Source organism: Strongylocentrotus purpuratus, unplaced genomic scaffold, assembly GCF_000002235.5.
Source record: "Strongylocentrotus purpuratus isolate Spur 01 unplaced genomic scaffold, Spur_5.0 spur5_scaffold_14, whole genome shotgun sequence".
NCBI classification, from domain to species: Eukaryota; Metazoa; Echinodermata; class Echinoidea; order Camarodonta; family Strongylocentrotidae; genus Strongylocentrotus; species Strongylocentrotus purpuratus.
The window spans coordinates 36,756,958-36,829,046 of NW_022145599.1; the positions used below are offsets into that span (position 1 = coordinate 36,756,958).

A 72,089-nucleotide genomic window follows, 5' to 3' on the forward strand; every position below is an offset into this window, starting at 1 on the left:
GTGGGCAAAAACAATAGAATGTCTGAAAGTGTGACGATATTCTTGTTTGTTTTTGCTATGAGAATTGTAACCTCCCTCTGAATACGTTCGAGGCCAAAGCAAGGAAATTAAGACCAAATACTAGTAATACCCCCCCCCCCCCCCTTCTGTCTTCATTTCCTTTGAGTGTGTTGTTCAAAATATGCGTGTGGGATGGGAGTTGAGGCTCCAGCAGCCCCCCCCCCCCCTTCCACCACCGATAATTTGAAACTGCATGTACCGTACCAACATTCGGGCAAACGTTATACTGTATTTTCGGGCAAAAGAGTGCACGTATATTATGTACTCTATCTCGTAGGCCTATACTTTATTAAATGATGACATTGTGTAAAAAAAGTCATAGAAATCAGTATTACATATACCAGAAATGGATGGCACTTTAATTTGCATGTAGTGTACAAAATGACCACTCTCTTCGTCCCCCACCTCCTCCCACTCCATGGTCGGAGGCAGGCGCGGATCCAGGATTTCTTAGGGGGGGGGGCCCAAATTTGAAATAAATTTGAAATTTAGTGTGCTGAAATTTGAAAATCGTGCGGGTCAATATTTAATATTTCGCTTACAGGGGGGGGGGTAGTGAGCCCTAATTTTTTTGTTTGGCCCTCGAAAATTTGAAAAAAATTAACGTGGTTTTAAACGTTTTTTCGCCGACCCCCCCCCCCCCCCCCCCCCCCAGATCCGCCACTGATGACACCATGACACCTCCATGAATTTGTCGTGGGTGTAAATCTCTGCTGATCAGGACAATGTTTAACAAATAAAATGTCTAAAAAGATAAGTCCGTAAAAAGTAGATAATTTGATATATTAGGCCCTTCACGTGATTTGTATATATACGTCATGTTCAATAAGTATTTTACAATAGCCTAGATACTTTAAAAGAGAAGAGGGCGACCAAAATATATAACGTGTTAGAAAACTTGTATTGACCGGAAATCACTGTGACCTGAAAACAACCTTCAGTCCAGTTCGGCCCTTGTCTAAAGTCCACGATATTTGTTTGCTGTACAAAATAAAACTACAACCAAATTGGATTTTTCGGGTTAGTTTTATAGATCGTTTTCTATGAGTATGATATTGTCAAAGTAGAGTTGTCATCGTATATAAAAGCAATCAAATATTCGTTGAAACAATCTGTTTGAATTATGGAAGAAACAGAAATTGACCAGCGGGCGATTAAAGTTTAATCATTGTTATTACTGGCCAAGAGTTATAAAATGTGCCAACAATAAAAAAAAAAAATTGTGTGGTGTACGTACGTGTTGATTCCAAAATCTGTACTCTTGCAGACAGAACTTGTATTTACGGCGCAATAATATTGCAGATAGTGTTGGCGACATGGAGAACCAACGCGTAACTGTAAAGGAGGTTGATCCCGAGAATGATCACGGAGGTGAAGTAAAGCTTGAGCGCAGGCTTAGTCTCTTGGATGGTATCATGATCAACGTCGGAGTAATGATCGGATCGGGAATCTTCATCTCGCCTAAGGGTGTCTTGGCCAGTGTCGAAAGCGTAGGTGCCACCTTGTGTATATGGGTGGCTGGTGGGATCGTTTCGGTCTTCGGTGCCATGTGCTACGCTGAGTTGGGCACGATGATCCCCGCATCTGGAGGCACTTACACCTATGTCCGCGTGATCTTTGGGGACTTTTGGGGTTTCCTCAACTTCTGGGCTGGTACCGTCATCGCGGGACCCATCGCCAATGCCGTTACTGCATTGATGCTTGCCATGTACTGCCTGGAGCCATTTTACCCCGATCCGGAATGTCCCCCACCAAATGTTGCGATCAAACTCTTCGCCATTGCAGCCGTCATGTTCATCATGTTTGTAAATTGCTGGAGCGTAAAGTTATCTTCTCTTCTACAGAATGCCACATCACTGTCCAAACTTGTCGCTCTCGGCGTCATCATCATCACCGGCATGGTCAAACTCGGGATGGGAAACACTGAAAATTTCCAAGAACCTTTTACATATACTAATATTAAAGGACTGGGGACGGGGTTTTATGCGTGTCTCTTCTCTTACGCTGGCTGGCAAAGCTTGAACACCGTTATTGAAGAATTAAAAAACCCTTCCAGGAATCTTCCAATCGCCGTCATAGCCGCTCCAACATTGGCGACTGTTGTGAATACCCTGACCAATGTGGCGTACTTTACAGTGTTGTCCTCTGCGGAGCTATTAAACTCTGAAGCCGTTGCAGTCAGTTTCGCCGAGCAGGCGTTGGGGAGTTTCTCTGTCATCATCCCTATCTCAGTTGTCTTGTCCTGCATTGGGTCTCTCAACGGGTGCATCCTGGGGGGTTCAAGGCAGTTCTTTGCAGGAGCCAGAGAGGGCCATCTCCCACGATTCCTAGCCATGGTTGGCATACGGCACAAGACACCAATTCCTTGCGTCATCGTTGCGTCGCTCCTTACAGCCGGTCTGTGCTTCGTTGACAGCGTTTTCACCCTGATAAACCTATTCAGCTTCGTCAGCTTCCTCTTTTATGGATTATCAGCGGTTGGTCTCCTGTACTTGCGAATCAAAGAACCCAATCGACCAAGACCTTTTAAAGTCAACTTTATCATTCCTGTCATTTTTGCGCTGGTGTGCACGTTTCTTACAATTTTCGCTTTCTTAGGGGCGCCTGTGGATTCTCTCATTGGCGTAGCCATCCTCTTGAGTGGAGTACCCATTTACTTCATCAGGGCCCGATTCAACACACAAGTAACATGGATGATGAAGCTTTACAGACATTACTTTGTTTTCTTCCAAAAATTAACGTTTGTTACCCCTGAGACTCATCACGATGCGTGATGAATGACCGTTGCGTATGAGCTAGCGTCAGTTCGATTGCGCTATTAGGCCTATACTTTTATAAGGTGCGTCATCCATTGACACACTCCTGCGTCAATAGCGTCTTAATTGCCACAGGTCTAGGGCAGTTTATCAGTTTCTGAAAAAGTGCCCAGAGAATTTTCAATTCTGAATAAAGAATATTAGAGACATTTTGATACAAATCTACAAATTAATATATTAATTATTTTGAGGTTCTTGTTGATTTGAAATGAATTGAAATAAATTACTCTTGCTTATTACAACTTGTCCACTTTTGCATTTTTGATGAAACAGGCTAATTGGCTTGCATGAAGGTTTACCTGTTGTGGATTTTCGTATTTCTCGATTGTTTTAATGTATCGTCATCAAAATCAATACAAAAAATTATTGATTAAATTCTTTTTATCTATCACTGATTCTATTCTTTTGTATCCGGTATCGCCCTTAACGACTAACATTGAATCGGTCACCAGCTAGATCCAGCCTCGGAGGGACCGCATTCGTGTGCCCAAAGTCTCCGGTAAAAGGGTACTTTTCGCGCGACAAAGTCCGACCCGAGATTTGTATTTAAAAAAAAGTGTGTGGGGGGGATTCGACTTTTCACCCGGAGATCTCTTTAAAATGAAGGAGTTTTTTTTTTTTTTTTTTTTTTTTTTTTTTTGCTCTCTCTCTCTCCCTTTGGATTCCTGAGAAATTTAAAAAGGGGGCTATAAAATATTAAAAAGGGTAGTTTTTTCTCTCTCTCCTTCTCTTTAGACTCCTGAGAAGTTTTAAAAGGGGGTTATAAAATATCTTGAATATCATAGATAGGGGGTACATTGAGCAGTGTTCCGGATTTAGGGGGGTCTCCAAGGCAGGAAAAGTCCGCGAAAGGGGGGGGGGGGTAGAAATGCTTGCAGTCCTGAGATATGGGCTCTTCCAAAGGGAGGGAACAAGCATTAACGTACCCTAAGTAATACTGGGTCGGGGCGGGTTTCTTTTATTCGCAGAATTCATAAGAAAAAATGCAAGTTGGTATTCGGGCAGGGAATGTCAGCCTCCTCGCAAAAATGTGCTCGTTTAACGTATAGCTTTTGTGTGGTATATTGCTGTCTGTCACGAAGGTGATCTTTAGTTTTTTATCCAGTCTATGGACTATTAATATGTTTGGCAAGGGGATTATTTATCATCGAAATGAGTGAGGCGCGATAGCTCAGTTGTAGGTCCATGGTAGAGCGGTGGTCTCGTAATCCGGTGACCAAGGTTCGAAACCAATGCGATGCGCTATAGTGCCCTTTGATAAGGCATTAATCCTCATAATTATCAGGTGCCTCAGAGAGGACCTAAAGCCGTCGGTCATCTGGTTGCTTACTAACAAGCATTTATTCTTTCTTAGCAGTCAGTTAAAATAACCATCACTACACGAAAATGAAAGGGTGATCAGAAGGAGCAGCAGATATTACCTCGCCTGATAGAGAAAGGGTGTGCGAAGTTCACCGGCGATTCCCTCCATTTCGCCAACTCTAAATCCTCTATCAAGCCTTTTTACACATGTCGAGCTAGCGAATAATAATTACATGATTAAAAACGCTATACAATCTTTTCAAGTGTACCGTCTGTCCACCTCCAGGGTCAGTGGATAGTGGCCATCTCGACATCAAATCAATTATTGCCAGCATGGACAACTCAAAGAACAGATTGATGAAGTTTTAATCGGTACAACTCGAGAGAGGGAGAGAGAGAGAGAGAGAGAGGGAGAGGGAAACAGAGAGAGGGTGAGAGAGGAAAGAAAGAGAGAGAGGGAGAGAGAGAGAGAGAGAGAGTTAGAGAGAAAGAGAAAAAGAGAGAGAGAGAGAGGGGGGGGGGAGTATGCCATTTTAGCCAAAGGTTAGGGTGGTGGACTACTGCACCATATGGCCTATAATTTAATCAATGGAATGATGAACTTCCCTTTCAACTTTGAACGTGTCGTATACCAGATCAAAAACAGAGATTAGCCCAATGATATAAACATATCTACAAATTAATGCTAATCTCGAAATGAAGACCTTCTCCAGCATAACTAAATGGTTTGGGTATTCTGTTAGCATGGTAAGATTGTACTCGTCTTTCAATCATAATTATTTTCATCATAGAATTCGCTTTATCAAAGTATAAAATTGTATCGGAATAACTACACCATTACTCAAAAGTATACTATTTTACATTCTAAAGTGCAAAATTAAAAATTAATCCATCAATAATAGGGAGCACGGTTGAATAAAAAAAGTGATAACACACTGTTTTTTCAGGAAATTGTTGTGACATTACAATTTATTATCGAAATTTAAAAAGTTGATATCTCAGAACATTCTTGATTAATCTAAAAAGTCAAAGAGATTGATCAATAAAGCTATGAGAAGATATCAACTTTATTTATTAAAAATAAATCATCATTTCATAAAAAGAGGTAAAACAAAAAATTTCTAACTTTATGATATAAAGTTCCTTTGAAATTAAAACAAGTTAAGATAACAATCATTTAGTATCATTAAAGGGTTTTATCTATCGATACACACCATCATATATAGAATCCTTTTTCTTGACACATCCAGAGACAAACGTGCTGATCCAATTTTCACCAACAAAAACATATATGTCTGAACACCTTCATGACCATGTCAGTAGCGTCTAACTTTACAATTTTTGGAGCTCTTTGAACTATCCGCTATCATCATTATCAAAATAATTGTTGCATAATAGTTGGTACCCTTTTGCAATTCCAGTACCCTGAGTAGGCTTACCAGTACCCCCCCCCCCCTCCCCCCACCTTTTTTTTTTTTTTTTAGCATGACCTGCCTCTGGACTGGAGCTAAATTGACTCTGACGTAAATGAAAGAACAAGGCGTAACTATTTGATAAGGACATAATACCTCTAACATTTCGTTTCAATAAAATCAATGGGATGACAATGTCTGATTCAGCTTCTTCGGCTACGGTTCTGCTTGTACATTGTCATAAAGTGAATAGTAACGATGACAGCATGCAACAATAGACTATTGTAATCCAACTAGACAGCGACAGGTGCTAACCGATATCCAAACGCCTTAAACAAAAGGCTATTCGCACCGTACCCAAACCAAAGACTGACATCTCTATTCTCAAATAAAGCTCAAAGTGGAGATGGATTGGTAGATCCGTCAGCGTTTTGAGGAGTTTGGATAATGTTCACGTTGGATTTCCCAGGGAATATACGAAAGAGGCAAGCTGGATTTACTATTAGTTGGATTTCACATGATAAGCGCCAATCAATATGACTTTTGTTGGCTGTAGGGCTAAAGTAGTATGCCTGTGACAGACTTGAGGTGTTTGTTTAGGAAGGCCTTTGTTCTGCCCGGTGGTACGCCGTAAGCGGAGAATCGGCACACGTCAAGCCCGCTTAAGCACGTGTCCCAAACCGCAAACAAGGACAACAGATCAGCGCGCCGAACAGGCGCGTACGCAGGATTTTTTCAAGGGGGGGGTTTTAACATTTATAAATCGGTCCGAAAATTTCGCAACGACTCAGCCAGCCGCTGAATAAGCGGGGGGGGGGGGGGGGGGGGGGGGGGGGGGGGGGGGGGGGGGGGGGGGGGGGGGGGGGGGGGGGGGGGGGGTAAGAGGACACATTTTTTTTTTTTTTTGGTCCCAAAAAAATCGCAACGACTCAGCCGACCGCTGAATAAGCGGGGGGGGGGGGGGGGGGGGGGGGGGGGGGGGGGGGGGGGGGGGGGGGGAGAGGACACTTTTTTTTTTTTTTTGGTCTCGAAATTGGAAAATTGACATTTTGCTCCGTTGGGGGGGGGTAAGGTCGCCTTTTTTAGGTCGCCGGGAATAATTTTTTTTTTTTTTTTTTTTTTTAATAATTTCAAAAAAAAAAAAAAAAAAAAAAAATCCAAAAGGGGGGGGGGGGGGTTTAGGTTTTAGGGGGGTTTACACACAAAAAATTTCCAAGGGGGGGGGGTTTAACGCCGTTCCTGCGGGACGTTCACGGGAACGGGTAAGAACAACCCCCCCCCCCCCCCTTCCGTCCCGCGCCTGCGCCTGGCGCCGAATATATCAAAATCTGGGCCAACATTTTCCCAGCGAGTTATATATTGTTATGTGGTTATGTAGCCCTATGTCTGCATGTGAGGACTTTTCATTCACCAGCATACTCAAAATTATGTTCATTCCGATGTCTATATGAACCAGATAGAGACTCTATTTGGAAGAACAGAGGCGAATAACTGGGGTGGAAGGTAACTCGTGCGCCGCATGATATCTCTTTGCACGTGTGTCATTACACACTCACGGCGTGTGCCTGCCTGGCCGAGAAATGCAAATGAAATGAGGATTACGCGGGAGACAAGAGAGAGAAAAATGTGAGAGGGGAAAAAAGCGACCCATCGAGTTTGTGAGAGAGTCACTGGGGCGTGCCGCGGACCTCCAAATCTGTTCGCTTCGGCTTGGAAAGACCGTGGAAACTTTGTCTTCTCATCTCGTCGCCTGCTCGCTCAATGTGTTTTGCTTGCTTCATTGGTAGCTTCTAAACCCATAAGCTGTCATATTGCCTTCAGGTTCGCACGCTGTTCGTGTGTCTGACCAGTCTAAACTATACAGATGAAGATGACTGTATATATCTTTCGAATTAACTTGAGATAACTGCAATACTCGTGGAAGAATACATGATTTAGTTCGTCGGACGATTCAACATCATTATACATCATGGCATTGGGGTGCGCAGCAGGGTCTCATATATCAAGATCACAACTCATTGTATGTATTATCGGATTTGTGGGATTTACTTTGCTTGCCCTTGGAGCTGTATCGGACTATTGGGTCACTTACGGGATTACTTCTGCCGTGTCTGCGGGGAGCAGCAATGGGTCTTCTCCTCCACCTCAGGCAGCCCTACTTCACCGGGAAGGCCTCTGGAGAAGCTGTCTCCAATACATCGCTAACAATTCAACTTCTGTAACAGGTAGGGGGTCCATCGCTCTGTTTCTTTATAAATGAATACAGTTCATGCATGTCAGTGTTTTGTGTGTGTGATAAGTAGCCCCCACGCAAATGCAAGGTGCTATTTTGAGGTAAAGTTGAATATGAGCGGGACTGATTCATTGTGCTAGTATGTGGGTTCAAAGTCTATCATTTCAAAAGAGAGTCATCGTACTCATAGAACATGTGCTCGCAATATGGAGTATTATATAGTTCATGTTGTATTTAGTGCATATGTAATGTATCAGCAGTGCAGTGGACGTGTGGCGTCTGTCGCATGGTCACACTTGTATCATCAGGATAATGCATGAGTGCCAAAATACTGCCAATTAATTAATTATTATGTTTTAAAACATCCAAATACACGAAGATTTAAATATATTTATGTAATATTTTCATTTGAATACCTTGTTTAGCCATATTATACCTTTACTCAAGATTCCGGAAGAATGCTGTGTTCTCAGCATGCAGTCAGGCTTACAGTGCCCATTCCTGTATTCATCCCCATAGTTAGGTCCTGTTGATTTCTGAATTCAGCCTTTGTAATTACTCTGTACCTGAAATAGCGCTTGTTTGCTCGTGGACCCCTTCCCCTGCTATCCTTGGCTAATCACTTGACAAACAGACTTTGCGATCTCAATAATAATATTGCCAACCTAACAATGCAGTGACAATCATGTCTCCAGGCCCAAACAGAGCTAATTGAATAGATACTAAATAAAAGCACTGTGATGGAAGTGGGAAGGGGATAGATGTTATGAAAGACAGATCAAGATATCTGATATATCATGAAGACGAAGATAACCATGATTATGAAGTGATAGAGAACTATCTCTACGACTTGTTCATGATCGCCCAGCTAGTATATATATGCCATTCAATCAGTCATTTCAATGCGAAACATAAAATTGCAGATTTGCAGACCCTATTAAAGTAGATCTATATTTTCAAACTTCTACGGATATAAAAGGTAGTAACAGTTCAGTCTCCCGTTACCGGCGTTACAGCTGCAGTGGGGAATAAATTTCTGATCAAATTGCAAGAAGAATACACAGTGGAAGTGTTGCATTGTTTGTGGTCTGCAAAGATAATAATAACGACTGTTTTTCACTTGCTTCAGGTGATACAGGTAAGTTCTGTAATTATCTGCTGCGAACGGGTTGAGATTTCATAAAGAATGTGTCACTGTTTTATGATAAATTACACGTATACAGTGCATACAGTCTAAGTCTAAACAGGTCACACCTCCCTGGTCTAAGAGATAATTTGTGTAAAGAATGCATACATTAAAGTGTTGAAATAACAAATATTGGAACAAATTTTCTAGGAACAAACTGCAAAATATGATTTCAAACTGCAAGCTCAGCTAGCTCAGAGCTGTAAAAGGAGGTTGTTTACTTCAGGATGTTGAATTTTATTACCTCCAATGTTAATAACGCGTCGAATAAACAAACTCAGAAATATGATATCGAGCGATTCTCTATTTTTCGGACAATTCTTTTGACGTCTATTGGAGCGTTGATAACACGGGAAATCACCAATTGATGCGGGAAATATTAGGTCTCTCTCTCTCTCTCTCTCTCTCTCTCTCTCTCTCTCTCTCTCTCTCTCTCTCTCTCTCTCTCTCTCTCTCTCTCTCTCCCCGTCATATCATCCTCGTACAGTGTAAGCGATATATGCTTTTTATACAGAAAAAATGTACATACAGCGTTTGTTTGTTTGCAAGATTTGGTAATGGGTCAGTAGGCCATGTACATGTAGATCTACATTGTACAGAAATATACCCGATAATATTTACAAAAGACCTGTTTGAATGCAACTTTAGTGACTTGATTTTGATTGATATTCATTTCCCTCAAAGTTTCTCCCCTTTTTTCGTTACAATATCGCTTTGTTTTGGTGGTAAAATCATAGACGATCATATGTAATTTGGCTGATGGGACGTTTTCTTACACTGACTGTTCATAACCACATTTCAATGTATAATTTCTTGGTAATGTATACGTGTTGCGCAAAGCAGGCAAGACACTGCAAAGTTGTGACACATTTAAAATAGTAACAAATACAATCTGGAATGTGTTTATACAAAGCGTGTATGGTTACTTAAAGGGAGCGGATCGCCAGTTTCCATGTGCAGAAGGCCATAATTCGCTGACACCAGACTTGGTGGAAACACCATTAATGGGGGTACAAATTTGCACACAGCAAACCCATAGTCCAGTCAAGAATTACCCCTATTCTCTCGGAGAGCTCGAGAGTCTTCGGGCAAATCAAAGCATTACATAAGGTCCAATGGTCATAAAACTCAAGGCTAACCCTGGTGATTGACAACACCTGTTATTGGGTAAACACCCGAACGGTGTCGAATTCCCCATGAGAGCCGACTACTCGGATGCTGTTCATGAACGTGTATTACAGAAAAGGGCTTTTAGAAATCGAGATGGTTTAAATGCATCGAACGTTGAATTCATGGATCATTCTGAGAATCAGACAGGAGATAATGTGATGAATCAATGCACGACAATGAACTACTTATATTCAATTTCATTGGTACAGTACATGTATCATCATCGGACGGGCTGATAGAAGGCTGGATGTACCTGACGTCATATTTCGCAGAATTTCTTGATTAAATTTCTCACAGATAATCGAATTCAAGGATAGACTATTAATTTTGTCCCTGCCTGTACTTGATGTACATAATATACATGAGACCTTTTTTTGGAATCCTCCGACGACCACGATTCAGGCGATGCTCAGTCGCTTTATATGATAGCTTCCTTCTCTCCTCTTATTTTTTTAAAATTTTGTTTAGTTTTGTTTGATTGCCAATTCATGATACAAGATTGATTTGACCCCCCCCCCCCTCCCCCTCGGTCATCTGTTCGTGCATATCAAAGTTCCAAACAGTATCAACTTTGAATCTGTTAATTTGAGGTTTGACTTTTTCACAAATTGAAAATTAAAAGAACCGCACATTATTTTCATAATCACTTTCAAATTTTGTAATATTCGGTGATTCCCCGTATAAAAATTATGTAGCATTGTGTGTTAGCTTATTTCTTTTCGTCATCGAAGTCAGAGAAATGGGTTGACACACGGACACGGTACTACATGTACATATAATGGCAATGGATCAGGTTTGCAAATGCAATGATAATCTTTCTCATTATGTAATAATGCGCTCGTACACGTAATGAGAACCCAGCTGTGTTGATTCCACGATAAATGTTTGAGATAACACAACAATAAAGCATGATTATCATGCCTAAACGACCTAGAACTGGATTATAAATGGGAATATACTATGTACATTGTACACTGTAGAATGTGGAAAGAATCAATACCTTCATTTCTTCTCTGACTGAATATCAGCATAACATGTACATGTACATGTATGTCTTAGATATTTGCTTCACCATAGCAACACTAAAACAGAGAGAAAAAAACTGAATACCCTTGTATATTATGTTATTACCCCTCTTACGTGGGAATCCCCGACGAGGAGATGGGTGATGATGGAGCAGGCGGAGAGAAGAAGAGGATGAGAAGGGTAAGGTGAAGGGTAAGGTGGAGGGAAGGAAGAGGAGGCGAGGGACGGGAAAAGGATGGGAATTGGGAATGGGAGAGAAAAAGGGTCCAGGGAAGGAAGAAGAAGAGGATGGAGGAGGAAGCAGGTTGAGGCGGGAGAAGGAAGAGAAGGGACAAGAAGGAGGAGGGAGAAGGGAGAAGGAGGAGGAGGAGGGAATGAGAGACAAGGAGGAGGAGGGAGAAGGAGGAGGGAATGAGAGACAAGGAGGAGGAGGAGGAGAAGAAGAAGTAGGAGGGAGAAGGAGGAGGGAGAAGGAGGAGGGAGAAGGAGGAGGGAGAAGGAGGAGGGAGAAGGAGGAGGAGGGAGAAGAAGTAGGAGGGAGAAGGAGGAGGGAGAAGGAGGAGAGAATGAGAGACAAGGAGGAGGAGAAGGAGGAGGAGAAGGAGGAGGAGGAGGGAGAAGAAGTAGGAGGGAGAAGGAGGAGGGAATGAGAGACAAGGAGGAGGAGAAGGAGGAGGAGGGAGAAGAAGTAGGAGGGAGAAGGAGGAGGGAATGAGAGACAAGGAGGAGGAGAAGGAGGAGGAGAAGGAGGAGGAGGGAGAAGAAGTAGGAGGGAGAAGGAGGAGGGAGAAGGAGGAGAGAATGAGAGATGAGGAGAAGGAGGAGGAGGAGAAGGAGGAGGGACAAGGAAGAGGATTGAGGAAGAGGAGGGTAGAGGCGGGAGAAGGAGGAGGAGGGGGTATAGGATGTACATACATTGTGTAAAATGTACACTATACGAAAGCGAAATACAATGTAGCTCCATGAAACTTTGTGAGCAGTTAGTATTTTAAAGCCACTGTTTCAAGTTTTGGTACTTCTATAATATCATTACATAATAATGGATATTATTATGCACAATGCTTGGTACATTGTCGACGGACATTGTTGTGAGTATTGCTAGAAGTGCAATCTACAAGTACATGTAGATTAATCATTTTTTCTAACATTCTTAATTTTTTAGTAACGAATAAAGTAACTCCCTTTTTAAACGAGACCCCTTGGCAATACACATCAGCGTTATTGATATTAATTGTTCTGTTATAATAACCCTCAGGGTTCAGACCAAGCAGGCATTTTATAATTGATCAAAAACGATTCGGGCAATCGAAGTGTTATAAAAACTCGGGAGCGTCGAATCAAATATGCCTAAGCGATGATGGAAGTAATTGTTATCCTGCACAAAATAATAGTTTTTCTCTTCAGAGTTTATAAGGACAAGGTATAGATTGTTCTTATCGGGTGCTTATCATTGGGGCAAGTGTGGTAATGTGAAGGAAGATGATAATTACAATGTACATGTACATGTATGGTCGGCACTTTACCTACTTCAAATTAAATGAAATTGGAACAATTTACAGTCTTAAAATGTAGTAACATCCCATATTGCTGTCATAACGTACAGTGTGTACGTCATAATCTTCTTCTTCTTCTTCTCCTTCTCCTCCTTCTCCTCCTCCTTCTTCTTCTTCTTCTTCTTCTTCTTCTTCTTCTCCTCCTCCTACTTCTTTTTCTTCTTCTCCTCCTCCTCCTCCTCCTCCTCCTCCTCCTTCTCCTTCTTTTCTTCTTTTTCTTCTTCTTCTTCTTCTTCTTCTTCTTCTTCTTCTTCTTCTTCTTCTTCTTCTTATTATTATTATTATCATTATTATTAGGATGTTTATTATTGTTTTTGTTGTTGTTATTATAATTATTATCATATTTATTATAATTATCATATTTATTATAATTATTATCATTACTATTGTTATGATTGTTGTTATTCCTTTTATCATCGTAATTGTCATTATTATTATTTTCATTATTATGATTCTTATGATTCGCTCCCTCTATCATGAAACATAAAACCATTTAACCATGCACTGTAAAGTGACAATCTAACGTGATTGATGCGATTGAATAGATGAGGGAGGAGAGCATATACTTCTAAAGACAATGAGTGTATTCATGTTGAACATTGAACAGACCATATAATGTTGAAGTCCTTTTTTTATCATTTATCATTGAAACGGCAACATCTGCGCGCCTTTTATGATGAGAGGGCTCTAGGCTTCAAAACGCTTTGTATAAGATGGCTCGCGTTGCGCGCGTCATAAAAAGTGATTGTGATGATGTCAATATCAAATTGCTCGTGTCTCGCTCCCTGGAGCTTAGGGAATGAACGAGGAGGAGAAACAAAGAAACGTCTCACTGAGATCAATTAAGAAGATTAATGAGTGTCACGGCTATACGGTTTTATGTCTGCTAGTCCCGAGTGGCTTCATTTATTGTGCTGTCGCCTGTTGTCGAGTGACAGGCGTGGCAAGAACATTATTTTAAAAGGGAAGGGGGTGGACCAGATGAATAACGGACATGTTTGCCAAGGAAATGAAATAAGTGAAAGATAAAAAGACTGGTTCTTTCAATTTGAAATACAATGTATTTCGAAAATTGTAAGGGTAAAGGGGGGGGGGTGAGGAAGCTCTTAACAAATCTTTGAGGATGCAAATACATGTAGCAATTATAGATGTATTTTTCGTCGAAAATTGTGTGTGTATGTGATAGCGGCCCTATACACACACCCCCTGAATCGCCGCCCCTATATATAGCCCCCGCTCTGCAAAGTCTAGCCTGTACGTAGGCCAACTACAGTATGAAATCCTTTTTCAGCTTTTACACTACTCTTTATTTTGTAGTTACTGTAGTTGGGTAAGTGACGGGAAATAAAAACAAGGGTCTAGCAATAAATTTTCACATTAATCATAACGATAATCAAAACCTTTTCATCACGATCTCATCTCTCTAGTGTACACGTTGAAACCTCCACTCCGTTGACACTTTTAACGATGTCACAAACAGACACGAAGTCATTACATGTACATGATAAAGAATGAAGAAGAGGAGAATAGAGAACTACTTCACTGCAGTTCTGTTCACGTGCATGTAATTCTTGTATCTCTACTCTGGAGCTATATTATATTGCGGGAGAGTTAACGGTTAAATGCAGTGCAGGGTATTAAAGGGATTAATTGGGTATGAGCCGGTCAACAATCTACTTAGCATCGTAAATTGAGCGTAACTAGGTGTTCTCTAATATCATGATGATTCATCCGATTAAAGAAATAAATCCGTTTGATATCAAACTCATTTACCTCCCTTTCATTTTCTCACGATGATTTCGCTGGGTGCTGGATTCTCACGAAGATTAATAGAATCTAGTCATTATCGCATAGTTTGTGATAATTATATTACTGTTAGTTGTAGATACTGTAGTCTTGCACATGGGATTTGTTTTAATGCCATTTTGTCTTGAATTTAACTGTTGAAACGAAATGAATAATTTCATAGTCAACAACCAGATTGACTTTGTAAAGTCGTATTCGTGTCATTTTGAGGAATTTTTTTGAAGAATATTAATTAAATTAAATTTATATATCATTCCTATAATGGCTTGTACAACCACAAGGCTTACCTGACCTAGCACGTTACAATCTGATTGACTTAAAATAGTATGAACTTGCCTGAATGACAAATGACCTGGTTGTTAAAATGCGGTCTCTTTGTCTCCTTTGTTTCTCATTCTCTGAATCTCTGTCTATTATTCTTTCACTCATAATGTGTCTCCTATTCTCTGTCTTACTTTCTCTATCTCTCATTCTCTATCCCTCATTATCCGTGTCTCTCTCTCTATAGCTCTCTTTCTCACTTTCTCTCTCTCTCTCTCTCTCTCTCTCTCTCTCTCCCTCATTCTCTATCCCTCATTATCCGTGTCTCTCTCTATATAGCTCTCTTTCTCACTTTCTCTCTCTCTCTCTCCCTCATTCTCTGTCCCTCATTCTCTGTCTCTCATTCTCTGTCTTTAATTCTGTCTTCCATTCTCGTCATCAAAACACATTGTGCAAACGCCACGCTTCTCCGGCCCCTCGATCAATTCCCCTCGTATCAAATACTCATTGTCATGCCCACTCCTCGAATGCTTGAATAAGTTAGTGACTGCATGTTGTAAAGCAGTAACACCCAGCATTCAGTTCATGGGATCCCGTATTTGAAAACTTCAAATATACGTATATGTAATTCGTTTTCAAAGTGAAGTGTTGGATGTATTTGACGATTTTTATTAACTTATCTGTAGCTACAGACCTGTGTATCTTCTTTTTTTTTAGCCTGATCAGTTATATTTTAAACTTGAACCAATTCATTCCATTCATCCTCACCGAAAGGAAGACAGAGTTAGAGTACAGAATAAAGTAATGTACATGTAATTTGAAGTAGTGTTTGGTATACCAACATACTGATGTACATGTATACCTAAAAGTATTCACCAATTCCAATTCTCCTTGTTCTATTTTTACAGGACACATGTGTTTCTTCGGTCTTTCTGCACCTGACTCGCTCTCCATGTCACAAGGCCTCAACTCACAGACAAGATATGAAGGTTTGTAATTTGTAATGACTGTGAATTCATTCATTGACTACAAAATCATGATACCATCGATAAATTTATTCAGTTTTATTTACATTTCTGTTGATATACTCAATTGTTATTTTGACGAAATCATTTTAATTTTGCAGCAATGGTAGATTATAGGATTTTATTAGATGATTATCACAACAAACCCTTTAGTGTAACCATACATGTAAGGGGTGATGCACCCATTCCGTTCTTCATGGTGTCACTCAGTATCAGGAGTGTACGTGCCATGATCGTACAGCAGTCCTTCCCTCGTAAGTCGTTAATAACAAACAGTTAGGTTTATTTTGCCAACTAATTAGTAGTACAGTGCATATAAGCTGACGATAGCCTGACTCACAAAGCTTCCCCATGTTCCTCTCGCAAACCCTCATCTCTGTGAATTCTCCACCACTCTGACAAACATTGTCATAATATGTTATGACATCCAGCTTATTATCTCCCCTAACTCCATTCCCATTCAGATATTACCGTTAGATGGCTGTGTGATACACGAACTGGAGGTTCTAATTAGTTTCATATATTGATGATAACGAGTTGTGATTGTCTCGGAATCGGGATGCCAATTAAATTCGTTCGCATGCTAATGATATGAAATGAAACGTTGAATGGCCTGGCCACTTGTAGTCTACTGTACCATGGCTCTCTTATCTAGGTATTTTTGTGTGCTAATCTCATTTAAGTCGTAGTTGGTTATTTTTTTTCGAAAGCAAAGTACATACATGAACATTCACAAAAATAGTATTTCATTTAATATGTGGCAAATCAATAGATCTTTTTATGAATTTCGAAGAGAATACATGTACAAAAAGTTTGGTTAACTTTTCAAGCTGATAAGTGAAATAAAATGGTATGATAATAGGCACAAACAAATAGCCTTTGGAACATGTCTCGTCGTCCCAATATACCTCCAGTAAAATTGGAACGATCTACATCGGATGACTGACATTTTTTCAAGATATATTAAATGCTCTTAAAGCTAATTTATATCGAAAATCGAAACTAATCGATCATCGATTCATTCAAAGGACTACATTAATTTTCTACTATTATTATTATAACTAGCAATTCATTCATATGAACTATTCAGCCGAGAGATCAGTCAGTACATCGTCCTATCTGAACTTATGACGTCATTATGACGTCCATTGACCGTCTCTGAACAATATTTTGATAAATGTTTTTAGTAACTGATTTATTCATGTGTTATGATATATGCTTATGTTTAATTCGTCCGAACCCATCTGAACCAGAAATATTTGAAAGATAGAATCATGAATGTATGGCCGAATTGGAGAATACAGTTATTAAGAGATATGCGAGCAATGACATGGAATGGAAACATTATAATCATGGTCACATAGTATGTAACGATAAATGGTGATTCTAAATGAATCAACATGCTCACAATGATAAATTTTCTTAAAATAAATGACCCCTGATGATTCTCATGGAAAGATATTGCTCTGCATAATATAGTTCAGTGCTTAAATCTAGTTTCATGCCCAAAGTGATAGAGCTGTACTGGAGCTAGGTTTGTTTCCTCTTAAAATGAAGGAGAACAACATCAAATTGTCAATTGATTTCAAATTCATTTTATACCTGACCATGCTGAGATTGTAATTATCAAGTTTATCGTGAAATGTTTTCAGAGTAATTTACCTCAATTCACCTTTCTATTTGTATTTTTAGTGAGTTTTCTGATTGCTACATGGGTGCTGTATGGCTTGGGTGTGGTCCTGTCGTTAATTGCTGTTGTCATGGCAATAGCTGCTTTGAGACACAAGAAGAATCAGACGCTCCTGCGAGGTGTGTCGGCCGTGTTTATCTTAGCAGGTGAGTCATCCCTAAAGACATAACTCGTTTTCCGACACAAAGGATACAAGTAGACAAAATATTATGGATGTTAACATTCCTCCTCCAAAATGTGACTTTCTGAATTTTGAATAAATGCGTTACTTTTCTTGGTTAGTCTGCTGTCAATTACGAAGTGGACAAAGATCTTAAAAGATCCGTTACAACTTACAAGACAGACTTATCATTACAATTTACAGTGAGGACGACGGCTTGACTAGTATACTGTTATGTGAATTGGACGTTATCAATTGTGTACAATACTTTCCGAGAAAAGATTATTTTTTAAAGATAAACAAATAACAATGAAACTCGAAATATTCTCTATCCTACGGGCTAAATTCGATAAAAGATTTGATTTCACAGTAATATCATTTTATAAAGTTTCTATGACACATAATTTACAAACATAAGGTAACATAAGTTATATTTTTGAAAGAGAATTCTGAGACTACACTTGTTATTTCTCATGGATATAACAGTTCGTATTTATTTCTTTTTTGTACAGCTTTGCTTGCGTTCTTGGGCTTGGTGATCTACGCGGTGCGGACATCAAAGTTTCCTAATCAATGGCCGAACGGGGATTCTCCATACTCCTCCTCATCTCTTGCCTGGGCCTATGGTATCTCATGGGTGGGGTTACTCCTCTGCTTCATCGCTGGGGTGGGGCATCTCTGGGTCATGAGGCGATATGAAGACAGTATGATTTGAAACCATCACCCTTGAAGGATCGAACTCCAAAGACTTATCCAATATTCTGGATGGTTGATCATTATACCAGAGTTATAGACGTTATGTATTAAGCTTGTACAAAACAAAAACATTCCCCAGTGCCATGGTATTCATATTGGACCAAAACAACCCGCTGAAGGTTATAATGTTGGTTAGAGACATGTTGACTGCATCTTTAAATCCGAATGGTGTTTGCTGCACACACTCTAGTCTGTATGGATTATTTATGAACCAATGCAGTATGGAGGGCCGATTGTGGCATAATGCTGCATGGCCTTTGAGTCGGGGCCACGAGGTTGTCTCTGGCTCTCGAGTATTATGATGGAACTTTTCCTATAGAACAAGATCCTGTGAAATAAAATAAAGATGAATGAAGGCGGAAATTCATCTAATGTACTATATGTTAAGGAAGTCTAAGATCTACATTTAAGATCCGATTTTACTCTGCATATGCCGCAAATAAGAATCGTGTAAAATGTGTCTATTTGCATTCATGTTCTTACCTAATGCATTTCAAAATAGGTGATATTTTTAAAGCTTTTGTTTTAAACTTGCATGCGATAATATGGATTATTTTCATTTGCATTAAAAAGGCGATTGAGCTGCTATGCTGTTCCAGTTATACAGGACAATGATGATATAGAAGTGTAATAGGCATTCAGTCATTATATCACAAGTCACAATACTGAAAGGAAAAATTGTCGTAATCTCGCTCAAGGAGTATTTTATTGAAGGCTTGCGCATATTGAGCACTATATCAGAAAACTGCTTTATTATACCGACAAATTTAGACCAGCTGCTAGTGTTGCAAAAAAATGAGAGGCAGATTCTGCTCTGCTAAAATATTAAGTGGAGGTTAAATTTCTTATTATTTCATCTACATAGATATAAGATGAAATCACACAAAAATGATGTCTTCCTTAACGTTTACAAATGATAAAAAATAATAGAACATCCAGAGCAGGCCCGTTATTGAACATAAGGTATTAATGACGTTATGACCTTTACTGTGTATTTATTGGGAAGTAAAAAAGAAGAATGTTAAATTTAAAAGACGCTTGTATGAGGTATTGCAGAGACAGAAGGTAATTCAATATTTTGATGTGTCATTTCATAGTTTCAGACGGTGAATTCCTATTGCATAACACGATAAAGCCCTTTTTCAGTTTCTGGTTAGTTAAAATTATGATTTGTGGCTCATGCTGCTCATAAGACGCCTTTGTACAAAAAATAAACGCTTTTGTAGAAGCTTGTTTTTAGTTATATGCAAAGATTTTTTAAATATCATTACAAAATGTATGGTTTCGTTGGAATCAGTTTCGTGAAACTGCATTGTATTAAGATATGCAAACCATCAACTTATAACTTCTTACCGTACTCTGAAACCTAAGTTTTCTTTCATCACGTGTGGGAATGTATACGACAGTAAAGTAAGCTTGCTTGTTTTTAGTATCAGAAGCACTCGTGTCTCTCTACAATACCATCTAAAGATAACCAATCATTATTGGTGTAAATATATGCCTACGTTTAATGGAAAAATATAATGTATTATACATCCAACAATTTTTCTAATTGTTTGTAAATCATGTAAATAAGATTTCTAACTCAAATTACTATGCTCTGCTTTTTCATAAAATGCTTTATATTGTATGATGTTTTTTTTGCTTTTGATAATATTTGTTTGTTTGGGAGTGTTTTATAAGCTTCTTCGATGTTGCCATATGTATCAAATCTCTATGTTTAGTCCAGTCCAGCAGTACTCCACTGTTGGCACGTAATGACATTTCATTCAGAAAATGTCCAATCTTAATAATGATTAGGGACCTTGATTGGAAGGGTGACGCTGCCGGGTGTGTCTTTTGATACCTAGTGAGATTCCCTTCTTTTGCAAGACAATTCTTAGCTTGAGTTACTTTCTCTTTTTGTTGTTGACCGTTTTATAAATAAACTTACATTTGTATGCCGACTATAAATCCTAACAGTTATACCTCCAATTTTAACCTTGATAAATGCAAGCCTTGATTTTTTATCTAATTATGATTTGCTTTTTTATTTTTTTAAAAACCTTGTATTCATTCTTACTACTTGCTATGAAAGCAAAAGTATTCACAACCCGAGAACTAATGCATTTGTTTTCCTTCACAAAATGAATTTGATACACATTGTGCCAGTTGTTTAGCAATGCTTGATGCAGTGTATGTAATGCATATCGACGTTAAAGAACAAATCATTTAGACCTTCAGTTTTCACAGCACATCATTATACTATTAGTAGTTTCATTTTTTTTAATGAAACAGAGCATGTGAAATCTGTACAAAAACAGGTGCAAAAAAATATATTTAAGACTATCTTGTTTTACCCAGTACTGAAACCATGTCCATTCATGCAAGACATTCCAATATTTTCTTATTGTGTCATGATAATTCTAAGCATAATTATTGTCGTATTGCTGCACACAGTGAATATGTGGTCACCTGTTGTCTTATCATCATTCCTGTCCGTGTCCAGACTGCATGCTCATATTAATCATACAGGACCATGAACTAGATTTCAACTCAAGTTCAACATTGATAATTCTGGTGGTAGCTATGACCAAATGAAATTGTATAGTTGTGAAGTACTGTGTATGAATCATGCGCAGCTTTTCATCATGATTATATTCGTTTGCAATATATTAAGTTTCTAATTTAGAATTAATCACGTTTCTGCAGTCTATTAGAAAGTATTTCCCAAATTGAGCTAGGAATTTTTATAATTGCATGTAGCTTTTTTAATAAAATATAATTGTTAAGAACCAATTTCATACATGCCCGATTCGGATGCATGAATTGCTTTTCCGTGACAGTAATTATAATACTAATGTATTTGTTTGGCGCATTTTACATTTCCATTTTCAAATGCGCTTTATAATAATGTTCTTAACAAAAAAAAGGGTGAGTTTTGACATAGTTTTTTAAAGGTATTGAGCGATTCCACATTCCACAGTCATTCAACAGTTAGAAAGCATAACATCATTGCATTTTGTTTGTTTTTCCTTTCTGTATATTATATTCGTCACCGAGAAGTCTGATCGTAACCATAAACGTGGCCAAAATGCACACAAGTCTTGTGTGGACGACAATAGCATTCTTGTAATGGTGTATAGCATTATTTGGAAATAAGTGATGAATTCTTCGGAATCAGTCAGTGCTGTTGAAAGTCTACATGTATTAATTATTGAATCAAATGAAGTTGAATAACAAAAATAATATAAGATAAGCGTGCTTTTGTAGTTTGTCCAATTTGTACTTTTTTGTAAATGTTATTTGAACACGATAACAACCATTTTCAAAAATTCAGCCTTCAGTTCCAATAGCCCTGAGTGTGTATCACCTATTGAACCTATAGGGAACGTGACAATAACGTATTATATGTAATCAGAATGTGATTTCTATGGGAAATACAATAAATTGAAATAAATGAAATCGCCCTTGAGTTGATTTTTGCGATTGTGTATTTTCCTAAATATTGACAACCACTTCACCGTTCTATACTGAGGAAAACGTTATTTTTTAAATATTTAAATGATACAAAATTATTTTAATCGACAATAGCAATCATAATGACTTTCAAAATGATTTTCTAACTGGAAAGACGAATTTGGTTGGATAAAAAATACTTTTAAGTGCCAAATACATTTGTCCAGGGAACAAGGTACATTTTCAGCTATTGCATGGATCAGTGTATGACTGTATTTCGACCACTTCGACGATTTCCTCTGACAAAAAAAAACACAAACTGCTCGACGTAAGAGCTCCCGTCATCCATTGTAAATTATGCACCGCTGTGTAAATGAAGGCAATTAATCACGAAGATGCATTTGCGACAAACCACGTTAGCTTGCATGCATCCAGGGGCCTATTAATGTTTGCTACCATTTTGGGATAGGTGCGTTCGCATTGGTCAATATTTAGACCTCTTTTATTGTTTCTCCTCGTCTCTTCTATTCTCTTCCTCCCCTTTGTCTCTCTCTCTCTCGCTCTCTCTCGCTCTCTTCCTGTCCTCCTTCCCTCTATCTCTTCCTAATTCTCTTACTCCTCGATCTTTCATCTTCATTCTCTTACTCTCCCTCTGGCACTCGTCCCTCTTCCTCCTCTCACTATCCATCTTCTTCTCCCCCTCTCCTCCCCTCTCACCCCCCTCTCACACCCCCCCCCCCCTCTCACCACCTCTCTCTCGCTCCCCCTCTATCTCCTTCTCGGCCATCCATCACTGCCCTTTTCCGTCTTCCATGCTATAATTTGTTTTACATATTAATGTTTTATCCCGCCCGCAAATACTTCCCTGTGGTATAAGGAAGCAGTATGTGACAAGTCATCCTGTTCAAAAGAAGCATTACCAACCAGTAATTTGTCCATTCTTACCGTTTTAAAATGGACCTTATACAAATGAATAGAGTTGATGTTTTGCACAAAATAATCTTATTGCAATATTTTTTTAAATAATTCTAGGTATATATTATTGTAGATTTGATTGATGTATCACGAATGACCTATGCATCCTTTTACCACATTCTTCTCTGTTCCTGACTCTCTCAACTCTCTCTCTCTCTCTCTCTCTCTCTCTCGTAATATGCCCCTACGTAAGTCAATTTATGCTGCCAGGTTACAACCGAGCCCGTTCCTGATAATTATTAACATCGAATGAAATCGATTCTGTCTCACAAGGACCCTCACACGGGAAGTCCTGCTGACAAAATACAAATATTCATCAATCTTGACAACGCCTATACAAATAAATTAGTTTGCAAAAGGCTTGTGTATCTAAATTTGTAATTTTTAGATCAAACTCGGAAGACGACTTAATTTTGTTTCCATGGTCAAATCAAAATAAACATGTACGTAACAGTATTTCATATAGTTGAGATTTGAGAAACAAATTGTGTGTTTGAAGCTATGGTTACTTTCTTTATAGTGATGTTAGGTGCGCCACTGCCCCCACTAACCCATGTACATGAGTGCGTATATTATGCAGATGATGTTTGTGCATGCTCATTTTGCTATGTTTGTATTCAATCTTACATAATCTTATTTGCTTTGGTGAAAGGTAAAACTCGTATAATTCTGATCATGTGGAATAAAATCAAAGCACCATTTCTACATTCTTCATGTTTATATCGTCAATATTATGTGTCGAGTTTATTTCAACTGAAGGCCTATAATGTTCTCAATGATTCTGAATCAAGATGCAAAAACCGAGAGTAGATTGGGAGATGCGATATAATTAGTGTGGAAAAAAGAAAGTGATTAATTACGAAATAATAAAATGCAATACACTTATTGCCGATAGTAGCAGAGGAGCATATAAATAATATTGATCGAGGAAATGGTATAGCGTTTCATAGAGTGATGATGATGCAATAGCGAGAGAATGGTGCAGCAGCAGTGGTGTAATGAGCAGAAACGTTTTGGGAGCCCCCCCCCCCCCCCCCCCCCCCCCACTCAGTGTTATTTAGGGTACGCGTATGCATGTTACCTCCTTTTGAAGACACCCCCTATGTCCGGTGTGTAAAGTCAATACGGGCCGGATTTTTGTGTACTACGAGCCGGACTTTGGTGCGTGAAAAGTACCCCTTTACCGGACATTTTGGGAACACGCATGCGGTCCCTCCGACCCCGGAGTGGGGAGGGGGTGCGGGCGGGTTTGGGAGGCAGAAAAAAAATTCGCAACACCACCAGGTGGCATCATGGGCAATTGTTTTTAGAGGGGGGTGCGAATATTGACGATAACGGTCAAGATATGGGCCTACAAACTACGTTATAACTCTGGCGTACTGTTTTTTGTCATGTTGATTATACATGAGGCTTTACATCTACCCACTATAACAAATTACTTTATTGCTTACATTAATGTTCTTCACACTACTGAGCAATGAGATGATAAGTTAATATCTCACCCATTATCCAGGGGTGGTGGAATGTCTTTCAAAGTGAGGGGGCGGCACCAACAAAAAGGGGCATTTTCTGGGAAAAGGGGCACCTACAAGGGGAAACCTCAAAGTGAAAATATGCCATTTTTAGACAGTGGTATATACCCAAAGGCACTTGTGAGAACGGAAAAGGGGCACTTATTAACGAAGTTAAAGGGGGCATATCTCAAATTTGAATAAGGGCTTTTGCCGGAAATGAAAAGGGGCACTTATACAAAATAAAAAGAGGCACTTGTCGAAATATAAGGGACACCTGACAGATTTGAAAAGAGGCAATTATTAGAGGTGAATGGGCATATATCAGACGGGTGGTAAGGGGCACTTCTTGTACCCGAAAAGGGGCACTCATCTGAGATGAATGGGGGCACTTGTCACAATAGAAAGGGGTTCTTATTATAAATGAAAGTTGGCACCTGTCGTAAGAAAAGGGGCACAAATGAGATTTTGATAGCGGTTATCAAATATGTAAATGTGGGGCACTCTAGGATTTTGTGCCTGACTATAAATTTTGGAATTTGTCATTTCCCCAAAAACGCATTTAAAGTATATTTTACACAATTTGTAAATCATTGGTATCGAATTTGAAATAAACCACTTTTTAATTTTAATTGAGGGGGGGGGGCATTTCAGCAACATTTGTAAATCACTGATATCGAATTAGATATCCCAAAAGCCCCCCTCCCCCCCTCCCATCAGTACACCAGTGTGCAGCAGTGGTGTATAGCGACGGTGTCGTTCTATTTTCTTTGGTGAGGAGGCACCTGCGATGTTATTGGGGGATGGGGGGGGGGGGGTACAGAACTTACTAGGTGGATTTCATTGGAGAGAACACGATCATCGAGAGAGGGGGTAGAAGGGAATAGTAATCTTCCTAGGCTGATTACCTCTTCTGTTTTCTTTCTTTTTAATTGCCATTTGATGTGGTCACATACCCGCAGTACAGCTTCATTACTGGGTGCGGGGAAAGAATAAAGGCAATTCTAAAGGGGTACATCGTACATGATGATGTCGGGGGGGGGGGGGGGGGGAGGGGAGGGGGACGCAAAAAATTGGACTGACAAAAAAAATACATTGTAATCCACACAAAAATTACACCGAGAGAAATATTTCTTTTATGGATATATTATTATTGATGATTTATCCATTGTTTAGCCTCTACAAATAGAAGAAAATCTTTGCTGCACAAAAGTGATCATTGTTCAAAAAAGAAATTATTGGTAATGTTTTTTGTACATAATTTTAGCCTATATCCCCTTCCATTTTCACTCATTACCGAGTGTTATGATCGGAAATTAAGAATAATCTCGAAATATAGACGACAAACCAGAGCTAAGGAGGAGAAAGATAAAATGTAAGAGGGCGCTTATTTAGAGAGAAAGACAGAGAGAGAGAGGGGGGGGAGAGAGAGAGAGAGAGGGGGGAGAGGGAGAGAGGGAGAGGGAGAGAGAGAGAGACAGAGAGGGAGAAAGAGAGAGACAGAGAGAGAGAGAGAGAGAGAGAGAGAGAGAGAGAGATGGGGAAGGTGTATACCACCTGTCGTTGAGGGGGGGGGGGGGTAACACAGTTTTGCAGTGAAACCATCAAGAAGATGGCGCTATACCAAACAATATTAGGAAGCGATGAAGGGCCCTTTTCTATAGCTAATAATAATAATAATAATATTGGCATTAATATAGCGCTCTTACAGACGTACATGTGTATCACAGCGCTTTACAACATATTATTATTACCCCGGTCATCGGATTCAGGCTTACCCACACACAAGGTATGCACATTCTCCACTCCCTGGGGAGCATTCCAGCCAGTCGCCATTTTACAAGCGCCACTTGCTAATCAAACCACATTAGCTTTCGCATCCTACCGGGTACCCATTTTAACACCTGGGTGGAGAGTGGCAAATGTAGATCAATGTCTTGCCAAAGGACATTAGTGCCGCGGCGGGACTTGAACCGCGGACCTTGTGATCCACAGTCCGGTGACTTATCCACTCGACCACGACACCTCTAAGCCTCATGATTTGTAATGTGGTTAAAATAAAATGAAACCATTCATTGCTTGGACAGGAGAGGACATTAGACAAACATCTGACAAAAAAGGAGAAGAATAATTATTATATATAGAACAGGGAAGTTAGTTTTGTCTTGATCCGTGGGGGGGGGGGGGGGGCGTGATTTTGAGGATGAAATGCGAGTAAGTAAGGCCTCCAATTTGAATTAAGATTTGAATGAATGGATGGATGAGTACATGGATTAATTAATTAACTAATGAATGGATTACTTGCTTGCTGGCTTGCTTCTTTGCTTGAATGATCGATTAATAAAAATAGGGGAATATTCATGGGAAATCACAGCAGAGCTAAAGGGCTGAGTTACAGGGAATATATCATTTCTCCATGAAAACGAATATAAAGTAGGTGGGCGATGTGGAGATGGGTATTCATCTTCTGCTTTCTTCCTCCGCTTCTGTCTTTACCCCCCCCCCCCCCCCCCCCCCCCTTACTCCGGGTCAGAGGGACCGCATTCGTGTTTCCCAGATCTCTGTTAAAGTAGTACTTTTCGCTCGACAAAGTCAGGCTCGAGAGTTTTATTTTAAAAAAAGCGCCGGGGGGGGGGGTGTATTTGACTTTCCACCCGGAGATTTCGTTAAAAGGGATGTTTTTCTTTCTCTCTCTTGATCTTGATCTTTAGACTCCTGACAACATTTTAAAAGGGGGGTTATAAAATATCTTGAATATCATAGAAAGGGGGTACATTGAGCAGTGTTCTGGATTGAGGGGGGGGGGGTAGCTCTCCCAGACAGAAAAAGCCCTCAAAAAGCCCGCACTATGGGGGGGGGGGGGGGGGCCCGCGCGGTTCAGAACTTGTTGGGAGTCCTGAGTTGGGGGTGCTTTTAAAGGGAGGGGCCAAGCATACGCATACCCTGAGGGGGCGGGTTCTATTCCTCGATAGAATTGAGTTGTTTTTCCTTCTTTTTCTTTGTGTGTGATAGAGTTGAGTTGATAAACAAACATGCATTTCTGACATGATGACATGATATTGTACAAAAATGATTGTCTAGTATTAGCCTGCATTCAAGGGAAAGTAAGTTTCTCATTTTCTGAATGAAACTTTATCGTAAATAATAAGCTTATGTATTATTCAAATGGTAGAAAATAGTAGAAATTTTATCCTTATTGCTCACATAATACTCAATTATTTCATCAAAATCATGGTAAAATAAATTTTCATTCAAAACATGCATGGACATCCAATCCGCGTCGCCGGCCTCAGCCTCGAAGACAGGCTACCGTACATTGGTCAGGTGTTTTCTCTTGACATTCGATACAAAATACCCGGCATTTGATTGCGACATCCATGTAACTTTTGCTTGCCACATGCCACCAGCACCACTGACGCCACATCCAGGTAAGAAGTTGCCAATTTTCTGCTTTGCAGTTTTTTTGTATGATACGCGAAAGTAATTAATATAGATATCTTGAATTGATTGCACAGAAAGTTGATTGCAACAATTGTCTGCCGTGTCTTCCGTCATCTTCATCGCACTTTGCCGGTGGCCCCGGCCGGTTGGGCTAGCTTCTCCGCCTCTGCTGGGGCATGAGGATCGAGCTCGATCCAGGGAGCCCTATTCCAGAAACGCCATTGATGGCTGAGAATTGTTTTTACTTGCACCTTGTACCTTGTACATAATACACCAACTGACTGCACTGCACAAGAGCACCTTGCCAGACATTTCAACCTTGACGTTATATCCTGACTGATGGATCCTGTCAAGTAGACCTAGGCCCTAGAACTAGTTCTAGATCTAGGCCCTAGATCTAGAAGCACAAATTAAAAATTTGCTTACCTTGCAAAAGAATCCTGTTTACAATTACATGAACTGACATACGGTTTAAAATGTTGAGCTCTAGTCTAGCTGGAGTTCGAGAGGTTGATCCTGGCTGGAAATGCGTACCATTCAGGTGTAGGCCTACGCAAAAGAAAGGCTGATTTTGTGCTGCTAATTTGATGCCAACTTTATGAAAATAGCGCTTGGTTAAGCGTAAATAGGCTGGCGCGTGGAGTTTGCTGCAAATCACTCATGACATATTAAAAAGGTTATCATTTAGTAGCATTTACACAAAGCTTTCTTTTGGGATCATTAACCCAGTACCAAGTAAGTAACAATCGTAGAACCAGATATGACTGTATTTGTAGTGTGATCTATCATACTTCTATTTTTTTTATTCATTTCGATTTCTGACAGTAAGAAACACTGAATGGTGCCTGGTCTGTGAAGCTTTTCAACGTACTAGGGATTAAATGGAGAGACAGCCCCTTATCTCGGGTCAAACTCAGCCAAGATCATACAGTGATATTGATGTGAGTAGGTTATTTCTTGAATAACGAATGCTTGCTAAATCAGCATCAGTTAGAATTCCCAAATTTGATGATGAAAATGGATCCATAATTTGTGTTACATACAACAGCATAATCCAGAAATCAAACAATCAGATAAATATTGGCCTTATTACTGGAAAAGAACAAGTGATTTAAGTATTTTGAGTAAACGCTTTGTTTTGATTATGCTATATAGTTGCTTTCAAGTTCATATGCAATAATTCTGTGTATCATTTGAACCACATTCCAAAAAGAACTGTGCTGAACAATTGTATGTATAATGCCCTATGTGTAACCAAGTCTTTGAATAAGTCTCATGAATTAATTATTGAGGGGTACATTTTTACTTTGAATGTTTGTTTTTATTTTTAAATTGGGCATAAGATATAATTTCTTGAAACAAACTTTATAATGAATGTCCTTGTTACTGTTTCATGAATGAAAACAGTAAATCTTAGTCCAAAAATACTGGCATGCTTATTTTCCTCAATTAAATTAAATTAAATTTTCTCTTGTCATGATTAAATGGGATCTAGGTTGGCCACTCCCTCCAGAATGAGGACCAATCAGAAGCAGAAGACAAGCCCTTCCCTTCTCTCAGAACTTCTATGAGGAGGAGGTTACCATGGAAACAAAAGGTTTGTTAATAGAGAACGTTAATGTGAGAGGGAAGAGTGTTTGGGAGAAATGGGTAGACAAAGATGGCAAGATTATTACAGATGAAATAAACCTGTGTGTTCATATTGAGAATGGTTGCAAAGCTGCTTACAGCTTGAGGAATCTATTCTAAATTCTGCCCTCAAATCCTTGTGTACTTGAGGACAGAGAAGTTATTTGAAAGTATTTTGAATGAAGTTTTGTAGTAAACTTTAGTCCTACAACAAGAACTGTGCCAAAATGTTCCCCTCGCTAGAACTTCTTACTGTTAGTGCACAATAAAAAATAAGGTAATAAGATAAATTAGAAATAGTGATTGTTTGTCTTGGAAATATTGCATTTTGCAGTGTGTAGATTTATGTGGTTTTCTCAGTAAGTTTGAAAAAGGATCCTTAATTTGCACATTTTATTTTTGTAATTTCAAGATTGTTCAGTCTCATAGTTTGAGTGAGAAATGTATGTGACTGGTTCAGTCCTTATGCGTGGCTGTTCATAACATTTTAAAATCCATTAGATCATCTTCAAATTTATTCAGGACTCTCAAAAGATATGATGAAATATACATTATCTTTGATTATTATTTGTTTCTGGTTTTTTCAGGTTGCTGGGCAGGAGAATGAAGACATAGACACGATGAATGTACTCTCTACAAAGTATGAGGTATGTACTCAATAGGCCTGTCCTCATCAGCTCGAGATTGCCAAATATCCTGCTATTTCAAGTTTTTAACTATCCCGGTTGCGAGGTCAAGTCTCGAGCTGATGAAGACGTGATTTGTAACTTCGGGGATTATTTCCCAAATGAGAAAAAGCAGGCTATTTGGCAATCTCGAGCTGATGAGGACAGGCCTAATCTAAGTGATTGTTAGGTATGCACAGGTTTATCATCAATTCACACTCATCAGGTTGCAAGTTTGAACCTCTGCCTAGTGTTTATGTCCTTCTTTAGCAAGGAATTTTACCACTACCAGTTTTAGTGCTAAACCCACTTGTGCTAAATTGGCAACCCCCCCCCCCCCCAGAAAACCCAAATAGGATTTTGTTCAGTTGGTGTTGGCAGCTCTGTAATAAGAGGCGTTGATCCGCGTATCAGTCCATGTTTTTTTTGTAAAATACAATTTTCTTTCAATAAAATACAACTTTGGGGATTCAAGAATACAGTTTTTGAATTCCAGAAGTTGTCAGGTCTGAGTATATGTCTATGCATGTACCAGTGTCTCCATTATACATGCAGTATATACAGATACTGATGTTGTGTATAAATGGAAAACTAGAGCCAAAGTAGCAGTTTCAGGTTCATTATCAAGTATCAAGTGGTATTTTTTGTCTGTAGACCAGAGTCGTTTGAGTGATCATGTGATCATTGTTTCTTGTTTTGAAACTAGCTGTTAGTTATGATTTCTTCTTTAAAGTGGCATCATACAGCATGAGTTCAAGTTTGAGCTTAAAGGGAAAAACTATCAGTCTTAGGAACAAATTGTAAGGTTTATTTGCTAATCTTGGTTTCACTGAGTGTTAATAATATACGATTTATCTAGAATGTAGTCAAAATAATATCACTCCTGATGACAGATAGTCAACCTGTTCGAAATGTTGAGCCACTCCCGCCACCTATCCTCTCCAACTATAAGCTAAGAAAGATAACCAACAATCCTTTTCAGGACTACACACCCTCTCTCTCACATGGTGCACCCGCAAGCCTACTGTATAAAATAATATCATTTTTTGTGCTGTTTTTTCCTTGTTTTACAGAGTTTGGATTATGATGAAATTGAGAATTTCCTCTACTTGAAAGAAGAGAAGAAGATCAGTTCTAAGGTAAGGACTCGGCTCAGCTCAGCTTCATTTCATTTCATTTTATTTGCACATTTGATAAAAATCACAATAACTAACATTTACAATACAAAGTCAATTCCAACAAATAACACAACAGAACAGCAGTATCAAAATGTGGGGGGACATACAAAGGCCAAATGCCTATCAAAGGCTTGTACCTAAACTATATAAATAATTGAATAAAAATTAAGTGGTACAATAGGAAGACAGAGGGTGTATGATTTAATAATATTAGATTTATATATTCTTTTAAAAATAGATGAGGAAGGGCGATTCTTTATTTCTGATGTTGCTTGATGTTCATAACATTTGTGTCATTCCTACACCTCTTCTGTGACACGAAAGGCAAATCGTGCTAAAGAGTTCAAATTGTTGGACAGAAAAGGTCTTGTTCTTCAGCATCGAACAAAAACAGATACCTACATTGTGATATTTCATACCAAATCTATCTAATACACAAAATTCTAGTAGCAAAAATGTACTCTATAAAGTGACTCGGTAACATTGCCTCAGATTATGAAACAAAATCCTGGATGTAGCTCATGCTGCAATCATAATTATAAATCTTTAGGTCAGTCAGGAATCCCATGACTCAAATAAGCCGATCGCCTGTCTGATTATCAAGATATTTATGATTGGAAATCAAAATTTCATTTATTGGGGAAAATGAGTACGGTAAAACCGAACATTTAAAGATTTTTACTTTTTTGAGGCACTTCATGATCATTTTGAAGGGCTTCAATATTACACCATATCACAGACACTGATATCACGTAGGGCCATGCATTTCAGATTTAACATTGTTAAACGATGCCTTTAAAGTTCATTTATGACAATTATACAAAACCTTTTCCTCTTCCATGAATAGTTATTGAAAATAAGAGAAAAAAAAGTTTTAGTAAGAAGTAAGCAAATTTAACAAAATGTTTGTAATCTTGAGTTGTGCCTAAGGATGAAACTCACAAGCAAAATCAAATGAAATTTACACTGAATTACACTAAATGTTCAAGAATGTAAATATGAAGTATAAGAGGATTTTTTCTCACAAGTGAGAACGAGATATATACTTCTTACTGGTTATTGCAATCAACTGTTTCCTGATTCTAGATTGGTATGACGGTTTGTGCTTATTTTCAGAGTGTTCATGTGCTTCAGAAGGAGCTATCACGCTGGTTTGTGATGCTACTGACTGGCATTGTAACAGGGCTGATTGCAGTGCTTATTGATGTGACCATCAAGCTGCTCTCAAGATTATTATTATTATTATTATTATTATTATTATTATGTTTGTGCATCTTTTCAGAGTGTTCATGTGCTTCAGAAGGAGCTATCACGCTGGTTTGTGATGCTACTGACTGGCATTGTAACAGGGCTGATTGCAGTGCTTATTGATGTGACCATCAAGCTGCTCTCAAGATTATTATTATTATTATTATTATTATTATTATTATGTTTGTGCATCTTTTCAGAGTGTTCATGTGCTTCAGAAGGAGCTATCACGCTGGTTTGTGATGCTACTGACTGGCATTGTAACAGGGCTGATTGCAGTGCTTATTGATGTGACCATCAAGCAGCTCTCAAGATTATTATTATTATTATTATTATTATTATGTTTGTGCATCTTTTCAGAGTGTTCATGTGCTTCAGAAGGAGCTATCACGCTGGTTTGTGATGCTACTGACTGGCATTGTAACAGGGCTGATTGCAGTGCTTATTGATGTGACCATCAAGCAGCTCTCAAGATTATTATTATTATTATTATTATGTTTGTGCATCTTTTCAGAGTGTTCATGTGCTTCAGAAGGAGCTATCACGCTGGTTTGTGATGCTACTGACTGGCATTGTAACAGGGCTGATTGCAGTGCTTATTGATGTGACCATCAAGCAGCTCTCAAGATTATTATTATTATTATTATTATTATTATGTTTGTGCATCTTTTCAGAGTGTTCATGTGCTTCAGAAGGAGCTATCACGCTGGTTTGTGATGCTACTGACTGGCATTGTAACAGGGCTGATTGCAGTGCTTATTGATGTGACCATCAAGCAGCTCTCAAGATTATTATTATTATTATTATTATTATGTTTGTGCTTCTTTTCAGAGTGTTCATGTGCTTCAGAAGGAGCTATCACGCTGGTTTGTGATGCTACTGACTGGCATTGTAACAGGGCTGATTGCAGTGCTTATTGATGTGACCATCAAGCTGCTCTCAAGATGGAAATACCAGACTGTCAGAACGTGTATCCTTACTTACCCATTATAAGCGTATTTGAAGAAGGAGCCCGGCCCCCCCCCCCCCCCACTCCGTGATCGGAGGGATACCATGCATGTTACCAAAATGTCTGGTAAAGGGGTACTTGTCATGCACCAAAGTCCGGCTCGTAGCGCACAAAAGCCTGTTTTACACACCGGACTTGGGGGGTGTTTTCAAAAGGAGGGAACATGCATATGCGTACCCTAAATAACACTGAGTGGGGGGGGGGGGGGGGGGGGGAGGCGGGCCGGGAGAAGGAGCCAGGGGAGTGTTTCACAAAGATCCTAAGTTGAACTTAATTCTAAGTTGGACTTAACAATTATGGAAAGTTGTTAACATCTATGAAAATATTTTGTAAAAGTGATTTGTAAAAAGGCATAAAATGTTTATTCAAATCATTCATATTTTCTATTATCAAGGAGATTTCATATTCTTGATGTGGAATTTATGAAAAGTCTAAAATTCATGAATTTTTGCTTTTGAATATATTTTATTTTAAGGCTCAAATGGCTCTCCATAACTTTAAGTCCAACTTAGAGTTTAGTTTGACTTAGAATCTTTGTGAAACACCCCCAAGGGAGCAATTCCACTCCTCCTGACCTATCCAATCAAGAAATGCATCCACACACCCCACACTAGTAGTAAACATATAGGTATCACTCTAAGTCAAGAAACACACAAAGTGTAGACATAATGTCAAAAGACTTACTCTTCTCCCTCAAATAAGTCATTTTGGGCGATTGCCCCACCCCACCCTTCTGGAATGCAAACAAGGGCCCCCTTTCTAAAAGTATAAGGATCACAGTAAATTGAATTTTTTTCTCCTCCTGAAGCCCCCTTAATAGCATTAGGCAAGTTTTTAAATTATTGGGCTATTTCAATTACAACATTCTATTTGAGCTAAAACTTATGCATATTGTGTTTTAAGAAAAAATACTTTCTTATCAGGAATTTGCTCTACATGTGTTGTATTTTTCAATTGAATTCAAGGATGGCAGATGCCACTCAGGGATAAATGTTCGACAAAGCAAACCAGTTTACCTTAACAGTGTTTCATACACAGTATTCATAACAGACAACTATAGCACCGACATCATCAAGCCATTTGCTGTGTGGCTAGCCATGTGCGTTGGCCTGGTTTTTGTGGCAGTTGTTCTGGTCGCTTATGGAGAGGTATGTGTCAAAGACTTTATGCTGCTGGTATGAAGAAAGATTGTAAGAGTACATGAACTATCCCTAGTTAAAGAAAAGGTTGAGTTCTGGGAAGAGGTGAAAACTAATTTGTGAGCGTATTCATTGTATTATGCGAGTGTGGAAGAACATCAGATAAAAAATGTTCCCTGAAAAGTATGGCTCTTCAAATGTCTTAATATTCTAAATATGGCATGTAACATCATAAAAATCGGGACAGATTTTTGTGTACAGTGCTTGTAACTTAACCAAGACTGGACCAAATTTCTTATCGTTTTGATGATTCCATATGCTAGATGATCAACCTTTTCTGATCGATTCCACAACGTTTCTTTTACAATGAAATCGCATGACCAGAACTCAACTTTATCTTTAAGCTTGGATGCTAGAATTTGAATGAAAATAAGTGTTTAAAGCAACAATGAAACCAGCAAAATTATTTGATAAACCATGATTATTCAAGTGATGTGCTGAAGTAAAATGCTTCAAACTTATCTCTTCTTGAGCTGAGATAGAGACAGATAGAAATAGAGAGAGAGAAAAAATGATAATAATTATCAAAGCAGTAAACCTGATTGATTTGCAATGAGATGTTGCATTGTATGACAAATTATGTGCTAAATAAGTTATTTGATTGATAGTGACTCTCATTTCTAAATTCAGCCTGTAGCCATGGGAAGTGGTATACCACAGATCAAGTGTTACCTGAATGGAGTGAAGATCCCCCATGTGGTTCGCTTCAAGACATTAGTTTGTAAGGTCACCGGGGTCATCTTTGCTGTGGCAGGAGGCCTCACAGTTGGCAAGGTAAGACTCATGGGACAACAATTGATCACTTATCTTGGACTTACCATAAAATATTGCCATTCTTTGAATAGATATAATAATAATAATAATAATAATATATATTGCCATTATCCATTTTAATTAAATGCTCAAGGCGCTTCAAAATATTAGGGAACACATTACATCATGACAAAGAATTGTGTACATTTACATAAGAAAGAAAATGCAAAAATGAAAGAATGAATGAATATCAGTGAATATGGTTGAAGATATTTGTATTCATTGTTGCAGACTGTCAAATGCTTCTGATGCTAAACTTACTCTCTTCACATTGATGTATATTTCATATGTGTTGTAATTTGTAGGTTTCATTGTAATTTTTGTTTTGTTTAATATGTAATTGTTAGTCATTGTATTTTGTTTGTTGTAGCGCTTAGAGACTTCGGTGGAAAGCACTTTATAAGCACTGTTTTTGTATTTTTGTATAAATCTGACTGATATGATAGGAAGGTCCTATGATACACGCTGGAGCTGTGGTAGCTGCTGGGGTATCACAAGGAAGATCAACAACCTTCAAAAGAGATTTCAAGGTAAGTTAATACTTTCAGGGACCGTTTTGCAAAGCCTTTTTTCAATGATAAATGATGAAAATCTGTGACAAATCTGCAGATAACCAATCAGAAGCAAGGATTTTACTAGCTTATAACAAAAATTGTCAGTTGTCAGTGATGACAAGTTTTGTGAAATGGGGCCCAGATCATCAATATGTATCGATTGTCACTTTAAAGAATGAACAACTTGAAGGTCCTTCAAATATGGATGTAAGCATCTACCAGCAGTCTCACCTACCCAATAGCAAAATATCTCAGTTATTTTATGTGAAGTACTGACTGATGCTTACTTAAAAAAATAATGAAATTGAACATGCTACTCTGTGATCAGTAGTGGTTTCTATTTCTGAAGTGATTTTTATAATGCTTTCGGAAACTTGAAGAGAAGAGTTTTTGTTGTTGGTACCTCTTGAAATGACCAAAGTTTATTTAGAAGTGTATCTCCCAAATGATACTTAAACGTTTGTAAGAAAATGGTAACTGCTATCATTAGTAATGAATAATATTATGATCTTGTACCATATAGCTGTTCCAGTACTTTCGTTCTGATCATGAGAAACGAGACTTTGTTTCTGGAGGTGCTGCGGCAGGTGTAGCAGCTGCCTTTGGGGCACCTGTAGGAGGCGTGCTCTTCAGCTTGGAAGAGGGGGCAAGTTTCTGGAACCAATCCCTGACATGGAGAATTGTAAGTTTTCTCTTCAAAAGAGGCCATAGCCGAGGGTTCAGTGACACAAAGACATAACTCCATATTTTGCCAAAATGAGTATTTGATATCAAATGTACAATATTAGTACTCTTCGAGCTCTTGGCCTTTTTGTCATAAACTGTCTCAATCTGTATAAGGGAGTTTACAGATACAATCTGCGCATGGGCAGATAAAGGTCATTTGTACAAAAATGGTAAAACCCACAGAGATGAATACTGGATATGCGCTCATGAAATTTATGTAACATTATTCTTTTATGCACCAACGGTACATTCTATGATACGCAGGTGGAAGTATTTTTTCAAGAGGTCAAACAAAAGGTATTCATGAAGCACATCTAGGACTTTGGCAGTTATTATTCTAAGATGCTCAAAGTGGAACTTCTCCATGTGTAAAAGATCTGTGGATATTTGGGGTCATTTGTACCATGTGCTATCTGTAAACTCTCTTATTAGGTCACTTTATCATATTTCTGTTTTTCATATTTTCTCTCCTCCCCTCCCCCTCTCTCTTTTTCTCCTTCTTGATTATAGTGTAAAACGGGTAGAGAATTAATTTGTGATTATTTTGCACTGTACAAATTTAAATCTGTTATTATTTTCTCTCTCCCTCTGTCGGGCCTACTCATTTTTTGTTGTGGTTTCACTTTTTCTACCTCTCAGTCTATTAATAATATTTCAATTGTTTCTGTTTGACATGTTATTTCATTTTGATTATGAGTGCCCTTGGTGTGTATGCTTCCACAAGATATCTAACCGGATCTTGTATTTATCAGTTCTTTTGTTCTATAATTACTAAATCACCCTCAAAGTAATTCATGTAAGTGGCAGCATGTGTAGTATTGATTCACATACTTTTACATGTATATCTTTATCTCACAAATCTCATCAGTTCTTTCATTTTATGATGAGTACACGTTAATCATGATCATTTGACTCATCACACAACTATTCCCTTTATCTAGCAAAAGTAAGAGTCACTTCATTATCCTCTGCTAGGTGACTGAGGGTGGTGTTTCACAAAGACTAAGATTGACTTTAAGTTGGACTTAACTATGACAGGCCATTCATGCCACTAGTTCCTCTAAGCCATTCCTGACATTGGTTTTTTCAAGGGGTGTATAAACCGTGGTCATAAATCAACTGAATTTACATTTTTTGATAATTCATTATTGAAGGAAAAAATATTATCTAAAGATCGTAATTGAAAGACAAATAGTGAGAGCAACCAGTGGCATGAATGGCCTGCCATAGTTAAGTCCAACTTAAAGATGATCTTAGTCTTTGTGAAACAGGCCCCAGGTCCCTCCCAGTGCATTTGTCATTCAGCATTTTACATAAATCCGTGTTAACCATTCATATTGTTGTGGTTGGCATTTTACATATTTACATTATCATCTTCTCTTTATCTCTCTTTTTCTCTTGACAGTTCTTTTGTTCCATGATGAGTACATTCACCCTCAATGTTGTGATGAGTGCTGTCAATGGAGATGCTTGGAGTCTATCAAGCCCTGGACTTATCAATTTTGGAGAATTCACAATCCCAGTAAGACCTTTTTTTAACTTTCAATTTGTTAAATACATTCTGACATTGTTCTCATACATTTAAAGTCAGAGAGTTGCAGTTAATACTTAAGCTAAGAAATGGACCATTTGAAATAATCGGGGGGGGGGGGGGGACGATGATTATCCACTGTACAATAAAACTTTAATGATGTATGTTTGTGTGTATCCTAAGCCTAGCCAGCTAACATACTAAGCTTGATAGCTACCAATGGGACATTTCAATGCCATCAACTATTGTCTTACATATCTGTCTGTCTGTCTGTCTGACTTTAGAAAGGTTGAAAGGTCTTTGTATCTTAATTAATGTCTGTGTGTTTGTATCTCTCAGCCTAACAAGGTAGCTTATCAAGCTTGGGAACTACCAATCTTCATGGTGATGGGACTCATAGGAGGACTCCTGGGGGCGCTCTTCAATGCTATCAACTATCGTCTTACCATCTTCAGAATGAAGTAAGTAATCTTGCTCTAAAAAATAATTTTTCGTCCAAACTTTTCCAGAAAACTTTTGTAGATTGAAGCAGCTGTCTTAAGACAGGACAATTCTGGTACAATATTGATAGGATGGTCCACATATAAGTTGGGAGAATATTTTGATGCCTGGATCCAGGATATTGGATGCTCTTATGATGTTAATGTGGACTTGTGTTTTGTCCAATGTCATAAAGGCTTTTTCAGATATGATGCGGTAATCCGCTGCCCCCCCCCCCCCCCCAAAAAAAAAAAAAAAAAAAAAAAAAAATCAATAAAAAAAAGAAAAATTAAAATGATGTGTCAGTGAATGGCAACTGCACACATCAAAGGTCCTGCACATATTTGACTGAGCTCTATGTTATATATGATACAAAAAATGTGAAGCATAGTACACCTTTTGTGTCATCATTAAAAAACATGGCAGTATTGCCTCATATCTGAATAGTGCTTATTAACCCTTACTGTACTGGGCTATTTTGAGCACCTCGATCATAGGGGGGGGGGGGGGGGGGGGCCTGGGAGGCCCCCCCCCCCCCCCATGATCTCGGCCATCGAAAGTCTGATGAACACAAAAATTTGTAGATATTTACGTAAGGAACAAGATGGTATAATTAGTTTTTTCCTAATATGCACAATTTTTTACGTTATAGCCTAATTAATTATGCAGAATGCTAATTTTATGCATTTTACAGAAACTCTACATATTTGTCTGTAGACTTGTGAAGAATGTTGAAAATGTATTGAATAAATGTTTCCTTCATCTCAAATTCATGAGGTTACATTATTTTTTGATATTTGAAAATGCAAAGTTAATTTGCATACCATAAATTATGAATACGCATTCATAAATATCAAATCTGGAACTATATTTAGGGAACCAGAATCATTACAAAAATTGTCAGACTCCACTTTTTTAATGTTAATTGAACTCATTATTCATATAAAACTTCTTTTCTAACACAAAATAGTTATTTTGATGTAATTAATAATGATAATTTATGCAAATTTGATGCAATTTTCAAATATTTATTTTCTTTTGTATTTTATTGTTTTTTTATTTCTTATTATATCTATTGTTTTATTTCTAATGTATTCTTTTGTTCTGGAATACATCAAGTTACTTTGAGAAACATATAAAAGCAAAATGATATCAATTCATATCTCCCACTTGGGAAGAAATACATCTAAACCTGTATTCACATTTCTGCTTGTACTGTACATGAATATATGCAATTAGAGCACATTTGTGATGACATGCGCATACTAATTGTTATGTAATACCTTACAGGTATATCCGATTTCAATGAAAATGGTATCAAAATGTGCGTAAGACTTGAGGGAAAAAAGTCATGAAACGACAATTTAAAATTCCAAGCGGTTGCGGCGCAATCTCCAAAAATGTCGAGGGGGGCTCCCAGGCCCCCCCCCCCCCAGTACAGTAAGGGTTAAGGCTTATCACAATCTCAGCTCTAGAAGTGGTGAAAGTCAATGGGAGTTTTCGTCATGAAATTATCTTTAAATTATACCTCTGGTGAATACCAACCATAATCACTCATTCATTCGTTCATTTATTGGTCCTGTGTACATGTACATTCAAACATGGAAATTGTTTTGTTTTGCTCAAATTAAATCAAAGGCGCAAGTAGTTAGATGGTCATTGCATTTCCAGAAACATAACAATTCTTCTTTATGCCGGCTGTCACCTTGTTCTGTAGATACCTGCACTATTCATGGTCCCAGGTGCTGGAAGCCGTGTTAGTAGCTGCAGTGACTGTGACTGTTTGTTTCTTGGTGATCTATATCAGTTCTGGTTCAGACTGCAGACCCCTGGATAATACTCAGTTCCCTCTCCAGGTATACATGGGCTCTGGTTTCTGCTTTGTTTTGTATTTCATTAGATATTTTAAGTACCGTAAATCTCCGTGTATAAGGCGCACTTTTTTGCCGCCAAAAAAATTTGAAAGTCGGGGGTGCGCCTTATACACAGGTACAGAATTTTTTTTTTTTTTTTAATTTTTTTTTTTTTTGATTTATGCCCTGGCGCTATGCCTGGCAATGTCTCCCAGCTCAGTAATCAGTGTGTTGACTCACCATTCGGAAACTACAACAACACTCAAATTTGTCTGTCATCTTGGTTTGAAAGTAATCTTTCTAATAGATCTCAATATGTAGTTTATAATAATAATTCCTCAATTTTTTTTCTATTCATATCATGCATGACTATTGATGTTTGGCATAGAACACAGTGCTTCTGCTAGGTGATGTGATGAGGCTGGTGTGGGACACTTGGTATCATGAAGCCTTAGAGTCTCGACCTATTTTTAATTTACATTGTTACTATTTATTGTGACATGTAAAATGAAGGTCCTTCCCCGCGTGGGTTTTCGGCAACAAAACAACAACAACAACAAAATGAAAAACATTTTTTTTGAGTATGAGTTTTTCAGTTAAATTTATTTTTACCCTTCAGTTGTTGACAAACAAATTTTGTTTACATATTTTATAAATGCACTTTCAGACTGTCTACATTTTGTAATAGAATGGGCATTTAAAGAAGTTGTGTGATAGGTAGTTAGAATACAAAATATTTCTGAAAAGTGAAAGGTTATTTTCTTTGGGAGACTAACTAGCAACTTTTTCTTCAAAGAAGTGTCTGTACATGATAATCAAAATTGAAAAAATCACAAGCTAGTACATGCATGTTAAGTTCTCAAAGTTTAAAAGGGATATGTCATCAGATTTGCTGCACTTCAGCCAATATCTACATCATAAATGATGAAAATGTATTTCTTGCCAAATTCTCACCGTTAAATGAAGAGGTTTACAAACATAATAATAATAATAATAATTTCAACTCATAAAGCTCACATATCCATTCTAAATGACTGCTCAAGGCGCTCTGTACAGTATAAAAATAATTATACAATATTAAGACTAAGACATAATTATACAATATAAAACTACGACATAATTTTACAATATTAAAACACTGACATTTAACAAATGGTGCTTTATGTTTCTTCTTAAATATTTCAATTGATGGTGATTGTCTTGTTTGTGTCTCATTTGCAGTTATTTTGTGGCGACGGAGAGTACAGCGCCTCTAGCACACTGTTCTTCAATACACCTGAAGAATCGGTTAAACTTCTCTTCCACAAAGAACCAGGTAAACTTTACCTTTTTAATACTCTAGTGTTCTTGATGCGATATTAAAGGTATAGACCAGTTTTTGAAACGTCCCCCTCTCAAAAAAATTTAATGGAAGCTTTTATTACCAATCATGTGAAAGAATATGTTTTGACTAATACATGATGATACAAATTTGGTAAATTATTATATCTATCCGGACTTGATAGCTATCGTGTAGTCCCATATACATCTTTCTGTGTACAGTACTGGAAACTTTACCAAGACTGGCCAAATTTCTTATCATTTTGATGATTCCAGAACCTTGCAGTACACACCAATACTTATATGCTAGATGATCAACCTTTTCTGATCGTTTTCACAACGTTTTTTTCACAATGCAATCCTATGACCAGAACTGGTCTTTACCTTTAATGACTAAGCTGCTTTAAAAATCTGTAGCTCGATATGGCATGTTTATATCCTAAGATTGTTGTTAAGTTTGGATGTGCTCTATAGATGAGTTTCATATTAAATGTATGTACAGAACTATCCTGTCTTTTGTTTATACTGACCGTTACTTTCTGGCTTGGTAGGTGTTTTGTTTAAGGTGTCTATTGGTTAGTGTAAGGAATAGTAGTATTGATTCCAGGTTCATATAACATACATAATCATATAAATCATTGAAATGACTCTATTCAGACTTGCTTGATGTATAGGTTGTACTACACATGCTTGGGCAACAATTAGTCCACAGTGTATATCTTACCCTATTAACACATTTTATCTTCAATCTTGGACCAAATACTTATACTATACTTATCCCCAATCATAACACTAACCATAACTCTGTACCTGACCTTAATGCCACTTGTTTTCCTAAACTTGGACATATATTTTTGGCAAAATAAAGCCCGCAGGAATTGATGGTGTAGCATAAGTCATAGTCCTCATTTACTGTAACATGAGTGACCACTGGTCAATAAAGAGTGTGACAAAATTTGTATCGTTTATTGCAGGTTCATATGATTTAGCTATCCTATCGGTGTTTATTGTGACATACTTCATCCTGGCGTGTTGGACGTATGGTTTGAGTGTACCTAGTGGTTTATTCATCCCATCATTACTGGTAGGAGCTGCCTGGGGTCGTATCTGTGGTATTCTCATCAATATGATTCCAGTAGTGGTAAGTTTCACCTTGGGGTGCCAGTACCCTCATGTATCACAACTAAGATTTAATGAGGGAGTGTAGCAATTTGTTATATTGATAAAACAGTGTTACTCTGTAACCTACAGCGTGTGAGCACATTTTCATTTAAAGCCAGTCTGCACTAGTTTGGCCAGGAGGATTAGACCTCCCTGCAAGGTCACTGACCGGTGGTTATCTCATCAACTCAGCTCTAAATTAACATAAGAAAAAGGGATCATGGGGGACCAACAGGCACTGATCAGGCATTGTTTGCTATATAGAGGGCGCACGTAGCTATAAGTAGCGCAATGGGGCTTAAAGGATTAATAGAAAAAAGGCTATAGTACAGTTAAGGCTTACAATTTTCCTTTAAAAAAAATCATTATAATCAACAGTAATAATTATTTTATACTTTATTTATTACACGTTCTTATCTCACTCAGATACGGCATGATCAAGGCTTTTTTTCTTACGTTAGAAAGATTATGTGTAAATCAGAGAATGATTAAAATGTATAAGAAATGTACTACCAGAGGTTTTCTTTCCCTTGTGAATTCTAAGATTTTGATAAGAGCAACTGATATCTACAATATCCCTTCATTCTGTGATATATTATTTAAAACAAAGCTAATTGGGCTGAAGAATGTGAAAGATGTATCAGTGGGTGCTAAGTAATAGTGTGGTGGATATTTTACCTGACTGCTAAGAAAGCATAAATGCTTGTTAGTAAGCAACCAGAGGACCGACGGCTGAAGGTCCTCTCCAAGAGACCTGGTAATAAGGATTAATGCCTTACCAAAGTGCACTAGCGCATCGCCTTGGTTTCGAACCCGGGTCACTGGATTTCGAGACCTCTGCTCTACCGACTGAGCTATCGCGCCTCTAAGTATAGAATCAATACTTATCACCAACTTATATTTGTAGTGCTTATTTCATGTTGTGATTTGTTTCTTCTTCAGAATAATGTTGCATCAGATCCAGGCATCTATGCTTTGATAGGAGCCGCAGCACAGTTAGGTAATTATGCATTCTCAATTATCTTAAAGCCCCTCTAAAGTGTTGGGAGCCCCCCAAATTTGATGGCAAAATTTCACTTTAATTGTATTATAATGTGAAAGAGGATGTCATGTAATACACATTTCTGCAAGGATTTTCAAAAGAAACAGAAAACCCAAATTGTATATTCTCTCATCAATATTTGTCTTTAAACACATTTTTGTTTTGTTTTGCAGAAGTGTGTAATAAATAAAAAGGGCAATAGTTGCTGGCCAGTCCTTTTTCTTTTCTCTTCTTTTTCACATGTTTGTGAAAAAGAATCAAATTTTTTTAAACCACCCTACCAAACTGAAATTCCTAATTATGCACAACATTTTTTGAATACTTTAAAAGATTATTGGTATGAAAATGCAATAAATAAAATATTAAGTGGTAAAGGCAATTGATATGCATTGGCATATTGACTATTGGTTGTTTATTAAATGGATTGAGTAACTTTGTCTCAGATTCTGAAACAAAATCCTGGATTTAGCTCATGCTGCAATGATAATTATAAACCTTTAGGTCAGTCAGGAACCCCATGACTTTTACAAGCCTATTGCCTGTCTGATTATCAAGATATTTATGATTGGAAATCGAAATCAAATTTTGTGTTTTCCTAACGGTTTTCATAACACTACAGTCTATTGGGGAAAACGATAACCTGTATGGTAATACCGGTCACTCAAAGATTTTTATTTTTTTGAGGCACTTCATGATCATTTTGGAGCGATTTTTTTAGGGCTTCAATATTACACCATATCACAGACACTGATAACACGTAGGGCCATGCATCTTAGATTTAACGTTGTTAAACGATCCCTTTAATCAGGTGGTGTTGTGCGTATGACAATCAGTCTGACGGTCATCCTGATGGAAGCTACCGGTAACATCTCCTATGCTCTACCCATCATGGTCGTCCTGGTCATCGCTAAGTGGATCGGTGATATCTTCAACCATGGTCTCTATGATATCCACATCCAGGTTCAAAGTGTGCCGCTGTTACCATGGGAACCACCTCCATTAGGCTCTACTATCCGTGCCACGTAAGCAGGCAAACATTCTCAAATTGTTTTAATGAAGAAGAAAAAAACATAAATTTGAAATAAATGGGACTGAATTTCATACTCAATCCTTGGCCTGAAATTTTAGAACAGAATTTAGCCTTAAACTCTCTGATTTCATGCAAAGAATGTCAAATAGTGAGATTGATTACAGACTAGGTCAGTATGTCACCTGAGTGGTCAAGGTCCTAGGATAATACAAAGTTAATAGATGAGGGTGATTAGACACTTGTTGGTTGAGTTGAGTTTGGGTCTATTACAAATATTTATATCGAGGGTTCAGTGACACAAAGACATAACTCCATATTTTGCCAAAATGAGTATTTGATATCAAAATGTTCAGAAAAATGTGGGCTTTCTACGGAAACACAAAGACTTAACTCTACCCAACACCCCATTGAAGTCAATTGCTAGTGAAACATAGACTTAACTCCTTAAGGCCCAAGTGCTCAGTGACACATAAACCACTTCTTCTCAAAATGGCCAAAATGGAGTTACGTCTTTGTGTATACCATCTTCTATTCTGAGTTGGGATTCACGTTGTGCAGGGTCTATTGTCTATTGAAGCATTGTATACTGTATTCTGTTAAATGTTTTGAAAACTAAAACTGTTTTCATGCAGACTCCCAAGTGCTCCTGTATACTTGCTATGTAATATTGTCAAGCCAATATACATGTAACAATCTTACATTTATCTATGTCCTGTATCTCACTTGTCTTGTATTACATTGTTTTTATGCTGAAATCATCTCAGGGCAAAAATGCACTCTCTCCCCCCCCCCCCCCCCCCCTCAAAAAAGAAAGAAAGCATACTTTGCAAACATCTCAACATTTGAATTTCCTTTGAAGAAATTTTCTTGGCTTGAATAACCCTATAAATGCGCACCTTTTCTACCTTTTACAGTGAATTAAGGAGTGGCCATGTGAGTGCATGTACATTTACAGAGAGAGAGAGAGAGAGAGAGAATACCACACATCTTGTTTTGTTACTTGTAGAAGTGTCATAGTCGAGTGAATTAAGCACTTGACTTGAAATTCAAAGGTCATGGTTTGATCCCCGATACGGCAGTAATGTCCTTTGACAAGGCATTAATCTTCATTTGCCACACTCGACCCGGGTGAGGTAAATGGATTCCTGGCAGAAATTTATTCCTTGAAATGCTGGAGCATTGTAATGGCAGCTAGACCAAAGCCAGGGTAATAATTAATGCGCCTCGGAATAGAATTTCTAGATAGACGGCGCTATAGAAATGCCTATATTTATCAATTATTATTATTGCTTATTTTGATTTGTACAGAGAAGTGATGAGTGACCCCGTCATTACATTCAACACAGTAGAGAGGGTCTCACTTATCTATGAAGTTCTGAAGGATTCAAGTCACAATCATAATGGATTCCCTGTGGTCGACCCTGTAAGTATACCCCCACTCATTATGATCATTATTTGTTTCTCCAATAGCATCCTATACTCTCTTTATAAATACATCCATGTCTTATTCATGGTCAAGATCTATTTAATAATAATAATAATAATAATAATAATAATAATAATAATAATAATAATAATAATAATAATAATAATAATAAAAACGTTACTTATAAAGCGCTTACCACCGAAGTCTCTAAGCGCTATTTAGTTGAACTATTTTAACTGTGCAGTTATGTGGGACAAAATTTTTTTGAATAAGGTACCCTTCTGATTCTTGTCCATCTTTTGCAATCAGTGATCCAATATTATAACAAATTTCAAATGTTATCAAAACACTATGATACTGAAAGACTTTATAAATAATCAATATACTATCAAGCCATCTAAAAAAGTCTACATGGTAATTGACCAATCAGATTGCAGGGATTCTTCTACCCATCAAATAATATAGTATTTACATGTATATTATAATCATTTTCAATGTGTTGTTATACTTTTTGTAAAATGAGATATTGTGGAAACCAATAAACTATCTTTCTATCCACTATCTAAAACAGGATGGTGAGACGCATGGAACGTTTAGAGGCCTGATATTGAGAAGCCAGCTCATAGTGCTTCTCAAAGAAAAGGTAACATTTCTTTCTATGTTTTCTACATGTACAGTTATAAAGACACATGGAAAATGTTACAAGACTCTGTAAGATTCAGTTGTGACTAGATTCTGCAAAACTTATACTTAAGATGGGACTTGGGTCCAGTGCAGAGTTCACGAAACTATCATAAGTACAAGTTCATCGACATCCCATTGAAACGCATATTAAATCGTATACATGCGTTTCAATGGGGTGTTGGCAAACATGTTCTAATGACGGTTTTGTGAAACGTTACCCTGGATAACAGTCATTCCTGTGGAAATGGAGGGCAGACCATCCGATCAGAAAATGCCTGATTGATCACAAAAAATTTGTGGGGGGGGGGGGCATTCTGCCATTGGTCGTACTTCATCTGGACCGTCTCAGAGCTGATTAATTGTTACCTGATCATGAATGCTTTACAATCGTTTACAACTAATTAGAAACAAATTTTTCACTTTAGTTGTAAGGCCATACTTGGTATGCGAAGCAAGCTTAAAGACATCGTTGATCAATGTTATATCTGAGATGCATGGCCCTACATGGTATCAGTGTCTGTGATATGGTGTAATATTGAAGACCTAAAAAAATGCGCTTCAAAATGATCATGTAGTACCTCAAAAGAGTAAAAAAAAATTGAGTGACCGGTTTTACCGTACTCATTTTCTCCAATAGACTGTAGTGTTATAAAAATGCAAAATTAAATTTCGATTTCCAATCATAAATATATCTTGATAATCAGACAGGCTTGTAAAAGTCAAGGGATTCCTGTCTGACCTAAAGGACTATAATTATGATTGCAGCATGAGCTAAATCCAGGATTTTGTTTCAGAATCTGAGACAATGTTACCGAGTCACTTTAATTAAGATAACCATGTTTGCTACCTTTCTATGCACAGGCATTTAGTTTGTGGCCTTCAAGTCAAGATCCTCGAGTCCTCCTTCAGATTGAAGACTTCCGTGATGCCTATCCACGCTTCCCGGACATACGAGATATCAACATATCCGAGTTAGAGGGAGATTGTACAATAGACCTCAGACCATTCATGAATCCTTCTCCGTACTCTGTTAGGAAGGTAAGAAAGATAATAATAGTTAGAGAAAGCAATCCTTCAAAGGTAACACGAATAACTGTATATGAGACCTCGGACCATTCACAAATCCAGGGAGGTATTTCACAAAGACTAAGAACAACTTTAAGTTGGACTTAACTATGGCAGGCCATACATGCCACTGGTTGCTCTCACCATCGGTCTCTCAATTATGATCTTTAGGTAATATTTTTTCCTGCAATTATGAACTATCAAAAAAAGTTAAATTCTGTAAATTTGTGACCATGATTTGTGTGTCCCTTGAGAAACTAATGCCAGTAAAGAGTGAGAGCAAACATTGGCATGAACAGCCTGCCATAGTTAAGTCAAGCTTAAAGTCGATCTTAGTCTTTGTGAAACGCCCCCCATGTCTGTGCAGTGTGAGGGAAGTAAGAAATATACACTGAAATCTGCTGAAGCGAGCATCTCTATAGAAGAACACTTGTCTTAAGCAGTCGCTTTCATTGATATACAAAATATTGTAAATATTGATAATTTGTGAATCGTTCTGTAATTCATAATGCCTATTTGTCTATCAAATGCATGTAATGTAAAACGTTTGATAGTTTTAATATAGATTTGAGGCATGATGTTATGCCAGAAAAAGCTTCATTTAGTCTTGCAAGCTGCTGAATATTCCATAGATCATATCGAGGGGTCAGTGACACTAAGACGTAAAACCGAGTATCTCCTTTTGTCTTCACCACACATGGGAAATAAGATCACTGGTACTCCTATTCTAGTCGGTGAGGAAGCTGTATCTCCCAACAACAAGGCTAGAAATCTTGGAGTAGTCTTCGACAGAACTATGAGCATGAAGGATCACATTTCGCGTGTCTGTCAGTCTGCATTCTACCATCTCCGCAGGATTGCAGAGATCAGACACTGTCTCACCAGAAGTGCCGCGGAAAACCTCATTCATGCTCTAATAACCTCAAGGCTGGATTTCTGCAACTCTCTCCTTGTCGGCTTACAATCATCAGCCATCAAACGTCTCCAGGCGGTCCAGAATGCTGCTGCTCGCCTTCTGATGGGAATCAGGAAGTTTGACCACATCTCGCCTACACTCCATGAGCTTCATTGGCTGCCAGTGCACTGCAGAGTGCAGTATAAGATCTTGCTGCTTGCATTTAAGGCTCTACATAACTTGTCCCCTGGCTATGTATCTGCTCTCATCAGTGTACGTCAGCTATGACCAGGACTACGCTGTGCGGGACTCGTTCTTCAAGTGCCCAGTACCCGTCTAAAAACATACGGGGATAGAGCCTTCTCTTCATCTGCTCCGCATCTTTGGAACTCTCTACCTGTCCAACTTCGAAATTGTAACAACATTGATACCTTTAAATCTGAACTCAAAACCTATCTTTTCCGGCAACATTGCGAATAATATGTGACATATTGAGGGAGCCAGGCGCCTTTGAATGCTTTTGCAGATAAATGGCGCTATACAAATGCTGTTCATCATCATCATCAACTCCATTTGGGCCATTTTGAGAAAAAATGGTTTATGTGTCACTGAGCACTTGGGCCTTAAGGAGTTAGGGAGTTGTTTCGCTAGCCATTGACCTCAATGGGGTGGTTGGTGGATTTAAGTCTTTGAGTTTCCTGGAAAGCCCACATTTTTCTGAACATTTTGATATAAAATACTCACTTTGGCAAAATATGGAGTTACGTATTTGTGTCACTGAACCCTCGACATTGTCCATGTGTGATATAATAATATTCAACCTATGCATTTTATGAAATGATGGGCTTATTTCTGTGCCTTTGTTGTAGATATTGTGAGAGATTCAGTTTCTTTTTGTTTTTTTGACAGGACACATCTTTACCCAGAATATTCCGTCTGTTCAGAGCTCTTGGTCTAAGGCATGTCATAGTCACGGATGATTCCAATAGGGTAGGAACACATAGTCTTTAAAGCTCACATTTTCTTAATGAAATTCTTACGTTGACATAACCTCAATTAATTCAAGTTTAATAACTTTGAAAAGCGAGTAAAATGATTCATTATGTAACATTTTGAATATTCCCCAGGGAATAGACATAAATATATATCATTAGTATGTTTCATTTCTTTTTCATTTTTTTTTTATTATTCATTTCAGTTTCAGTTTCAGTTTATTTTCATATTTCTCACATGTTGTATAGTATATCATTACATATAGCATGTTACATTTTGAACTCATTTTAGGATGCGTTTATACAACAACAAAAAAAGAATGATACATAAGACTAAGTTGAATAAGGGAAGAAATTTCAAACTTTTGCCATTCAGTTTCTGTTATTACTCTGCTTTCATACAAATCAAATTATTACAAAGGTTGGTTTGCCCTTTAAGAAGGACACAGGAATGTCAATGACATGAAATTGAAATTGGGTAATTCTGTTTCCTTGGTAGAATTTTACAAAATAAATTTACAAATAGAAATTTTCACAATCAGACAAGTAGTTAAAATATTGATTAATAATTACAATGTGAAAAAGAATCATATAATTTATAAGTGGGTAAAATACACGATTTTCAGTTTTTCTTATTTACCAGTATTCCGAACAGAAATTCATTGGTTCCAATAACTGAGTTTATGTGTGATTAACCATCATGTGATGAAAATGTGATGTGAAATTATTTCTTCTTCTCTTGTCTTGCTTTCTTTCAGGTTGTGGGCATGGTGACAAGGAAAGACTTGGCCAAGTATCGTTACTGGAGTCATCGAGGCTCCTGTGGCATTGAAGAGTTACACATAGCTAGGTGATCAGCTACCTTGACAACTTGGCTACTATGACGTCACACTTCGGTACTCTATAGCATTTGGAAAGGAAACAACATAGTGCAGATACGAGTCATGCAAGTTGTAATGACTGAAATATTGAGGAGCATTGTGATTTCCTTCTGTCTTCCATATTTATCAGAAATGTCTGATTGGGTGATAAAGAGTTTGGAAACAAATAGGTTTCATGAGCATTTCATATAGCTTCCTTACCCTTACACCTTTGAAGTGCTTCCTGTGTGTAATGGTAGACCACTCAGGCTGTTCAGAAGCATCTAATGATCTGTTTCTCATGAATGGACTTGTAATATTCATGAAAAACCTAACAGATGTAGCCTTTAACCACAAGAATATAAACACATTTTTATGCAAGATGACAATGTATACATATTAATCTGGATTATTTAGTGAAAATAGACTTTCACATGGTCACTACATTTTTGTAAGTCTTCAAACTTTGCCTCACAAATATGTTTTCATGGGCCCATTATGTGGCTATTGTTCACCTTTCATTGTCCATTTCAATGTAAGCGCTGTTCTATTTTATCTAAATTCACATTCATATACCTGTCTTGAATTTGAACATAAAGACAATCTTTAGTTTGTCAAAATTTCTCAGATACAACATAAAATGTTGGTGGTTAAAACTGTCTACAGAATTAAAATAGAAAAATAGAGAAAATTATGATACATACTGGTACATGTGCAGTATCCAACATCGGTGACTACACCCCTTAATACATAACGTTGAATATATTAATGTAACTTTTTATTTGTATTAAAAACACACACCTTTGATACAGCAGTGACAGAGACAGCATTCTGTAATCCACTTATACATATAGGTTTAAAATCCATGGAAAAGAGAGCACATACAGGAGTTTCATTGGAATATTTAATATTTTAAGAGTTGTTAGTGCCTAATTGTGTTGGATACTGTATATAGGTGCATTTCACTATTTCATTGAAGCGCACATAATACAATGTAGCTGTATAACTTTGTACCAGACATATCCACCTATCACAGTCATGATGGTGTAAGAATTGCAAGTTTAAAATACAATTGACAGTGATCATAGTCCTTTCAGAAGTATGATGGACTTATGATTATATATACACAAGGTATTATTGAAATACAAAACACTAGCAATACCGGTAGGTCAAATTCTGCATTGCTTGTATCGCACATTTTTAGTACAGATAACAGAATGAAGTGTATAAATATAAGATACATATTTTTAAATGTGTTCAGAGTTAGTTTCATGATCTTGATAACGTTTTGTAGCTTAACCATGATGAAGTAACGTACAATTAGTATATTCAGTGATAGCAAATGATCCTACATGTAATGTGTATTGTTTGTAATGACATGTATGTACCTGTTTGTATATGAAATATATATTGTATTTAATACTATGCACGTTGTGTGTTCCCAACTCTGCTGTAATTATGATAAGTGTTCACATCCAAAGATGGAGACAGTGCTAATTTTCTGCTATGATAATGATTGCATTTGAATATAAAATATTTCACAGTAGACATTATTGTGCTGTATATTTCAATTAATTTATGTATTTACCCTAATATCTAAATTAATACTGGTGTATCTATTATAATAATAATAATAATAATAATAGTTCATTCTTAACTTATATAGCACATTTCAGGACCACAGGCCCTCTCAAAGTGCTTTACAGATAAGTATATTATTACCCCGGTCATCGCATTCAGGCTTACCCGCACACAATGTATGCTGTAAGTCTTATGAAGGGCTATTTGATTTCACAATATGTTTTTGTATAGACATTGGGATTGTATGATCTTTGATTTTGGATAAAATTGCTAAATAGATTTTGAACAAACTGGATCTACCTGTGCATTGGTATCCAGTGACAGCTTCCATAATGTAATTATTATTCCTGCGTTATTGTACCTTTAACTATTATTGATTTTTGCAGAATGTGCCAAACTTATCATACCTGAATTATGCATGGCATATTTATTTAATTTCTCATGATCCCTAAAAATTAATCTTTTATCATTTGTTGGGTTTTGTACATGTATTTCTCAAACATTCAATGATGTTTCCTCATCTTTCAGTTTAAACAAAGTGCCTTGCCTGCAGGTTAACTTCACTTCATATTTGCATATACCCTAGTACTACTGAATTTTCTTATTCCAATAGGCTTAACACAGTAGACCATGTGGTAATAGAATCAAATATGATTATTTCTGATTTTGCAGCAGATGGTTTTATCATAATTTCTTTCTTTTTTGTTATGCCTCCGCCACCGAAGGTGGTGCCGGAGGCATCATGTTTTCGGGTTGTCCGTCCGTACGTCCGTACGTCCGTCCGTCCGTACGTCCGTCCGTCCGTACGTCCCGTTTGACCGTTATCACAATATCTCAAGAACCATTTAAGATTTAAACTTAAGACTCTGGAATAGTATTTATCACCATAGGAAGACGATCTGATTAGATTTTGGAGTACGTAGGTCAAAGGTCACAGGTCACAGAGGTCAACTTATGAAATTCCTTGTATTGAGTTTGTTAGCGCGATATCTCAAGAACCATTTGAGATTTAAACTTCAAACTTAAGGATAGTATGTATCACCATAGGAAGACGATCTGATTAGATTTTGGAGCACGTATGTCAAAGGTCAAGGTTTACAGAGGTCAACTTATGAAATTCCATACATTGAGATTGTTATCATGATATCTCAAGAACCACTGGAGATTTAAACTTCAAACTTAGTGATAGTGTGTATCACCATAGGAAGACGATCTGATTAGATTTTGGAGCACGTAGGTCAAAGGTCAAGGGTCACAGAGGTCAACTTATGAAATTCCATACATTGAGATTGTTATCATAATATCTCAAGTACCACTGGAGATTTAAACTTCAAACTTAATGATAGTGTGTATCACCATAGGAAGACAATCTGATTAGATTTTGGAGCACGTAGGTCAAAGGTCAAAGGCCACAGCGCACATTATGAATGCAAAAACAGCTTGTGATCGCGTTATCTCAAGAACCGATTGATGGATTCATGCCAAAATTAGGTCATGTTTGTTACTTGTAGAGCCAATGAACTGAGTAGATTCTTGGTTCATAAGGTCAAAGGTCAAAGGTCATGGGCCCATTATGTATGCAAAAATAGCTTGTGAACGCATTCTCATTAGAACTGACAGATGGATTACTATTTAACTCAGAACATCTTGCAGAGCCAATGAACTGAGTAGATTTTATGGTCATGAGGTCAAAGATCAAAGGGTCATATATGTATATGAGAAATTGCTTGTAATCACAATATTCTGAGAACCTGTCAATGGATTACCATTGAACGTGAATTCAATTTTTTTTTCTGTTTTGGTTTGTAAAATTGCTCTATAACGGAGGCATCATTTTTGACTGCGCGCAGTCGAATTCCATCTAGTTTTCATTTGGAAATACTAGCTCGGCCATGTTGGTTACCTATCTAACTTTTCTAGCCATTTCGGGGATGTAGAAGACATGTTTACTTTCACTCCATTTTCAAAACAACTGTCAATACATTGAGTGTTATTGTACAATGTTCATTCTAATTGGGATAAGAGATTTAATTTCATGCCCCCTTTCTTCGAGTACTGGTACTTTTTTGTTCGGAGGCTAGATATCTCACATTAGAAACAGCTAACAATTTACCCTGTATGCCTGTATATTTGTCATATATGAGACTAATGCTCTGGAAACTGATGTAGACTAGTTCTTATTATTCAACTCGCCCACTTTGTAGTCCAGTGCCCCCATTACACCATTTCCCCCTCAATGCCACTGAGTTAAACTCTTGTATAGTACACATAGTTTGCACGCCTACAAAATCAACTTGCCAGATTTATTTAGTTTTTATTGTTGATAAATCTTTAAATCTGAAACATATATTATTTTCTTTCTAAATAAAGTCATCAGCAATCAGCATATGAAAGGTGAACATGATTTATAATAACTTGATCAACATTTAATATACTTTTGATTTAATCTGTTATGTTTTTGTTGTCATCCCTCTGAAATATTAAAATATTTGTGGATGCTCTACATACAGGTATTGAATTAAAGAATTGCATAAATCATACACTTAATCTAGATTATACAAAGTATATGAAGACAGATTGAATTTCCCCCAAATGTAAAGGTACATGTAGTTTGATCAGATGTTCTATTTCATAGCAAGTTTATAACTTATTTGCATATTATTTTACTTGAGAGGCATTATATCAGGAATTACAATTTATATCTGATTTGGTATTAAACTATTCATTTACAGTTATATACAGTGATGTAGAGCTGTTCAGTATTTGTTTTGGCAATATTAAACAGGCAAGTTTTGCTTTAAAAAAACATTATTAATCACAAAGATATGAGCTGTATGCTTGATTCATTTATATGTCTCTTGTGCACCCAGAGTTCATATAATAAGGATATGTTCACTTTTCACCTACGCAACCTATTCTTCAAGCACAATGTGACCTTATATGTTTAATATTTTAAATATTGCACCTATCGTATATACTGTAATCTGGTTAGGCTATCATACTTTAATTGCTATTCATGTAATCAGATTGTTTTGTATATCTTTTCACCTGTTAAAATGAATAAATGATATATTTTTTCTTCCAGAATTCTACTTCATAAATGGCCATGGTTTCCCATTGTGTTTTCGTTGTACTCATTAATCTCGTCTCTTCATCTTCGATCTACCAAAGATGTCTTGTATTCCATAATCATTTTTCTATATGTTAGCTAAAGAAAATTACATATTACCCAGTAGGGAGACTCTGATATTACATTTTATTGAGCTCTTAATATTCCAGTGGCCATCCAGGTTTTAATACAGAACGTTAATGTATAATTCTAGAAATCAGGGCCTTATTCTAGCTAGAAACAAACAAAATGCATAGAAATGCAATACGGTCACAGGAGTAGCTGTATTATGAACAGCATGAAATTTTGCATCAATTAACAAGAGTGGGATATAAAATGGAGAGAAAACACCTAGAGTGTCGTGTTATACCAAGGATTACTCCTTAGTTGTACAACCCTGCCGCCCCCACGTGGACACACACCCGCTGACCTTCCAACTCTTAACGGGCTTGATAATTCATTTCACTCCAAGATCTTGTATACTTCCAGTCGGTTATTCTTTTAGATTCTCTGAAATTTACAGATTTGTAAGATCAATAAAGTGTTTTTTCTGTCATTCAGTGGAAATTTGTAAGAAGATGAAGTGCATGATACAAAGTAGTTTGGTAAATATATGTTATACTGACCACGCCTGTCATTGAGATTTTCTGTACAACCAGGGCGCATAAATCTACTGTGCAAATTACATCATGTAGTAGATGACCATTGATAATAGGACCAATTCCACCAAATAAAAGCCATATAATTTATTAATATACAATTTTTCCTAATTATTATTTGAGAAAGATATATATATATATAGGTCTACTTTTTTTTCTTTTTTTTTAGAGGGGAATCTAATATATGCTTACTTATTTGCTATGGCTTGAAGTGGGTCTTTTTTTCTAAGAAATCAATTCTGTCTGTTACTTTTCATGTTATACGAACTCTTGGTAAATGACTTTATATTTATAAAGGTTTTAAATACACAATTATTTCGTGCCAACTAGATCTATACTAAATACTAGGAAGTCACTCGATCATGATTTTGAAGAGCGCCATCATGTGACATAATTGGACAGGTAATTTCGCTTGTAGTACATGTGGACTAGGGAGGGAAATTATCCGACTGAAAAATCATCAAAAAAGACAAAATGAGTGCCCGATTCATTCCTCCTGATATACAGGATAATCCAACAGGATGGGGTCCATGTACTATTCCAAAACAATTCAAAGATATTCCTTATCAACCATTTTCAAAGGGTGATCGTCTTGGAAAGGTAAGTCCACCTTTCTTTTCCCGCAACTTCTCCATATGTTTTGTGTGTGAATGGAATACGCATATGAATCAATGAACGCAATGTGCAGTGTGGATGGTCGATGGGAGCAGTGATGGTGCAGTGCAGGGCGTGTGTGTTAATTTTGTAAAAATGAAAGCTATCTCAATCTTAATGTTTAGTAGTTTGGGACATAGTTGTTGCATGGACTCATTTTCTAAAGACAGAGTGGGCTTTGGCAAAGAGTACGACAATAAACATTTCCCCCTTTTTTTGCCAGAGTTTCCCATTCATTCACTAGCTGGTCCGAGAATTAGGATCGTCTTCGTAAACGCGAAAAAAGACGTGTCCGCATAAAACAAGTGAAGCGATCCACGGCGAGACGGCCCGGTGGCCAAAACCGCCCCGCCTAGTACCGACTCAGAAAATGTTAAAGTATAGCTTTAGTTCTTGAAGTGTAGAAAACGAAGATAAATCAAAGTCACTGAAACAAATTCTTGATTGGAGTTGAAGATTTATTAAAATAAACGAAGAATTAATAAATCACGAAGTTCATGTTTTGGGGCTGGGCAACCCAATCGAAACAGATTAGCAACTCATGTCGATCGTAACGGAAGAGAGGTCCCGCTCCAGAGACGCAACTCGGTTTTTATCCCCCCGAACTGACACGCCTCGTCCTTCCAAAAATTGAGGCGTGTCACACAGACGCTTTGCGTAATATCAATCCACTTATAATTAGTTTCCGTATTAAAAGGTCCTATATTTCTTGGCGAATTTACCCCCTCGGATATAAGGCGCTCCGGATGATCCGCATCTCTATTCCTCACATACTTCTTTCACGCACCCACCTGTGTCTCTTACATTCTAATCTCTCAAACAAGAGATGCAAATCACCCGGAGACCCAACAACCCTGGAATATAACAAGGGATAAATGTTGCTATGTCCGTCCACACTAGCGAGCCCACATGCTTCTGGCTATTACACACCTGTAATCCTCACTTCCCCTCTCATACTATTTCGATAGTGTGAACAGACCCGGCAACAAGGAAAAACCCTTCCAATTGTAATACAAATCTATTTCCTAAATTTGCCTAATTAAATTTAAGTCAACTGTGGCGACACGCCCAGCGACACCTAATCCAATCGGCCAAGCCGAAAAAGTAGAGCCAAAATTAAGAGCGCAACGTCTCGGAACAGGTGTTAAAAATAGCATACAAGGAATTCACCATGTATGTTTGTAAACATAGTTCTAGCGAAATCTACCAGGAATTTGCCTTGTACATGTACGTCAATGAACCTTTGAGGAAAACGTAAACACGAGAATATCCATATCATTACAAACTCCCCTACTGAAACGATCTGTCCCATAAGATCGCAACAAAAAAAAATAGAAATTCTCGTCATATATACGTTCCCCTCCAAGTTACACACACGTACATGGCTGCCCAGCCCTAAAACATCTACAATAACTTCATATACATCATATAAAGCCAACATGGCTTCCAAATTACAATATATAAACACACATATCAAACTGGTAATCCAACTCACAAAAATACCCACTAGTTCAAACATACTTAGAAATATCACCTCCCATTAATGACACCCTTTGCATATTAAAACAGCATGACAATATTTTGCAAGTAAATGCACAACCTTAACGCAATAGTCAATTAAACAAACCCTCAAACTCCAAAATTTTCCTTTTTTTTCCCTCCTCTCTTCATCCACATAATTAACCAATTATGTGGTCCTGCCTAAAGAGGCAATAACAAAATTAAAATTTTAATCCAAAAACCTATTATAAATTCCTCGAGTGTCCTATTCGTGCATGGTTAACAAAAACGCCCAAATTTCCCTACAGCAGACTATGAAACCTACCACTATCATGTCTCCAACTACTTGTAATTATAGCCTGAAACTGTTTGCGAAGCTTAGGGAAGTGTCACAACCCCGGCGGTCAGAGCCGGATACCCCAGACCTCCTCCAACCGGTTGTTGGGACTTCTCCTGCCACTTGTAAACATCCATATGTAATCAGAAATTACTTAAAAATTGAAATATACTAGTGATAATACATGCACATTCTCCGAACACTGGAATAGACAACGATACGTGTAACCGGAAAAATATAAAAATTTGTAATATGCAGACCTATGGAATATACAACCAATCTCAACACGTAATTAGGCAAAAATCACCATAACCATAAATGACCCCAAATAAAATCAGGACGGGTGCCCAGCCCTAAAACAGTAAAAGTTTGATAATTAAAATTATTAACTCCCCAATTTGATGTAAACGACTAATTACCGTGATAATTAACCGTCAATATTACGGTCCCTTCAATAAAAATACGAAATATCCGACTGTTCATAGAATATCTCAAAATTTGTAGATAATCAGCGCAAAACTGATTTTGGTAAATTAAAAGGGTTAGAATGTCTACCCTTAGTTTGTCTTTGCGACCTTCTTGGGATGGCACCATCCTGATTCCCTGGAACATTAACATTATCATCTCCAGCTCGCCCTGCTACATCCTCCCCTACTGGATCTATACCTACTTTATCAAAATTAGGAACCAACATATACTCTCCCCTACTGGATCTATACCTACTTTATCAAAATTAGGAACCAACATATACAACATATATACTAAAAGGCCCTAGATCTTATTAATTCATAGGTCTTATTTCTACCTTGATGTCCCCATTCATCATGACATCCTACCAACACATTCTTACGTAAACATTGAGGAAGTAAAACTTGGAATATCTCCCCAAATACAGGGTCTAGCACTCTTCTTACTAACAAACCATCTTTCAATGAAAGGCGAGACCAATGAGTCAACCATGATTTAACATTATCAGGTTCTGAAGGATGTTTGAAGTATTCATCACCGGGTGCCCAATTTTGATGTATCTAATTGTATATAATGCCATACGCAACAAGGCATAGAATCAATTATCATATATAGATAAAGTGTTCTAAGTTCAAGACATACCAGAGATGTCAATCCGCTGCCTGCATCCGTCACCCTCAGAAATACTCCCTCCTAGATGATGTCTGAACACGCCTTAGATCGCCGTAGATACACAGTCTTGTAGTCCCTCTCGATGGCGATGATGTTGTGTCGCGTCGATGTAGTTGACTGCAAGATTTCACGTCTACGGAGATCACAGGACGAACCGTTAGGCTACGCAGAAAACCCGTAGACCAGCTACGAGACCAGCTGAACGTACCTAGTTTCCCGGCACCGCGGCCTTCTAATTCACCGGAACGATGCAAGCATGCAACACTGAAGGCATGTGCCGCCGACCATGAATGAAGTGACGATATCACCTCCCCGCTGACACAAGCAGCGAGCCCCTTCAAGATGACACCCACGCGGCCCTAAAGTACTACCGTTTTCCCAGCATAAAAGAATCACCAGCTACGCTTCCACCGTCGCTTCGTCGCGCTGTAGCTCTGCGGAAATAAGCTCCTGGGCCCCCTCGTCAGGAAACCACCAGCAGAAGAAAATTTCACTCCTCTCAATACTCTTCGATGCTGAGCGGCCGACAAAAAAAAAAGTTAGTTCGAAGCCCAGGGGTTCTTGGACTCCGTCCTCGTGACAACCCCAACAGATCCACATATAACTAGTTGACGGATGTGAGCTAACAAAAATCTCTGCAGCTCTCCGCTGACGTCGCTAATATATCTTGAAGTTCAATGGTAATGGTTGAAGTGATAAACAAGTGTCTTACCCCATCCGTACTACCAATTGAAGCGATCCACGGCGAGACGGCCCGGTGGCCAAAACCGCCCCGCCTAGTACCGACTCAGAAAATGTTAAAGTATAGCTTTAGTTCTTGAAGTGTAGAAAACGAAGATAAATCAAAGTCACTGAAACAAATTCTTGATTGGAGTTGAAGATTTATTAAAATAAACGAAGAATTAATAAATCACGAAGTTCATGTTTTGGGGCTGGGCAACCCAATCGAAACAGATTAGCAACTCATGTCGATCGTAACGGAAGAGAGGTCCCGCTCCAGAGACGCAACTCGGTTTTTATCCCCCCGAACTGACACGCCTCGTCCTTCCAAAAATTGAGGCGTGTCACACAGACGCTTTGCGTAATATCAATCCACTTATAATTAGTTTCCGTATTAAAAGGTCCTATATTTCTTGGCGAATTTACCCCCTCGGATATAAGGCGCTCCGGATGATCCGCATCTCTATTCCTCACATACTTCTTTCACGCACCCACCTGTGTCTCTTACATTCTAATCTCTCAAACAAGAGATGCAAATCACCCGGAGACCCAACAACCCTGGAATATAACAAGGGATAAATGTTGCTATGTCCGTCCACACTAGCGAGCCCACATGCTTCTGGCTATTACACACCTGTAATCCTCACTTCCCCTCTCATACTATTTCGATAGTGTGAACAGACCCGGCAACAAGGAAAAACCCTTCCAATTGTAATACAAATCTATTTCCTAAATTTGCCTAATTAAATTTAAGTCAACTGTGGCGACACGCCCAGCGACACCTAATCCAATCGGCCAAGCCGAAAAAGTAGAGCCAAAATTAAGAGCGCAACGTCTCGGAACAGGTGTTAAAAATAGCATACAAGGAATTCACCATGTATGTTTGTAAACATAGTTCTAGCGAAATCTACCAGGAATTTGCCTTGTACATGTACGTCAATGAACCTTTGAGGAAAACGTAAACACGAGAATATCCATATCATTACACAAGGATTGTTCGTATTTTTGCAGACTTTGCATATTTTCGATGCGAAAAAAGGATTCCGTGATGATTTTCTTGATGCATGTTACATTGACATTGAACAGAGACTTTCATGTTATGAGCAATCAATCCTTGGGAAGATGGTAAACCCATAAAAGTAGACAGTGAACAGTGGGGTTAATTTCTTACACGGAATCCGTTTTTCGCATCTCCAGCGCTTCGTTCGGGAACCCGAAACCCGCAAAGCGTCGAAAGAAAATGTCCTTAGTTTTAGGACGTAATTTGTCCGTGTTCACGAGGATATCCTTGTTTTGCGGACGTTCCTTATTCTCAGACTAGCGCCCCTACTGTTCACATTTTCAGTCTTTAGTCTTTCTGACACCGACAAGTTTGTCTTAACTTTTATTGATTAGCGATTGGACTTTGTTATCCAATTTTTACCAAATATGGATGGAATCAGTTCCTAATTTTATCATTAGATCCAACAGCTTCAATTTTGAGCTTCAATGGAGGGATGAGTTCTACTGACAGTGACTAAACAGTACAGATGCGCACAGGTGGCATGGCAGAGTTCGTAGCCCCACCCCCTCCCCCCTCCCACTTTAGAGACTGTCTCCCATTATCCCATATCAGAGATTTAGCTTACAAAGAGAAATATGAAACAACATCAACAACAAGGCAGGCTTTCCCAACCAAAGTTTTGCCTGTATGAGGTCAGGATCCCATTGATTATGACTTACCTTTGTGTGTGTATCAAAATTCATTTTGTTATAAAGGTAGAACATGAATTTTTAAAGCAGACAGTTCAAAGAGGAAATTTTTCATGAGGAGTCGTCTTCTTATACATTTTCAAATTAAGCCAGTATTATGCAGCAAATGTAATAAAGAAAATTGTTTTCCTGATTAGGCAAAAATAGGGTTTTGGGGGCCTTTGATGGTTTTATTTTTTAAATACTTTATACAAAGAGAGTTTGGATTTTCAATATTTTGTTTTGTTTTTGTGTTTGTGTGCAGGTATCTGACTGGACAGGTGCAACATATCAAGATAAACGTTACCTAGGTAAGGAAAGTGTTCAGAAAACAAAAATCAAAAGGTGTTAAATTGGAATGAGGAAGGAGAATGAACTGATTTACGCAAAGGACAAAGTCCGTTGCAGCAAGGTTCTTGCAAGCACCTTGCAAGTACCACCTTCAGTTTTCTTATTGACATGAAAATATTTCTAGAGAACATGAAAAAGAAAAATTCTGCAAAACCCCGAATAATTATTGATCCACTCGGAGCATTGATTCGGCAAAGGATTCTTTCATATATCTGTCTTGAAAAAAAATACAGTTCCCATGCTCATTTTGACTGATAATTATTATTTCAATCTATTTTTTAGGAAAGTACAATTCTCAGTTTGGATCCGGTAACCAGTATACCTACGTTCATGAGCAAGATGAATCATCCTTCCAGCTGGTGGATACCTCCAAGGTTCAGAAGCCTATCTATATGAGGAACAGGATACGATTCAACCAGGTATAACATATACTGTTGTCTGTAGATGACCTTAAAGTGAACGGTAACATTGTTGAAGACTGATGACAGAAACTGCATATTTTTGTATGAAATGTTGCTTATTATATTCCTTCTACTCTACTATCCCTCTAACATGCAAACAATCCTGAAAAAAAATCTTGAAACACAAAGATATTTGTGGTTTTCTTTGAAGGCATCACCGTGCAACACCCTAGAATAAATTCTCCTAACCAATTTGAGAATTTTCCCACCCATTGCATGAAAATAAGACAATCTGAATAAGGAATAGCATGATTTGTGATGCTTGGTTTGTGTTTTAATTTCAGCGTAACTTACGACGTGAGAGGGAACGCCGTGAGCAGCGTGCGACAGCCGGTATGCAGTCTCTGACTAAAGCTCAGAAGGAGAGGCAGAGGCAGGTCAGGAGGTTGCAGAAACAATACGGAGGTCGAAGGTGGCCAGATAAGAACCAACATGTAAGTAGAGTCTTTTTTTTCTGCCTCCGTTATGAAGTAGACGGAGGAATTATGTTTTCGGGTTGTCCGTCAGTCTGTACGCCCCGTTTGTGGATCGTGTTATCTGAAGAACCGATTGATAGATTCATGCAAAACTTGGGTCATGTATATGTCTTGCAGAGCTAATGAACTGATTAGTTTTTGAGGTCACAAGGTCAAAGTTCATGGGCTCATTATGTATGCAAAAATAGCTTGTGATCACATTATCATTATAACCGATGGACGGATTACCATCAAACTCGGGGACATGTATGTATCTTGCAGAGCCAATGAACCAATTAGATTTGAGGGTTATATCTGGATACATCTCGTTTTGTTCTTCTTTTATTTTCCCATTTTTTTTAAGGTAACATGTGTTGCTTAATGATTTTTAAAAAAAAATCACTTTCATTTTAGAATACTATGAATGCATTGTTTTCCCCTTGCAGTCGCACTCACAGACTGATGAGATAAAAGCCAATGCAATATCATGAACACAAGACATGTTTAGAAGACTGGAGTTCACATCGTAAATTTGAGTCTTGCATGTCATGTGTGACATTTATATCTGAGATTCCACCTATCTAATCGATGGTGAATGAAATTACCCCAATATGCAAAAGATATTGATACATTAAGAGGACATCATGAAAGTGAATAATCTAGCTAGACTTGGAGGCATCAAGCTGGAACAGTGAATGTTTTTCCTTTCTAAAGTCTAAAGCTTCTTTAGAAGAAATGTGTGAGTTCATGTGAATCACAAGTAAAGAATAGCTTCATTTATGTTTTTCTTTTAAATTGTATGTTGCTTTAATTTTCCTTGGTCTTCATGTAGTTACATTATAGATTGAAATAATAATTCTGTTTTCCTTCTTGACGTATAGAACCAGATGAAATCACGCAGTGCGTCTGTGCAGGTCCGCGGTGAGTGGGGAGTCATTGAAGAATTGGATTTCCCTCGACTCAACAAGCTACGTCTACCCACCGTTGAAGATCCTGAAGATCTGTAAGTCTGATGATGTTCAAGTGTGTAGTCTACACTGCCCTAATTAAAGTTCTGGTTTAAAAAAAAAAAATTCTCACAGAATAAAATGAAACTTACACTGAATGTTCAAGATTACAAATAAATGTCATTTGCCAAACAATTTTGGTAGAAAATGTATACAAGCTGAGTAATGAGCATAGAAAGAAAAGGAAATCAAGGTAAGTAGGCCCGACACCATATGTGTAGTCCCATTTACATCTTTCTGTGTACAGTGCTTGCTACTTCAACAAGACTGGGCCAAATTTATTATGATTTTGATGACTCCAGAACCTTGCAGTGCACACCAATACTTTACATGTACATGCTACATGATCATCTTTTTCTGATCCATTCCACACCTTTTCTTTCACAATGCAATCGCATGACCAGAACTCAACTTTATCTTTAATGGCTGGTTTGGCCATTCTGTACGAGAGCAAGTACATGAAGGGCTGCAACATCTTTCTAGTTTACATGGTTCAATGTCAAATTCATTTTTGTTGGGGATGTATTTAGTGTCTTTCGATCAATGATATGATCTGTCATTCAGATATATTCAGTCTGGGGAGTAAGTTCTTACCATCTACATGTATATATTCTATCCAGTAATCATGTTTTAGTTGTAATTTAAAATCTTTTCCAGAGTTTTGAATTGCCTCCTGCTCTAGTTATATTTCCTTTCATTATAAAAAGCAATGTTCATTCCGGGAACCTGTCTAACATATAGTGGTACAGTCAAACCTGCTTTAGTGACCACCTGTCTACAAAGACCGCATCTTTTGTTTCTCTTAAAAGTGGTTTCTCATTGAAACATGTACTAAAGGAACCTGACTACAAAGACCACTTTTTCCCTTGAGCGGTCGCTATAGACGGGTTCGACTGTATAAGTTCATTTTGTTGAGTGGCTGATGATTCATGAAGATTTAGTTTATTCCTCATCATCTCTTGCTCTCTGTCGGTAGCTAGTCTTATTTAATGACATTTATTTTTATTTTTTAGTGTTAAATGTGGAGAGCTGGAGTACTACGACAAGATGTTTGATCGCGTCACCACTAAGACTGAAAAAAGACTAGCAAGGGTCAACAGGTTGTTCCACAAGGTCACCACCACCGATGACCCTATCATTAGAAAGGTCAGTTACAATCACAGATATCTCACAAAACATGTGTCAGATGGATTTACTAGTGTAACAGGACTCTCTGTGCAGTATTGTTGGAAAATTCTCTGAGATTTCATTAATGTTACATTTCAATGTTTATTATTTTACCTGTCATCAAATATTGTTCTTAATATTGGTTCTTCTTTTCAGGCTCAGTGAGTAAAACTGACTGGCATTCCTGTTTCTTCACACCAATAATTTTGTACATGTTTTCCTGATTTATTTTCTGTTCCTCCCAGCTTGCTCCCAAGGGTAATGTGTTTGCTACGGACATCATTCTCGCCAGTATTATGTGCTGCCCTCGCTCTAACTACTCCTGGGATATCATTGTACAGGTAAACACAAATGTCTTTTTATTGTCATATTGGTAATCATTGAGTATTGGTCACATGAAACACCAGGGCCCTGTCTTACAAAGAGCTGATATCAATCTCAACTATGCACATAAAGAGATAGGGGACTGCAAACTTGGGATTGATTGGAGGACTAGCGATTGATTTGGAAGTCTTTGGGGCCCAGAAAATACATATGGATGAATCATGACTGGAAGAAATCATTAGGTATAACTGCTATTATATTGGAACAGTTGATAGTAGCTTTACAGAGATTTTGCTTTGTAGTGGTAGAAAAATCTTATCCTCACATTGGCATGTAACCGTTCATTTGAAATTGAATTGAGTTGACAATTATTTCTATCAGCACATTGTATACCCTCAAAAAATGGAATATTGTAACTAATAAATATATAAAAAATACTTGTCAATTGCGATAATAACATTCAAAATATAAAGAAAATATGAGTGTCTTATTTTAATTGTTTGCAGCATGTTGGTGGAAAGCTGTTCTTTGACAAGCGAGATGATTCAGAATTCGGTAAGTATTGACTATGTTTATGAAGTGTTGCAGTGATGTGAGCACTGAACATGGAGTAGTCTCAGATTTTCAGAATTCAACGCTAGCCTCCCTATCTTTTTGTGCACTATCTTGAATTTGTGTTACTCTTCATTTTTTTCAAACTTGACTTACATTGTTCACATTATCTTAAGGCTCTCCTGTTTTCTTGTTTTATTTGTAGCCCATTCTAATTTTTTGCCAATGATGTTCAGTTATCCCTGTCTGAATTCAGGTCAAATCCTGATATGTGGATATCATTTACTTATCCTGAGGCAACTCCTTTTTTTTAGAGAAATATTACTCTTCTTTTTTTTTCAAACTTTCTTTTTACATATTTAGTTATTAGAATATATTAGGCTTTGTCAACAAGAAAGTGATTATTTCAGTTCAGATGTATTTTCCTAGCATTGAGCATACCTAACTCTTTTTATGATATTTTGCCTAACTCTATGATTTGACCTTTGACCTCTCAGATCTGCTGACGGTGAATGAGACAGCGATGGAACCACCCCAGGATGAGGGAACACACATGAATTCACCGCGGAACCTCGGCTTAGAAGCAACCTTCATCAATCATAACTTCTCTCAACAGTGCCTCAAGATGGTTAGTCACTCTACACAATGGCATGCCCAAAACAGAGAGAAAATTTTTTTAAAATTGGGGGGGGGGGGCTACTTTTCAAGCTTGTTTGCATTAAAATTACACTGCTAAATTTGTTTTGCATTGAACTCTATGCAAATTTTTGGGGGCTCTTTTATGACTTTCGGGGGCTCTTTTTAGCATTTTGGGGGCTAATTTGCCCCTAGCCCCTGTGTATTTTTTCCCTGGCCCAAAATGTGGCTATTTGGAGGTATTTTGTTTCTGTGCAATGTAGAGCAGGGCATCATTTCAGGAAACCATCAAAAGTACAAGTTTGTTGACGACCCGTTGAAACATATGTATTAAATTCAACACTTGTTTCAGTGGAATGTCGGTGAACTTGTACTTCATGGAAGGTTTCATGAAGCGATGCCGAGAACTTCTTTCATACCATACTTATCATCAGTAATGTGATGATTTCCTGGGGTGGTTGTGGTGGTAGTGGTACCGGTTTTGTTGTCGGTGGGGGTAATGTTGTTTGCCTAAGATGTGAGAGGCCTTACATCACTCAGAGTATAGATTATTTAGTTGATTAGTTTGATTGGTTGATTGGTGTTATTTGTAGCCCATTCTAATCTTTTGCCAATGATGTTCAGTTATCCCTGTCTGAATTCAGGTCAATTCCTGATATGTTGATAGCATTTACTTATCCTGAGGCAATTCCTTTTTCTTTCAATCCCACTATTCCTCTTTTTTCATTGAAGCATTTATTTATAATAATGGTTTTCCTAATTGTTTATCATTTTTTGAGAGGGGGGCGTTTCTAAAATTGGTCTTTACCTTTAATGATGTTTGTATTTTGTTTGTTTCAGGGAGGTGAGAAGTTCAAGTTTGAGGTTGATAATCCTTTCATCCAAGATGAGGAAGAATCATTAGTTGCATCAGTTGCATACCGGTAAGTCATCCCTCTCAGTCATCCCCCTCAGATACAGCTATTCTTAATCTCCTTTTTTTCCTTTTCATGATTAATAGTATCTGCAGTTCTAAGGTCTGTATTAGAAATTTTGCTTGTCTGAATTGCATCATATAATATTGATTGACATTAGTTTTATGGGCATGTTGTTACTAAAGTTAGATATGAATTCTAACTAGTTGTTGCATCATAGTATAAATTAATCTGTCTACTTGTGAGAAATAACATTTTGAGGGGAAAATAGAAAAGATTGATTGTCCAAGTTTATTTTAATATGTAGAAATTAAATAAATGTTAATGAACGACATACTCACACCTAAAATCCCATGAATCATCTGTGAACACTGTGCATTATGTACACTCAGTAGAAATTACAATGTTGTGTTCATATGTTTTACAGGTATCGTAAGTGGAACATTGGAGACGATTTGAACGTGATAGTCCGATGTGAACATGATGGCGTGATCTCAGGTTCAAACGGAGAGACACAATTCCTGAACATCAAGACTCTCAATGAATGGGATACTAAGGTATGTTCACTCACCTACTTTTACACCATAGTTACTGTACCAGTTGATATTCTCACTTGCAGATAATTGCATGGATTACAGGAACACAGACATTTTCATGTGTTGTTGCTTGTGAGCTTTTCTTACTTTTTCTCTCACTCATAGTTTCCTATTTTTAGAAAATTGAATCTATTTTCAATGTGATGTAATGATTGAATATAAAATGAGAATTTGTCAATAATGATGATTATCCCTTATCCTAAGCCTGGATGGGAATACTTTTTCACTTTCCTGAGGCCATGTTTCTATATTTCTGGAGATGGTTTAGATCGATTCTGTTTAACATGCACTCAGAAATAAGACCATAACTTGTTAAACCGTTTATGTTAACAGCAAAGCAGCGCAGAGGAATGGCGCCAGAAGCTTGACTCACAGAGAGGAGCTGTTCTTGCTACGGAGCTCAAGAACAACAGTTTTAAGCTCGCCAAGTGGACTGTATGCTCTCTTCTTGCAGGGTCGAATTTCATTAAGTTTGGGTAAGTCTATCCAAGGAGTTGTCTGTGACAATAATATGGTTAGGTTAATAGGGTTAAAAGGAGGCACGATAGCTCAGTCGCTAGAGCAGTGGTCTCGTTATCCGGCGACCCGGGTTCCAAACCAAGCCGATGCGCTAGTGCCCTTGGGTAAGGCATTAATCTTCATTACCAGATCCCTTGGAGAGGACCTAAAGCCGTCGGTCCTATGTTTATTTACTAACAAGCATTTATGCTTTCTTAGCAGTCAGGTAAAATAACCACCACTATCAACCTCTATCTATTTTTGATAGCCCTTGAAAATGAAGAGTGATGTGATTAGGATAAAGATTGATGATACATTTTATCTGATTACTAAGAAAGGAAGGTATACTTGGAAAAGAAGTCACAGGTTGAGCTGTAACTCCAGTCCCATTGAAGGGACTTAGAAATCAATGATGAATGTTTTGTTTGAAAGGCGAATTAATATGGTTTCCAGTCTGGGACCCTCTACCACTGAGCTATCAAGCATACTTAAGAGATGATATCCTTTGCCAATGATGTTCAGTTATCCCTGTCTGAAAACTAGCATAAAGCTTGGTGTGTTGACAGTCTTTACTTTTCCTGAGGCAGTTTATGTTTGGATATTAAAAAGACCCAAAGTAATAATAATGATATAGATTATTTAGGAGCGCTACAAACAATAAGTACCATAGCGCTTACAAATACAAATATATGAAAAGAGGACAAAATTTTACAGTCTCACAGGAAGTAGATCACATAGATTAATGGGGGAGAAGGTAAGTTTGAGGGATCTTTTGAAGGTGGCAAGACAGGTAATTCCCTTATGGAAAGGGGGATGTTGTTCCAAGTCTTTGATGCGGCTACTGCAAAACAAACCAACCCAACTAGAGTAATGATACAATACCATCTGAATTTTTTTGTTTTGTTTAGGTATGTTTCCCGTATCAACCCTCGTGATTCCGCCAAGCATGTGATCTTGGGTTCTCAGCAGTTCAAACCCAGTGAGTTAGCAGCACAGATCAATCTCAACATGGATAATGCTTGGGGTATCCTAAGATGTATCGTTGATAAATGCTTCCAACTTAAAGAAGGAAAATACCTCATCCTCAAGGATCCCAACAAGGTAGGAACAAATCTATTTATTCATCAATTTAATTACTTTTCATTGTTCTTGAAATAGTCTTTTTGTATGGGCTACATTCTTGGGGCTGTCACCTAATTGTGTTTTACAAATTTCACTCTGCATTGTCAATTTAGAGACTTCAATGATTATTTTCAATTAAATTGCTTCTATTCATGAACAGGACAATGTACTGCGACTGAAATGGACTTCAATTTTCCAGTGATTTTTGCACTCTGTAATTTTGATGATTCTGGATAAAAATATGAATAAAACATGACTTAAAGGTGACACTTAAGTGCATAGGGTTGAACGGGGGTTCACAAAACTTGTCATCAATGACAAATGACAGTTTTTGTTAAAAGCTAGTGAAATCCTCGCTTCTGATTGGTTATCAGCAGATTTGTCACTGATTTAAGTCATTTGTCATTGATAAGAGGCTTTGTGAAACGGGTCCCTGATGAGGATTAGAGGTTAGAGAACTGCTTAGAGATGTCTGCTGCAAAATCTGTATTAACAAAGTGATGTGCAGATAGATAGGAGCAAGGAATTTAGATAACCTACTAACTAGGATGTACTACTTCACCATCTACAAACTCTCTTTATCTTTGTATTTTGACTGATTTTGTTACAGCCTGTGATTCGCATCTATGACATCCCTGATAACACATTCAGTTCTGATGAGGATGAAGAGGATGACGATACTGATGATGAGGATGGTGATGGTGAGTAAAGTAATCCTGTATACTTTCCATCGTCATGTTTGTGGGATCTACAGCCATGAATGGTACTATACAGTGCGTCCCAGAAAAAACAAAACCAAGAATTATTGATGTTTATCATAACTTAATCACAATCATAATTAATAAATGACAAATATTTGTACATCTCAGATCCTTCTCTTTCATTTGATGCAACTCATATTATGCATATTTCACGCACGAATGCTTAAAAACTGAGGGTACCAAAAAGTCATTTGGCGGGCGGTATCTCAATTTCAAAGAGAAAATCACTTTTCTAGAAAGTTCATTTTCTGCCCTTTCATATCGTTCCTATTTTCACGAAGTGACGGTAGTGAGGAAAATCTGCACGCAAATTGCATGCGATTTTCATTCACTACCGTCACTTCATGAAAATAGGGACGATATGATGCCTCAATCAGGAAAAATGAGCCAGGAATTAAAACAAAGTTCTGTTTGTTTAAACTTTAAAGTAATGCTTGCATATTCATTATTTGATTAAACAAATTTGTTACACTAGCTGCCTGCTGTAGCAACAAACGGAGTTGACAAAAGACTTAACTCTGTTTCCTTGACAATCATCCATGCACAAAGAAGACAAAAGACTTGATGCAATATGTCAATATTTTTTTCCTCATTGGGCTGGGTCATTGTTACATACATTAGTCATAACAAGCC

At 37.8% G+C, this 72,089-nt stretch overlaps 3 protein-coding genes and 1 pseudogene across 3 annotated transcripts in view; all 4 read left to right on the plus strand.

The window, feature by feature from the left end:
• Nucleotides 1-1,143: 1,143 nt before the first annotated feature.
• On the plus strand, nt 1,144-3,045 carry LOC115923777 (annotated as a pseudogene).
• Nucleotides 3,046-6,905: 3,860 nt separating this feature from the next.
• Nucleotides 6,906-21,562, plus strand: LOC586281. Its single transcript, XM_795292.5, has 4 exons — nt 6,906-7,815; nt 15,734-15,814; nt 17,543-17,686; nt 18,213-21,562. Exons 1-4 carry the CDS (start codon nt 7,560-7,562, stop codon nt 18,413-18,415), a joined length of 684 nt encoding a protein of 227 aa, XP_800385.2. The 5' UTR covers nt 6,906-7,559; the 3' UTR covers nt 18,416-21,562.
• A 6,119-nt stretch (nt 21,563-27,681) lies between these two features.
• Nucleotides 27,682-52,803, plus strand: LOC592346 (H(+)/Cl(-) exchange transporter 7). The gene is made up of 24 exons (XM_030985268.1): nt 27,682-27,807; nt 28,635-28,762; nt 29,317-29,418; nt 30,038-30,097; nt 31,189-31,254; nt 32,410-32,655; nt 33,056-33,156; nt 33,321-33,511; nt 34,589-34,698; nt 35,380-35,523; nt 36,009-36,092; nt 36,640-36,798; nt 38,248-38,364; nt 38,713-38,834; nt 40,571-40,709; nt 41,928-42,021; nt 43,001-43,167; nt 44,130-44,187; nt 45,038-45,251; nt 46,568-46,682; nt 47,257-47,328; nt 48,231-48,407; nt 50,239-50,319; nt 51,080-52,803. The coding sequence occupies exons 2-24, from the start codon at nt 28,703-28,705 to the stop codon at nt 51,173-51,175; spliced, it is 2,775 nt and encodes a 924-aa protein (XP_030841128.1). The 5' UTR covers nt 27,682-27,807; nt 28,635-28,702; the 3' UTR covers nt 51,176-52,803.
• A 4,108-nt stretch (nt 52,804-56,911) lies between these two features.
• Nucleotides 56,912-72,089, plus strand: part of LOC592289 (eukaryotic translation initiation factor 3 subunit D) — a 15,635-nt gene continuing 457 nt past the window's right edge. Inside the window, exons 1-14 of the mRNA XM_030984881.1 lie at nt 56,912-57,130; nt 62,878-62,923; nt 63,246-63,382; nt 63,709-63,858; nt 64,761-64,882; nt 65,900-66,032; nt 66,299-66,394; nt 66,884-66,932; nt 67,427-67,557; nt 68,406-68,488; nt 68,907-69,036; nt 69,409-69,551; nt 70,482-70,674; nt 71,306-71,396. Of these exons, the coding sequence (XP_030840741.1) occupies nt 57,005-57,130; nt 62,878-62,923; nt 63,246-63,382; nt 63,709-63,858; nt 64,761-64,882; nt 65,900-66,032; nt 66,299-66,394; nt 66,884-66,932; nt 67,427-67,557; nt 68,406-68,488; nt 68,907-69,036; nt 69,409-69,551; nt 70,482-70,674; nt 71,306-71,396 (1,630 nt within the window). The 5' untranslated portion in view covers nt 56,912-57,004. The remainder of the gene's footprint in view (nt 57,131-62,877; nt 62,924-63,245; nt 63,383-63,708; nt 63,859-64,760; nt 64,883-65,899; nt 66,033-66,298; nt 66,395-66,883; nt 66,933-67,426; nt 67,558-68,405; nt 68,489-68,906; nt 69,037-69,408; nt 69,552-70,481; nt 70,675-71,305; nt 71,397-72,089) is intronic.

Bases quoted from the DNA above. Each gene is read 5' to 3' on its own strand.
- LOC592346 (XM_030985268.1), top strand. From the start codon at position 28,703: ATGGAGAGACAGCCCCTTATCTCGGGTCAAACTCAGCCAAGATCATAC. The intron at 28,763-29,316 runs GTGAGTAGGTTA...AATGGGATCTAG, and splicing joins GATCATACAGTGATATTGAT to GTTGGCCACTCCCTCCAGAA. The intron at 30,098-31,188 runs GTATGTACTCAA...CTTGTTTTACAG, and splicing joins TACTCTCTACAAAGTATGAG to AGTTTGGATTATGATGAAAT.
- LOC586281 (XM_795292.5), top strand. From the start codon at position 7,560: ATGGCATTGGGGTGCGCAGCAGGGTCTCATATATCAAGATCACAACTC. The intron at 15,815-17,542 runs GTTTGTAATTTG...TTGTATTTTTAG, and splicing joins CTCACAGACAAGATATGAAG to TGAGTTTTCTGATTGCTACA. The intron at 17,687-18,212 runs GTGAGTCATCCC...TTTTTTGTACAG, and splicing joins GGCCGTGTTTATCTTAGCAG to CTTTGCTTGCGTTCTTGGGC.